The sequence below is a fragment of the Chelonia mydas genome, chromosome 7 (assembly GCF_015237465.2).
Source record: "Chelonia mydas isolate rCheMyd1 chromosome 7, rCheMyd1.pri.v2, whole genome shotgun sequence".
In the NCBI taxonomy this organism is placed as follows: Eukaryota; Metazoa; Chordata; order Testudines; family Cheloniidae; genus Chelonia; species Chelonia mydas.
Genome location: NC_057853.1, coordinates 61,416,941 through 61,477,888, shown reverse-complemented (window position 1 = coordinate 61,477,888; position 60,948 = coordinate 61,416,941). Strand labels below are relative to the sequence as shown.

General features: G+C 43.0%; 2 protein-coding genes across 6 annotated transcripts; one reads left to right on the top strand and one right to left on the bottom strand.

Moving 5' to 3' along the window:
* Positions 1-299: 299 nt before the first annotated feature.
* COMTD1 (catechol-O-methyltransferase domain containing 1) lies at positions 300-23,772 on the top strand. 3 transcript variants are annotated; one of them, XR_006292268.1, is made up of 10 exons: positions 300-472; positions 2,711-2,844; positions 4,034-4,139; positions 5,118-5,236; positions 5,636-5,690; positions 7,449-7,582; positions 9,313-9,629; positions 19,279-19,437; positions 20,051-20,187; positions 22,415-23,772. XR_006292268.1 is itself a non-coding variant. In XM_007067520.4 (7 exons), exons 1-7 carry the CDS (start codon positions 391-393, stop codon positions 9,463-9,465), a joined length of 783 nt encoding a protein of 260 aa, XP_007067582.2. In that variant the 5' UTR covers positions 300-390; the 3' UTR covers positions 9,466-9,709. The 3 variants fall into 3 exon arrangements, 1 of the variants encoding a protein (XP_007067582.2); XR_005226243.2 differs by lacking the exon at positions 22,415-23,772 and having other exon boundaries at positions 20,051-20,238; XM_007067520.4 differs by lacking the exons at positions 19,279-19,437; positions 20,051-20,187; positions 22,415-23,772 and having other exon boundaries at positions 9,313-9,709.
* Positions 23,773-27,913: 4,141 nt separating this feature from the next.
* VDAC2 (voltage dependent anion channel 2) lies at positions 27,914-46,059 on the bottom strand. Of its 3 annotated transcripts, XM_037903675.2 has the most exons (10): positions 45,722-46,042; positions 45,220-45,280; positions 41,379-41,450; positions 39,589-39,638; positions 36,074-36,226; positions 35,938-35,990; positions 35,163-35,390; positions 33,590-33,740; positions 32,575-32,632; positions 27,914-29,726 (listed from the first exon to the last, which is right to left on the bottom strand). In XM_037903675.2, the coding sequence occupies exons 2-10, from the start codon at positions 45,257-45,259 to the stop codon at positions 29,635-29,637; spliced, it is 897 nt and encodes a 298-aa protein (XP_037759603.1). In that variant the 5' UTR covers positions 45,260-45,280; positions 45,722-46,042; the 3' UTR covers positions 27,914-29,634. The 3 variants fall into 3 exon arrangements, with proteins under 3 accessions (XP_037759603.1, XP_043408326.1, XP_043408327.1); XM_043552391.1 differs by lacking the exon at positions 45,220-45,280 and having other exon boundaries at positions 45,957-46,059; XM_043552392.1 differs by lacking the exon at positions 45,220-45,280 and having other exon boundaries at positions 45,722-45,913.
* Between the last annotated feature and the right edge of the window lie 14,889 nt (positions 46,060-60,948).

Sequence of the window (60,948 nt, the reverse complement as noted above, 5' to 3'; positions counted from 1 at the left end):
TTAGATTCCACAACTGCAGTGGAGATTGCTTTGGATTCCCTTAGAACATTTAAATGCTAATTTTGCAAGCACTGACTTGTAACCTGAGTTTATGATGATTTCATGCCTCATTCAGAGTGCCTCGCTTCTCCACTGTAAGATGCCAGTGCTCATAAATAAAAAGAATTACAGCAAGCCCTGTTTGTTCTTGCCTGTAGATGTTGCTCTCTCACTGTAGTTTGTGATCATCACGTGGCTGCAATGCTTGCTCAGGCTCTGCAAACACGTGATGCTCACTAGCTAAGGAACCCTAATGCACTCAGTGAGTTAGTCATTGGTCTTAAAGCTGCAGCACCCAACAACATCCATTTTGAATCTTGCTGCTGTTTCCTTCTTCCTCCGTTACCCAAAATGCCCTTTTTCAGTATAACTAAAGAAATGGCCATCGGAACCGCAGTCCTAGGGGTTGCTTTTGCTACTGGAGTCTTAGCAGGTAAGCGCTGCTTTCTTCTGGGATCTCTAAAATCCACCACACCCTCCCAGTTCCCAGGGCCAGGGCCAGAAGTGAGCTCGCGTTGAACAGAAGGACGCAGCGCTCTGATTCAAAGCACAACCACCAGCTGTGCTCCATCCAGCCGCACTTTACCACCCATTTAAAAAAAAAAAAAAAAAGTGTGCGCGCCTGTGGGTTAGAAAGTAATTTACTAGATGCTGGGGGAAGGGGAGGGGAAAAAGGGCTGAAGGTGCTGGCCTTAAAACTGCTGGCTTCTAGAATGTTAGCCAAGTGAAGGTGCAAATACTGTATAGGGAGAGCGCCAGGGGGAGAGAGAGAGAGCTTTCTATAGACTTGAAGGTTGTGGTTAAATTTTTCAAAAGGCCTGGAGATTAACAATATCCTTTTTAACGAGGGTAATGGAATCTTATGCTTCAGGTCACAGGCTGGCAGCTCCCAGGTTGGGCATGGGCTCAGAAAGGAATTCCTCTTACTCCAGTCCCCAAGCACTGCCCAGGGGCACGCTGGCTGGTTCACCTTCCCGTGTCAGAAGCTGGCCACTGCCTGAGGCAGGAGACCAAATAAAATCCTGATCCTGCAATGGGAGTGGCTCGGGTGGACTCCTTTGCCTGTCTTAGGACTCTGCATGGGTTTGCACTAGCAGATCTCATTGTAGGATTAGCACTTATCGGAATCCATGGCAAACCCTGTGCACATTGGGCAAGATTACGTGCTGCGCATCCTGCAGTATAGCTAGCCCCAAGCATTGAAAATCGTGAGATTTGGCTTACAAATCATGAGGTTTGAAGAAAAATAAAACTTGGGTTCTGATCCTTCAGGAGTCCCATATTCAAGTTTTTTTTTTCCTCTGCAACCATAAGGGCTAAACATTCTTTAAAAAAAAAAAAAAAAAAAGTTGAGATTCTCTTGGAATCATGTGATTGCAGCTGGGAAAGAGAGACCAAATACTGTGAAACTCACAAGAGTTGTCAACAATTTGCAACTAGCACCTATTTCCATAATATCGTGAGCCAGAGTCCAGGCTCCAAACAGACCCCGTATAGGAAAATCAGGATCTGAGCTTTAGCTTCACAGTTTGTACTGTCTGTCTGTTCTCAATAAGCTGAACAGTAAAAGCAAACGTCTACCCCATTTTGTGGTTGCATTATGTATACACGGTGCCAATTATCAGAGGGGTAGCTGCATGAAGAAGATTGGGTTGCAGGAAGATGCATGCATCATCATGTAGATGCATGAAGAAGTGAGGGGGCGGGGGGGGAGTTTACCTGCGAAAGCTTATGCCCAAATAAATCTGTTAGTCTTTAAGGTGCCACCGGACTCCTCGTTGTTTTTATGTATACATGGGAACCTACTCACAGTGAATAGCAAGATAGAGTGTCCTCTCCAAAAGACGTTTTCTAGCAAGAACTGAACACAAGGACTGGGTTATAGGCCAGGATTTGACTACGCTCTGGCAGTAAATACACAATGCTGTTAAGGGCCCAGTCTGCCTGTATAACCCACTACGCCACTGCACTGCAATAGGCTGCAAAGCACACCTCCCATTAGCTTTTCTGCTCAGGATTAAAAGGCCAAGGGCTTAGCAAATCTGCTGTGAGCTGTCTCAGCCCTCCCCTTGCAGGATGACTGCAGACGGACATGTATCCTCCTAAGCACATTGGAAATTGCCATCTTAGCATCCCGGTCTTGGCTTTTTCTTTTGGTGAGAGGAGCAGCTGATAGTTTTCTCCCATCAGCTGGGGTGAGAGGAAGCACGGTCTGAGCAGAGGAGCAGGGACTAGGATGCTCGCGTTCTGTCCCTCGCTCTGTCACTGACTCGCTGGGTCATCGTGGCAAGTCACCAGACCTCTCTGTGCCTCCGTTTGCCCCTCTGTAAAGCAGGGATATTATTAGAAAAAATGCTTTGAGATCCTTGAATTAAACGTGCCGTCTCATGGCAAAATCAGCCACTGAACAACATCAGCGTCAGCTTACAGTCACTGCAGACCTGGGCTGGATTTGAACAGACGCTTTAGAGGTGAAAAAAGTCTAATCCTACTGCCAGTCCCCTGAGCTGTCTAGGCCCTTCACCATCTTCATTTGGGGGTTTGCAGAGCAAGGTTCTGTTAGCCTTTAGTGGCAGTTTTCTTGGTCTTTATTTGCTCAAGGCATAACTGGTCATTGCAAACTTTTTCCATTGAGACACAAAACCTTTTAATATTTTAATTTTTTTTATAGGTAAAAAATATCCATTTTTAGCTTTTGGAATTCCCCGATCATCCAAGACTCTTCTTGGAAAAGGGAGCCCGCTATGGCAATACATATTGGATCACTCTCTGCGGGAGCATCCAGTCCTAAAGAAGCTGCGACTGGTCAGTGTTTTTCTCAAGATACGTTTTGTGGAGCGTGGTGTGTATACAGTACTGCTATTAATGTCCCATGATTCATAGAGTCCATGGCCAGAAGGCACCACTGTGATCACCTAGTCTGACCTCCTGTATAACACAGGCCAGAGAACTGCCCCAAAATAATTCTTAGAGTGACTCTTTTAGAAAAACATCCAATCTTAATTTTAAAATGATCAGTGATAGAGAATCCACCACGACCTTTGGTAAATTGTTCTGATCGTTAATTACGCTGACAAAAATGCATGCTTTATTTCCTGTCTGAATTTGTCTAGCTTCAACTTCCAGCCATTGGATCATGTTAGACCTTTCTCTGCTAGCTTGAAGAGCCCATTATTAAATATTTGTTCCCCACGTAGGTACTTACAGACTGTGAACAAGTCGCCCCTTAACCTTTTCTTTGTGAAACTAAATAGATTGAGGCATTTCAATATTGTCTGTGCCCAGTACATAGATCTGCTAGTCCCTAAAGAACTGCCTTTTCTCTATCCACTGGTATGCAGATTTGTAGTGGTATCTAAGGCCCAGAGTCTCAAAGCTCTTTAAGTACCTGATTCCCACTACTGAAGTGGCTTGCCCCATGGCACCCAGAAGGCCAGAATAGAACCCAGCTCTCCTGGGTCCCAGGGCAGGGCAGGGTAGGGCAGTGCCTTATCCACTGGGCCAAACTACTCCTCCATAATCATTGCATTGCTCCCTATATAAAATATTTAAATAGAAAACAAATGTGTTGATTTTAAGGCCAGAAAGAACCATTATGATCCTCTAGTCATAGAAGGCCATAGAATTCCAGCCAACGATTCTTGCATCAAGCCCATAGCTTCTGGCTGAGCTAGCGCGTGACTTGTAGAAAGACAGCAATCTTGATTTCAAGACTTCAAGTGACAGAGAATTCCCCCTATCCCTACGTAAGTTGCTCCTATGGTTACTTACCCTCACTATTAAGTTTGCCCACAACAATGGTAGCTGCTTATACGTGTATCTTCTTTGGTAAATGAACAGAAATTGCTTCTCTGAGATCAACAGTAATAATAAACCCCAATGCTGACTTACCCTGAGGATCACATTGGGCTCTTGGGGTCTGCCTGAAAGAGCAACTTCAGGGTAGTTTTACTTTTCCTGTTTCCTTTCAGTTTTGTATCATTTCCTTTGCTAGCTCACCTTGGACCATCCCTGGAGTAGAATGATGGTGTCTTGTGACCAGGCCCAGCTTATGGCAAACTTGGCCAAACTCATCAAAGCCAAGAAAGCTATTGAAATAGGTAAGAATGCACGTTTGCTAGGGCATGGCCCAACACCGATCATTTGGAAGCTATATCAGCATAATTCCCTGCTTCACCAAGCCTACCAAAGAACACCAAGGGTGATGGGAGGTGATCAGAGCAGGACCCTTCAGTTAGCTTCTTGCCTCTGACCTGGGGTAAGTCAAATTTTCAATAGTGACCGCTGATATTGGGTGCCCAAGTTGAGACACCTGTTCCTGATTCTTAAAGGTGCTGACATCAACTGAATTGGTAAGTGCTCAGCACTTCTGGAAATCAGGCCCCAGGGGACACAGTTTGGGTACTTAATATCAGTGGCCACGCCTGAAAGTGTTGACCCTGACCTCCCTGCCTCAGTTTCCTCATCTGTACAATGGGGATAATAGCAGCCTCTCAGGGGTGTGGTGAAGCCTAATTCAAGGCTGACAGTACAGCAGTGTGAGCGGCTTACATGGAAAGCACCATGGGACAAAAGCGGAAAAAGAAAGCAAAGCCCAAGTGAAAGGGCTTGGCTTGGGTGGACCTAAGGGAGATTCTCAAGCCCCTGTTTTTCAGGACTAGAGAATCCACAGCAGCTGCCAACTACTGCAGGTAGAGAACAACAGACAGCCCACGAGGATTCAGTGTGCCATGCTGGCCATGGCTCCCTCCCCTCCTCTTCCTTTTTCCCCTCAGAGACCCCTAAAGTGAAACTCATGCCATACAGGATGGTACTCTGAGGCCAGGAGACCCTTGACAGACGAAAGTGTGAATTTAGCTAGAGAACTAACGAGTTCACAGCCACTAGTCCATTGGGCTTCAGCAGCTACACAATACTATCATGGTAATGGGACGGACAGCATTAATTCATGAGTAATTTGGGATCCTCAGCTCTTCTGGGGGGTTTTATTCTTTAATAAAAAAAACCCTTCTTGTTCACAGTTAAATCAGTTTTCATGGTCGAATGAGTCTTACGTCTTTCTCTCATGTGTTTTCTAGGTGTTTTTACAGGCTATAATACCTTAAACATGGCACTAGTCTTGCCAGATGATGGCAAAGTCGTTGCCTGCGATATAAATGAAGATTACATCAGTATTGGAAAGCCGCTGTGGAAAGAGGTAAATAGTCTCTGCCCATCCCTAAATGCTGCATGCTCTGAATAGGAGTGCTCAGAATTGTAGGAGTATGTTCCAGGAGGGCTTAATTCTGTTTCCCTCTAAGTCTCAGATGTGTATATGTGGCCGCTGCAGGAAAGAATCAGGTAGTTAGAGGGTTACCCAACTTATCCACCCAAATCCAAGTGTCACGGAATGTGAGCATTCACTTTAGACACTACAGTATAGTTGAGGCAACTTGGTAAACTTGGCCTGTTGTTCGACCAAATGTTATATGAATTCTGGAAGTAACAGGGAGAGTAGCTGTGGGATCTCCAGTTTTATGGTGACTTTTCTGAGTGCATCCCACCTTAAGATATTTCACAACTATTTCCATCAAATCCCTTTCCTCTTTCGTTTCAGGCAGGAGTGGAGCATAAAATAGACTTGCGGTATAAACCAGCAATTCAAACACTTGGTAGGTAACATAAATATGAAAAGTACAGGCTGAAGACCTAGGCTGGGGAGGAGTCCCTCATGTGAAGTCTGAGATTAGGAGTTGTATAGCAAAGGTGAACACGCAATTTCATCAGTCACAGTGGGCAGCTTCTCCGTTATATAAAGGAAATTTAGGAAGAGTTCAGCTGTTTCCAGATACTGCGGGAGAGAGAGAGAGAGTGGATAACTATTCATCCACCATCCGTTGTTAGATTGGTCACTTACCCACACAACCCATTGCTGTGTTTAATATTAAAAGAAGTATTGTCTTGCTGATTCTATCACAGGGAAAGCTGCTTAAGATGGATTTAAATTGGACAAAGCCCAATTTCTCTCCCATGAAGTGTCTATTCTAAGTGATTATCTGTTTATTCTAGGCAAGCAAAGTCTTCTCCGAGGAGCGAAAGATGCAGAGGGAGTCGAGAAGCTAGTGTACAAGCATCAGAGGCAGGACATTTCTGATCTGGGGAAATGCAGTTTGGTATTCGTGGTCAGGAGGAAGCAAAGCCTTCCAAGACCACGGAAGAGGCAGATGCAGAGCAAGTTTGTATAATAGGAAGCACTGTCTCACAGGGGAGCAGCATTAGGGAGGGAAAGTTTCTGTCAGAAAATCGGTTTATTCCCATTGTGAATGCCAGTGATCCATTCCACCAGCGGATGCTGCTGCTTTGCCAACACTCAGCTTTTCAGAAGTAGTGTCTTTAAGAGAAATAACTGTCCAGCAACAGTCTAGCACATGGGGCAGCGTCTTCTTAGTGTGACTGATGTTGCTGTCCTCCCTGGTAGCTAGACTAATGCGGCCTGTCACCCACTCTCTTCTGGCACAAACATTACCCCTGTCTGGGCCACATTCTGCTCTCCAGCATACCCATACAAACTCTGATAACAACAGGGCTGTCTGCTGACTTTAACCCCATGCAGAAAAGGCCTCATGAGTTGTTCTCCAAAACAAGAGGGAGCAGAGCAATTTGAGAGGGGCAGATAACTTGCATGAGCTCCTTGCTCCTTCTTACCCTCTTAACACCTTATCTCTCTTCCCCTTCTCTTCTGTGGAGGTCACTACTGAGATGCTGCAATGGGGAGTGAGATTCCAAATGGGGTCTCCTCCCAAAACACACGGTGGTGGGTGTGGCTATAAACAGCCAAGTACTTCTCTCTCAGCTTCCAGTGTGGAGCTGTCAGCCAGAGTGCAGCATAAGAAAGTTTTAACAGACCCCAGTTCTGCTTGTTTTGGCCCCAAAAAGGGAAAATGGAATGAGAGACTCCTGAGAAAAGCCCACTGGGTGATCACCACTTGCTGCCATCTGTGATTACACAAAGGTTATGCATGTTCAGGCAAAGTCCACCAAAGGCCATCTGGGTAAGAATTCTGCACGACCCAACTAACAACACTGTGGTCAGCAGTTGATTGGTCAATCTGAAAATTCATTTAACATCCAGGGCCTTTCTACAGGGGGAAAATTTCTAACCAGCTTTTAAACCAGTTCAGCTAAGCTGATTTTAAAACTAACAGGAGAAGTAGTGTAAACCCAGTTTAAAGGATCCTGACCTGCTCTTACTCAACCAAATTTAGGAGTATCATGTCTACAGTCTACACTATGGCTCTGGCTGCTTTTAAAATTGGATAGTAAACTTCTCCAGACCCTTGTAGACTCTGAGCCTTGACACACATGGATTGTCTCATCCCTTTATTCAGCGTTAAACCAGGGCATCACAACACACTTTGTTTCCTGTCTAGATGAACTACTGGCAGACGGTGAAGCTGGGACCTATGACTTTGCTTTCATAGATGCAGATAAACAGAGTTACAATGAGTACTATGAAAAATGTTTACGTCTCGTAAGGAAAGGGGGAATCATAGCTATTGCTAATGTAAGTATTAACCCACTGGGACCCCACTTTAAGTCACATTAGATAGTTCCAGTAACAACCTGGACCCAGGGGACATAGATCCCAAACACAGCATTCAGTTTCCAAGTTATATAAAGGTGCTTAAAAAAAAGACAACATATTGTTCTATTTACCTATTAATGACACACGCAGCTAATATCTGCAGCAACTAAAAGGACCTTGTATTAACCTGTATATATGTACACTTCAGCCCACACACACACACACACACACGAAGTGCAGAATACCAACCTCTTATCAAGCTATTCATGTATTACCTAAAGAATGTTTTGTAGGATATTGATATTTAACAGTTATATCCTTCTACAGGGCATCTTCTACAATTGTAAACTGTTCATAATACCTAAAACTACATTTGCTTTATTCATCATCATGTTACAAGTGACTTCCAAATACTTAAGAGAAACTATTGAAGTGTATATCTCAAAAAGAAAGAGAGGGATCAGTGTTAGTTGTTTTAGGACTGTCTATACATTTTCATATGTCGACCTATTTCTATTAGGCTTAACTTATTTATAAGGGCTGAGCTGAGGCTTAATATTTGCGGAGAACTCTGAGATATGTTGCATTTCCATAGAACCCTCTTCCCAAGGATATCAAAGCACACTATGAAAGTAGCTGGGTATAGGTGTCCCCAATAAATAGATGTGAAAACAGAGAGGCCCAAATTAAGCAAAGCATTTACATATGTACTGGAGTTTGTCCCTATTCAACCTGTCACTTAAGCTTAAGTTCCGTTGACACTAATGAGATTCAAGCACATGCCTAAAGTTAAGCATGTGCTTAAGTGGTAGGCTGAATAGGGATGGACTGCTGAATCAGGACCAGAAAGATTAAGTGACTTGCCAAAGGTCATAAAGTCAGGGAATAGACTCTGGACTCCCAGTCCCACTGGAGTATGCTGCCGCTGTGTGGTGCGTTATCAGTATAAATGCAAAATATTATAATGCTCTTCAGCCAGACTCCTGATTTGTCCCAACTACTTTGTGATCTGATACACTGTGATAATCAAGGGCTTTTCTACACTACCACAGCCTGGCCTGGGATAGCTATGCCAGCCAAGCCTCCTATTGGAGACACAGTATACAGCAACAGGAGTTCTCCCAGCATGGCTATACCACCTTCCTGCGTGACATTAGCTAAGCCAACAGAAGCACTCTTTTGTTGGCATAGTTATGTCTAAACTGGGAGTTTTGCCAGCTTAGCTATATTGGCTGGGGGTGTGCTTTCCAACCCCCCCTCCCTCTCCGAGCCAACATAGCTATGCTAGCAAAACTTTGTGGTGTAGACAAGGCCTAACAAAAGGCAGTTAAAGGGGTTGTCAACACATGCTTGTAAAAAGGCTGTGTGGACAGACTTACATGAGTTTAAACCAGGCTTATGTTGGTTTAGCTCCAACCTCTTTTGAATGGGTTTAAAATAAACTGAAATAAATCTGGATTAAACTGCAGTGTGTCCACACAACCTTTTGCATTGGTCTAACTTCATCAGTTTAAAAATCACACTTTTAGTTAAACACTTACAACTCTGAATGTAGAGAAGCCCATAGTCTTGTAAACTCTAATAAGAAAGTTCTCTCTTGACCCTACGTTTCCCTTTGGACTGTCAGTGCCATCCACAGCCAGGTCAGATGCCGTGTGCACCTTGAACATGAGGGTGATTGTGTGCACGGGATTCTTTTTTTACACTAGGTTTTATGGCACGGGAAAGTGTTGAAGCCAAGCAAGAACGATCTGGAAACCCAAAGCCTCCACCACCTCAATGAGAAGATCTTCCGAGATGTACGGGTCAATATCAGCATGCTCCCCATGGGGGATGGAGTGACGCTAGCGTTCAAGCTGTAGTGGGAGAAAAATGCTGAGCAATGGAAGGGAGACGGAGAAGCACCAAATCTTCAGGCAAAACTAAGGTGGAGCATGAGGAGCAGCTGTGCTGTGCTGTGCTGTGCGTCTCAGCAGAAGAGCAGAAAGCTGGGAAAAAGCCCTTGAAATGAACAGAAAAACTACAGGTATTTAAGTACAATGGTAGAAAAAAAGATTTATATTAAAATTGAATATAATTTTATATCTTAATAAAAAGAAAAACCCACAGTAGGTTGTCTTTGTAAGAGACCGTGAGAGAGGGAAGGAATCTCCTTCAAGGCCCACTCCTTCAAGACACTGAATGACTATTATTTGTATTATGAGACACAGACATTCCCCGTTGTAAAGAGCTTACATTTACACAGGCAAGACAGACAAAGGGTGGGCACTGAAGCAGTGAAAGATTAAGTGATTTACCCAAGATCCCACAGGGAATCTGTAGCACTGCCAGGAATGGAGCCCTGATGTCTCCAGGCCCGGTTCAGCGTGTTAACCAAGAGACCATCTTTCCTTGGCTTTCATTGTCTCGAAGGGGATTTAACAGTGCTCACCATCTCTTAGGAGTGGCCCTGTAAATCACTCTAGAAATGAAGCCAGGAAGCAGCATGCGTAACCAGGAGAGAAAAGCAGCTGTAACCCAGCACAATGAAACCTGTGTGCCACTGACAGAAGAGCAAAAGGGTCATGCTCGCAACAAAGCGGAGAATGGGAGGTAGCATAACATTAGCGTTGCCAGGAGACTGGTGAGGTAGGCGGACACATACCCTGGTTAGAGGATTGCCACTCTACAGTTGTGTTAGTGTTGCTGATTTAAACAATGCAGAGGACATAGCCAGATGCGTGCTGCTGTTCCTCGTTATCTTAGTTACGGAACAAGTGGCAGGGATGCAGTGGGTACAGAACGATGGCTGCCAGTGACATATAAGGTTGTGAAGACTTAAGAAAACAAGAGATGGGCACTGTGTAATCAGGCTGTGAGCTCCCTGTAAGATCAATTTCTCAAACAGCACGGAGCCTATAGCATTGCTGCTCATGCCCAGTACCTGATACAGTATCCCCTTGTACACTGCAGTGGTCACCAACCAGTCAATTGCTATCTCCGGCGGCGCAGCGGGGCTGCCCCTAAGACAGGCTTCCTGCCTGCCCTGGCCCCACACCACTCCTGGAAGTGGCCAGTGCGGCCCCAGAGGGGTGGGGGTCTCCCTCTATGTGCTGCTCCTGTCTGCAAGCACCGCCCCCGCAGCTCCCATTGGCCAGGAACGGGGAGCTGTGGCCAATGAGAGCTGCAGGGGTGGTGCTTACAGAGGGGGCAGGGTGCAAAGCCATGTGTCCCCCGCCCCTCCGTCAGGGGCCACAGGGGCACGTTAGCCCCTTCCGGGAGTGGCGTGGGGGAGGCGGGCTAGGCTGGGAGCCTGCCTTAGCGGCAGCCATGCTACACCATAAACCAGGAGCTGCCAGAGGTAAGTGTTGCCCGGCAGGAAGCCACACCCCAGCCCTGAGCCCCTGTCCCAGAGCCAGCACCCTGTACCCCCTCCTGCACCCAAACACTCTGCCCCAGCCCTGACCCCCCTCCCAGAGTCAGCACCCCATGCTCCCTCCTGCATCCCAACCCCCTACCCCAACCTCCTGCCCCAGCCCTGACCCCCCCCTCCCAGAGCCAGCACTCTGTACCCCCTCCTGTACCCCAACACTGTGCCCCAGCCCGGAGCCCCCTCCTGAACCCAAACTCCCTCCCAGACCTTGCACCCCTCACCCCCTCTTGCACTCCAATCCCCTGCCCCAGGCTCAGCCCAGAGCCCGCACCCCCTCCAGAACCCCAACCCCAGCCCGGTGAAAGTGAGTGAGGATGGGGGCGAGCAAGCAACCTGGGGGGGAGGCGGGAGGAGAGAGTGGGGCGGGGCTTTGGGGAAGGGGCGGGGTAGATCCTGGGTTGCCCTTAAATTAAAAAAATGATCTTGGGCATAAAAAGGTTGGAGACCACTGCTGTACAGCTTGCGCTTTCTGGCCTGCTAAGAAGCCAGACAGGCACGGGTGCTTGTCTCATGCATGTTGCGATAGAAACTATTTCCTCAGTATCCATCTGTTCCAGAACATTGGTCTCAATTTGTGCCTAGGGCAACTCAGGGGAGGAGTAGGATAAGACTTCCCCCCTCCCCCTTTACTTTACTGTGGGGGTCCTACAGATTTCCAGCAAAACTGGTCTAGTGAAGCTCTAGCTATCTAGGTACTTATTGCTACTGGCTGCATTCGTCATTCGATTTGTCACACACTAGTCAAAAGAGACTTGTGTGCGACTTGTGGACCATGACCCTTCCTCAAGAGACTGTCTACTAGTCCAGCCGTTCAAAAAAAAAAAAAAAAAAAATTTCAAGTGAAGTTTTTTCCACTCGCTCTACTTCTCAACAGTCCCCGTAGTTTCTCTTTAGAACCTAGGAACCACCTCATTTCACCCACAAAGGCCCCCCCCCCGGTACTAGACACTCATTTCGCTCAGATGGGGTCTACTGCGTGAATGAGGCTAAATCTGCATGCACAAGGCCAATGTATCGCCTCTGCTTGGGATGCTGCTCCATTTAAAATATGCAGAGCATCATGCAAGTGTTTAATCAAACCTGTCTCCATCCTGATCACATAATTACCATTAGAAAGAACAGCGGTGTGTCCCTGAACTGTAGATTGATGAGCCATCTGTAAACTGAAACAAAGAGCAGAAGGAAGCTTAATTGAATCAAATATTTAGAATACATTACACTCTATCTTCCAGTTATTCAGAGCCTGGCCTTCTCTTCAGACTTCTGTCCTGTGTGTCTGGAATTCATCACAGTTAACTGCATTTAATCCTGCAACCTTACTATAAAGTGACTGCTGATAACACATAATTGTAGTTTAATTCAAGTGGTAAATCAGCTTTGGGGAATTTGTGGGGGCAATAGGGATTTGCACTTTGATTATGAGATGAAAAGCATGGTTCTTTTGTCCCCCTCTAGCGGGAGCATAGAGCCTGCTACTGCCTGTAAGGCAACAACCCCGATCCTTTAGCTCAGGCAGTCGAAGCACGTTTTGGGGTCACAAAGTGCGGAGTTCAGGCCCCATGGATGACTTAACCAGGGGCATCGTTGCACAAGCAAAGAGCCCGGTGCTGTCAAGGTAGTTATGTCCTTGGCATCAGTGGGCACAAGAGCAGACTGTGGTTTGGCACCCAAGAGTAAAAAGTCTGCAATCCTTACTCAGCTGAGTTGGGGTGGCAGGATCTGCCCAAAGTGCCACAATGTCTATATTACTGCTCTTTATTACTTGTATTGCGGTAACCGCCAGAGCGCCCAAGCAGGGTCAGAGCCTCGCTGTGCTAGGTGCTGTACAAATGGAACCGGAATGGCAAAGTCTTACAGATTTTACCTAACAAGCTAATGAATCAAGGTGAAGTAATCTGTCTCAGCAGCACAGCTGGGGTCCCCTTTGCAGGACACTATGGCTCCCTCTGCTGTGCCCAGACACAGGACACTAGAAACTCACAATTATCTGCAGCTTGGAAAAGATAAAGAACTAAAGCAACAGCTCCAAACCTTAGAGGAAAGGAGTACTTGTGGCACCTTAGAGACTAACCAATTTATTTGAGCATAAGCTTTCGTGAGCTACAGCTCACTTCATCGGATGCATTGAGTGGAAAATACAGTGGGGAGATTTTATATACACAGAGAACATGAAACAATGGGTGTTACCATACACACTGTAAGGAGAGTGATCACTTAAGGTGAGCTATTACCAGCAGGAGAGCGGGGGGGGGGGGGGGGGTGTACACCTTTTGTAGTGATAATCAAGGTGGGCCATTTCCAGCAGTTGACAAGAAAGTCTGAGGAACAGAGGGGGGGTGGGGGGAGAATAGTTTTACTTTGTGTAATGACCCATCCACTCCCAGTCTTTATTCAAGCCTAAGTTAATTGGAATTAATTTGCTAACTGGATACAATTAACTTAGGCTTGAATAAAGACTGGGAGTGGATGGGTCATTACACAAAGTAAAACTATTCTCCCCCCACCCCCCTCTGTTCCTCAGACTTTCTTGTCAACTGCTGGAAATGGCCCACCTTGATTATCACTACAAAAGGTGTGGCCCCCCCCCCCCCCCCGCTCTCCTGCTGGTAATAGCTCACCTTAAGTGATCACTCTCCTTACAGTGTGTATGGTAACACCCATTGTTTCATGTTCTCTGTGTATATAAAATCTCCCCACTGTATTTTCCACTGAATGCATCCGATGAAGTGAGCTGTAGCTCACGAAAGCTTATGCTCAAATAAATTGGTTAGTCTCTAAGGTGCCACAAGTACTCCTTTTCTTTTTGCGGATACAGACTAACACGGCTGCTACTCTGAAACCTTAGAGGAAAACTCTCCTCTCCAGGCCACGAGGGGTATCTCTCATTCTCAGGCCCCGTTTCTAAGCCCGTCACAATCCAGCCGTTGCACTGATATCGCTAAACCAAGTACAGCATACAGGACTGAGAATAATGGTGCAGATCAGAGGGGGAATTTGCTCTTTGGGTGGAGATTTTAGAAGCAAGATAGTTCTCATTTGCTTGGTTAGGTTAGGTTGCTGTGTTCTCTTTATTCAGTGAACGCCTGCCAGGTTCTTTGCCTGTCTGATGGCTGCACATGTTTATCACGTGACTTTCTGCTTTGTTGTATTTGGGCTGCTGCTCATAGAAGCTGATAGAGTGGGGAGAGTGAGAAAGCTTATAATGAAAGAGTCCCTAATGGTGCAATGAATGGAGTACTGTCTAAGAGAAACCTGCTGCTGGAGTCCCTAGCCAGCAGGATCCTCCAGGGCAGGCTGAGAGGAGACACACAGGGGTGTAGTCCTTGCTGCTAGTCGTAATATACATAGGAACGAGTTACTGGCCCAGGTCAATCTAACCAGCAGTTTGCTCCAGCTTGGGGATATGACACACAGGCCACTGCATTGCTAGCTAGGGGTGCCTCTTGCATGCTCTCCAGTGCTGGGAAGAAATCCAGCCCTATTGCCTGCAGCTGCAATGGGCAGGTGGAGTAGTCCGTGGTGTATTTTAGAACACATTCCCTTCCTAATCTAGACAGACCCAGTAAGGGGCTCATCCAATGCCCAAAACTCCCATTGACTTCCCTGGCTATGGAATCTGGCTCTATGTTCCTCATGTTCTCTTCCACAACACCCGAGTCACAGGGGGCAGGGTTGGGCCCTTACTCTTGTATATTTAAGGAAGCAGCCTCAGCGTGACTGAAGTAAAAACCTCAACTAATATGAGGCACCCTACACGTCCCAAGCTCAGAACTCCAGGCGCAGGCCCCCAAAATGATTGCTTTTCTCTATCCTGCACACTCTTCGCCCCAACACTCTAGCTACATAAATAAACAGCAGCATCCAGTGTCAGTCTATGGATGAGCAAACTGGGTTATATTAGATGAAGTTAGAACTCACGCCCCAGAGCTCCAACCCAGTCTGAGAAAGGTTCAGTGGACTTTTGCTTTCACTGTTTTTCATTCTCTTTGTGACTGCTGCACTGTGGGAGAACGGCTGACCTGCTACCAGTTCCTCTGCTTTTCATGAGATTTCCAGCCCCATCACAAGCAGGAAGGATCAGACAGTAACTGACAAAGTCTGTGCTCACCGGATTTTCAGACACAAGAGTGGTGGACATGGCTGAGATTCCCATCAGGGGGCCGTGGACTTGATGGAATTAGTCATGCTGGTGTAAATCTGGACTGAGATTGCAACCTGGGCCATGTTAATAAAACAGGGAGATGGGGAATAAATCAAAGCACTGGTGGAAAGATTTATTGTCTTGTCTCTGAACAATCAGACAACATCAAATACGCAGTGAATTCACTTCCAAATCAAATGCTATGCTGGATTTGTTCCAGACCATCTAATTCTCAGCAGGTTAAATGCAGGAGTTAGGGTAAAATATTATCTGCCGCCTTTTCACATTATCCATGGCACAGTATCTTGCTTATGTCATAAGTACAAGAAGGTGCACACCTGACACAGTAAAAACATGTGCTTCTGTAGAGCTGTTTGGCAAATTTCCACTACAACAGTAGAGGAACTAAAGGTGGAAATTCTGTTTCTTCTCTTGTTGTGCACAGCTGTTCCCTAGCCTGCTGTGTGCCACCCCAGAGGTAGCTGCACTTCATTAGTGCTGCATGTACAGCACTTTACATTCTTTGTGATTTGACTCAGGATGAAAGTTACTGTATAAATACAAAGCATTCCCCCTGCATAACTCCAATCACACGGAAATTGGTCCCATGCATTTGCAGCTACTCGTGGGTTCTAAATAACCTGTTTTACCATAATAATTTTAAAGGTGCCACTTTGAAAGAGGAAATGAACAAACATATAACATATAAAAGACAGAAATTAATGTATGATTTCAAACAAGTTATTTATCTACCTCTTTGCCTCAGCACAATACTGTAGGGAAAAGCACATAACTAGCTACTTTCATATAATAGGAATAAATATTAAAAGTAAACATTGATGATAAGTCACTGCTTTCCAGATTAAGATTTCATATTGTAGACTGCTTTAAATTAATGCAGAAGCAAACATTATCTTTTCCTGTTATTCATTTATTTCCCTAATGAGTTCCAAGCAAATTGTGCCTACTTATATTTTATGATTTTAAATAATTAAAACATTTTATGAAAACAACTAAAATTCTCCCCAGCGTTAGACAGATTATTGATTGAGCGGGTCTCAAGCTACATGAAAAAATTATTGTTTTAGTTTAAAGGCTCATAATTTTACTTCTACTTACCTACTAAAAACAAAGAAATTCCGTGTTTTTCTTACAGCAGTTTTATGAGTTATGTTGGGTAGAGATTTTTTGACCATCAGAAACTTGCAACATTTTTTGACATTGCAACATTAGATTTGCAGAAGACAGTTAATGTGTCTTTTCACCGATGTTACCAGTAAATAGTATGTCTAGGTGGAGCATATCCTTACAATAATGTAGTGTTCATTAACCAGAATAATAACCTGCAGCATGTTAAAAGTGTTAAGAGTTTGACTAAAATCCACAGGCAGAAAGATACCCACATGAGGAGCTCAGCTTTCAAATGGGAGCTCCTTTACCAGACACCAAAATCCCACTTCTTGGATCTGAGTCTCTAGCCATTAAAATTGCCAGGCACATTATCTGTGACATCAGAAGGAACAGACTGGGCACAAAAATCAGCACTTAGGTATGTACATGCCTGACAGTGTGCTCCAATGGATAGGACACTGGATTGGGAATCAGGAGACCCAGCTCTGTTCCCAGCACTGCCATTGACTTGCTGGGTAACCTTGGGCAAGTCACTTCACCACTGTTCCCTCTCCCACTCTTTTCTGTCTTATTTAGATTATAAGCTTTTGGGGAGAGGGACTGTCTCTTACTAGGTCTCTATACAGCACATAGCACAATAGGGTCCTGATCTTGGTGGGGCTTGGCCAAAGTGCCACTGTAATGGAAATAAATACAGAGTAATAACAACACTGCATCATTTGTATTACAATAGCACCTAAGGGCCCCAGAAGAGATCAGGACCAAACGCTGCCAGACGCTGGTGGTCCCTGTGCCATAGAATTTATAGTCTGGCTGAAATTCTTCTCTCCTAAACTCTCAGAAGTTTAGAGGCCAGACTCCTCAGACCCCAGCTAGGGAAGGCCACTGGACTGCAGGAGTCCCCAGTTTGAGGTCTCTGCCCTCCTCCCCTATGGAAAAGCCCAGTAGAGTTTAATAGAAAATTAGAATGTTTCTACAGGCCTTTGCTTTAACCACCTCCAGTCTGAATGTGTCGAGCTTCAGCTTCCAGCCATTGAATCATGCTGTATCCTTGTCTGCTAGATTGACGAGCCCATTATCAAATATTGATGTTTTTTCCCCTGAATAGATATGTATAGACTGTGATGGAGTCACCCCTTAGCCTTCCTCTTTGTTAAGCTAAATAGATTGAGCTTCTTGAGTCTATTGCTATAAGGCAAGTTTTCTAATCCTTTAATTATTGTTGGGGCTCTTCCCTGAACTCTCTCCAATTTATCAACATCTCTCTTGAACTGTGGGCACCATAACTGGATACAGCATTCCAGCAGTCAAATACAGAAGTCAAATAACTTCTCTGCTCCTATTCAAGATTCCCCCGTTTCTGCATCCAATTATTATTGGATTGGATTAGCCCTTTTGGCTACAGTGTTACACTGGGAGCTCATGTAGAGCTGACTATCCACCACGACCCCAGATCTTTTTCCAGAGTCCCCCATCCTGGAGTGGGGTCCAGCCGAGAGCCTCCTTCGGTGGGATGTTCCCCCCTCCATGTCCACTTTGTCCATAATTCAGTCCACAGAGGACATGGATTTTGAACACTTGTCCTGGAAAATGCAGACAGGACCCTCAGCCTTAACTTTCTCCCTCTGGCTCAGGTATTGGAAAAATGCTGTCTCCCCCACCAGTTACCGTCTTATGGCATCCCTGTGGCAGGGACAGCCACTGCCTATATTAGGTTTCAGAGTAGCAGCCATGCTAGTTTGTATTCGCAAAAAGAAAAGGAGTACTTGTGGCACCTTAGAGACTAACAAATTTATTTGAGCATAAGCTTTCGTGAGCTACAGCTCACTTCATCGGATGCATACAGTGGAGAGATTTATATACATAGAGAACATGAAACAATGGGTGTTACCATACACACCGTAACAAGAGTGATCACTTAAGGTGAGCTATTACCAGCAGGAGAGCCGGGGGGGGGGGGGTACCTTTTGTAGTGATAATCAAGGTGGGCCATTTCCAGCAGCTGACAAGAAAGTCTGAGGAACAGTTGGGGGGGGGGTTTGGAGGAGAATAGTTTTACTTTGTGTAATGAACCATCCACTCCCAGTCTTTATTCAAGCCTAAGTTAGTTGTATCCAGTTTGCAAATTAATTCCAATTCAGCAGTCTCTCGTTGGAGCCTGTTTTAGAAGTTTTTTTGTTGAAGAATTGCCACTTTTAGGTCTGTAATCGAGTGACCAAAGCGATTGAAGTGTTCTCAGACTGGTTTTTGAATGTTATAATTCTTGACATCTGATTTATGTCCATTTATTCTTTTATGTAGAGACTGTCCAGTTTGACCAATGAACATGGCAGAGGGGCATTGCTGGCACATGATGGCATATATCACATTGGTAGATGTGCAGGTGAACGAGCTTCTGATAGTGTGGCTGATGTGATTAGGCCCTGTGATGGTGTCCCCTGAATAGATATGCGGACACAGTTGGCAGCGGGCTTTGTTGCAAGGATAGGTTCCTGGGATAGTGGTTCTGTTGTGTGGTGTGTGGTTGCTGGTAAGTATTTGCTTCAGGTTGGGGGGCTGTCTGTAAGCAAGGACTGGCCTGTCTCCTAAGATCTGTGAGAGTGATGGGTCGTCCTTCAGGATAGGTTGTAGATCCTTGATGATGCGTTGGAGAGGTTTTAGTTGGGGCTGAAGGTGATAGTGCATACCGTATGCCGAGTTTTCTTTTCATGCAATTTAGCAGCTCTCTGTAAGGAGAAGAAGCCAGCACCATGCAGCCACACAGCTCTGCAGATCAGTGGTGATTCATGGCTTTGCTGTGGACCTGCTGGGGTTCATTGGACCAGACAATAGGAACCAGTGGTCAAAGGTCCTGATCAAAAGCCCACTGAAGTCAATTTAAAGAGTCCTAGTGACTTCAGTGAGCTTTAAACAATAGGACCACTGTTTTTAAGCTGTCTCTTGGAACCTGCTTGCCTCTACAAAGACATCTTTTAATTTCTTACTCTCTAGGATCAGAGAACAGTGATGCCCGCAGGAGGTTGTCTGGAGAGGCTGGGGGAGAAGTGTCCTATGTCCTTGTCCCTCCTCTAGGAAACGTTCTAGCTGTTTGAGAATCAACAGTTAGCTGGAGCAAAGGCTGAGCACGAATCTGCTCTCTGGTGTTCTCTAGTAAGTAAGGTCCCTACAAAGGCACTTTACGACAGGCTTTGCACAATCAAGGCAGGCCACCTCGTCACGGTAAAGATAAACTAGGAATAGCCCCTAGGTCGAACCCCCCAAACTACTCATACGAAGCCTGGTGAAGGCTTTGTGCTTTGGTGTGAAATGGCTTTGCGATGGAACATGGGCTGCTGCTGGTCATTGATCTCCCGTCTGGCTTTCACCTCAGCTTTATCATCCCTACTTTTGAATTGCATTGGGGGTGGGGGGAACTAAGGTCTGTCCAAAGTGCTGGCATACAAATTTAAAATGCATTTTTAGTGGCTCCATTTTGGGCTTCTATTTGGCTGACTTCTTGGTAACTAACTAGTTCTGGGAATTAAGCCATTCCACTTGGAATTCTTCTTTGTTTGTGGAGAGGAAGACCTTGGGCTTTCACTAGGGGGAGGAAGAAAACCGACCACATTCCAGACACAGAGAAATCTCTTCCTTAGATACAAATCAGAGGCTCAAGTGTCTAACAACCAGGAGGATCTTCTAAAATCATTGAGTGGATATGTACATTTTAAGTGCTATAACACTGTTTCTAATTGCATTTTTCTCTCTCTCACTTTTGAAACAGAAGGAAGAGCCATGACTCTGATAAACATGACCTCGGTTAGTTTCATCAGACTAAGAACGACATTTCCTAATATACCCAAGATTTATATGGCTGCTTCCTGCAGCTCCTTAAATCAAAGCATCCACTCCACAAGTGAGGTACGGAGCTATGCACTTCACTCATTTTATCCTATGATTTAAAAACAAAAACAAAAAACAAATCCCAAACTCCCCCCTGCTCTACTACAGCAGATGACATGGGTGGATTCTGAGCAGCACATACTGCAACAGTGATTTTGAAAGGAAATCTTAAACATTAGCAGTGTGGCACCCAGAATGGTTGTACTGTATCTGCTTGCTGGTTAAGGTGGGTGAGGTGCTGTATTTATGTTCTCACTCAGACTCTGTGCTTGAAGAAGAAATTCAGGGAGCCTGAGCAGAGACCACTGTGGAAATGGAGGAGGGAAGAGCATTGGAAGAAAAATTACACTGGCTGCCCTCTGGTGGCTAAGATCTTAAACGGCATATTTTCATGTTTGTTTTTAATGGGCCAGACTTTCGTTAAGACTCCGCACCCTCGTGGCATTTTTGCCAGACTTTCAAAGATTTTCACCTGGACTTTTTAGAAAACCTGGCCATGTGTTTTGGTGCCGTATTGGAGCAGAGCAAGTCTGAGAATTCAGCCCTCACTGAGGGTTCAGAGCTCATTTGAAGATCTGGCCCCGTACGGCAAACTTAGTGTTAGTGTAAGGAGAAGCTGCGTGAACCTCACTCTCTTTCAGTGCATGAGGATACAACAGTTATGGGTGTGATGTAACAGTAGATAAGCCAACTTAGTTCCCAAGACCCCACACGTTGAGCACGCCTATGAACTAGCACTAGGAAGAAAAATAAACGGGTAAGGATAAAACATACAAACTCCAGCCAAACTATAGGTAAAAGCCAGCTGCAAACCAGTTTGAATGCCAAACTATAGAGGACCTTGTGCTGCAAAAGCTTAAGCCTCAGCTCAAAGTGAAAGGTACTGCAAGACAAAATGCTCCCCCAGATTTCCCTTGGCCTCTCTCAAACACACAGAAAGGACCAGTTGCAAATACTAGGCCAAGAGAATACAGCCAGCTAGAACCACAGCAGTGCTGTGTTTATTGCTTGTTGTTAGTTTAATGCACTCTCCTAAAAGTTTCCTCAGTCACACTGGAAACACTAATGACCCATCTGGATACCCAGTCAGCCTTACCTAGTGCTGTCTTCTGCCAAGGAAGGACCAGTGACTTGCCACCTCCTTCCATATGTCCTATATGTACAGGCAACAATCCAGCTCACTATTTTCATGGTGATAAGGCAGAACTACTGCTCCCTAAAATCTTGAACACCCTTCATGGGGTTCAATGTTAAATTGTCCCCACACAAGCAATGGCCCAATGACCAGCCACAAGCCATTCCCTGTTGCAGACAGCTTTTGTCTGACACAGAGAAAACACAACCATTCCTGTTGAGAAAGGAAGTCAGAATGGCTTCTGCTAACCCCCACCTGGACCACCTGGGGTAACCTCAGCCAACCAGAAAACCAGAAATGACACCATGTGCTTTTCATGGTCAATTGTAACCTGCCTAATGTGCTCAAATTCAAAAAAGCAATGCTAAAAATGGTCAAATTTGCAAATTTGACCTTAATACCAAATAGGCTATGGGAAATTTTGGTGCAAAATTTTGAAAACTTAGTGTAATCACTTCCATTTTGTGAATGTAAAGAGTGGTTTTAATGAAAATATTTATGCCTGTGGAGCTAGTTGCTATTAACAGCCCATTTCCCAAAGAAGTAGGCCCATGTCATTTAAAACTGAAGACACATTTGAGTGATGGGAGTGAGCACACACTGCTACCTAATCAAAAATCCCAGTTCATGCAGGCAGACTCTTGCACCCCTGAGGAGCTGATTGTTGGATTAGGACCTAAATTGGTCATTGCTGAGAATATTTCGAGACCAGGTACAGCTGTGCTGGGATGAGGATCAGTTCTTATGTTGCAATGCCATGCCGGACCTGGGCAATGCAACAGCAAAGTACCATTGCAACGCCATCATGTTGTGATGCAATGCCACACTTTTGAGGTAGTGCCACCACCGGATGCACTTAGATCAGAGCGTGAGAGAGCTTTCCATTGTGCAGTACTGCCAACCCCAAGCATTCAAAACTCAGGTGACAGGATCCGTCCATCATGAGATTGGCTTAAAAATCTTTTTAAAGCAATTAATGTTGTGTTCTGGTTTCTGAGTCTTTAGGGTGCACTCGTTTCACATTTGCAAGCTTTTCACTGCACCCTGGAGGGCTAGCACTTCCTTCTTTTGAATGAAAGCTGAAATGCTCCTGCAATCTCTTGATTTCAGTATCTGGAGCATCAAGCAAAACACCAACTATCACGGAGCTTGCAATTAAATATGAGAGATGGCAACAAGGTCACATCTGCAATGCAGTGTCACAACAAGATGTCTTCACGGTCCCCGAGACGTTTTAGCATACTCCAAACCAGAACCCCAGTTCTTCAATGAGGTCTGTGTGGGCAGGGTCCCTTCACACACAGGGATTCAATCACGTACATGGAGCTTACCACAAGATCCAGCCCTTACGTTTGCAGGGTGAGGTATCAGCTTGTGCAAACAGCATCAAGCCCAGAACTACCGGGTTGGATGGTGTCATTGAGCTCCATGGTTCCTGCATTACCCAAGAAAGAATATGGGGTAATGTGAACGCCTGGGGAAATAGGCACTGAAAGAAAACCTCCCCAGACTAAAGCTGCAGGAAGTGTTTGTTCGCTAGGGTAATATTTTTTTCCCCTCCATATTAAAACTGATGCCACTCGCTCAAGATCTGGCTTAACTATGTTGAAAGCAAACTATGTTTGTTTAAAAATAACTCAACACGCTCACGGACCAAGGCAGTGGTGCCTGAGCAACGGCAAAGTGCCACAGAAAGAAAGAAGCTGCTTCAGCATTTTAGAATAGTCCGGAGGGAGAGACAAAAAGGGGAAACCGAACGGCCACCAGATGGCACAATTGCTCCGTACAGCTAAGCTGGAAAGCTGTATGCGCACCTTGTAGCAACCAGCTTTACTCCTGAAAAAAGAAGGGCCAATTCCCAAGCCTTGAAAGTGTGTCACATTCCCAAGAGTGCGCAGCCAGGCCCTGCACCTGCAATCGGCTCTGTGCAAGCGACTGCTCATGCCTGCATCAGGTATGGCTACACTACTAGGTATGGCTATCAGGTATGGCGCCTAAAAATGCACAGCTGGCCTGTGGCACCTGACTTGGGCTTGGCTAAGAGACTGTTTAATTGCAGTGTAGATGTCTGATGTGAAAGGGTCCCAGCTCTAGCCCAGAAATCTACACTGCAACTAAACAGCCCCTGAGCCCGAATCTGCTGGAATGGGCCAGCCATGAATGTCTAATTGCAGTGTAGCCCTATCAACCGTCCCAGTATCACAATCCCAGGAGTGCGCAGCTGGGCCCAGATCCTGCAATCGGATCTGTGCAAGTGCCCGCTCATGCCCACACAGACTCCTATCGACCTCAGTGGGGGAGGGGGCTTCCAGCCATGGAGTAACGTGCAAGAGAGGGGTGTTCCCGGCACCCAGTGCCGAGAGGCAAAACAACAGCGGGGGTTTGTTACCCGGTGTGCGTCACCCAATAATCACAACGGGGTGGAGAAGCAGAAAAGTTTATTTGCAGCTGGAAACAAGGTACAGGGAGAATAGAATCTTAAATGCTGCACACAGAGCAGGAAGTTACACAGGCTTTTATACATTTTTTTTTTTAGCATATTTATTTAATAGCAAGCTGCCCTAAGTATTTATATAGCCAGCCAATTCAGTTACCAGCTAGTTTTTTTGTTTTTTGTATTATTTATTAAACTATATATAAAGCTGCTTTATTTAGCATTGTTTTTTTATATTTGCCTTGCTTAGTTTCAGGCAGTCTGACTCTGCAGCATATTGTTGCAGATCTTCAGCATAACTGCTGCGAGTGCCTCCAGGCGGGGGGGCCAAGGACACTTGGGCCTAGTACGCAGAGCTGCTGCGAGTGCCTCCAGGCGGGGGGGGGGCGGGGGCGGGGCAAGGACACCTGGGCCTAGTGTGAAGGGGCTTCATTGACACTCGTGGTCTTCCATCCCCTCGAGTTACCTAGTGGCCATGCCCCAGTGTCCCCAACAGGGGCATCACCAATCACTGACTAATCCACTTAAAAAATGCTGCTTTAGCAGGGGGCAGATGAAAGGTGCCTTAATGCCTTCAAAAAAAACCCCAAACCAATGTAATATCTATTCCTTAAGCACTGCATGTAGCCTTCAATATGATTCTGACAGCAAAAATACACATATCAAATAAAGACATGATTATGGTTGGTTTTTAACAACACTACTATGGAAACCTATGGGGCTAAAGTTCATTAGCTACTTGCACGTTGCTGCCTTCACCCAACTCACGTGAACAATCTTGGCTGCAGATGCAGTGTTTGTAACCAGCAGAATGTCACACGCCTAGATCCCTTCAGTGAAGCACACCCAGCTTTTGAGCTTTTATGAGAGAATTGGTATCGTACTGGATTGTTTTACATGCTTGAATATACTCGTTAGCTGTAAAATAATCACCCAATGTCAAGCAGTACCACAGGAACTCAGCAGTGGACCACCACCTGAGCCTGTTGGTCCTGCCCACAGATCCAGGGCTGGGTGCACCTTTTAAAACTGATGAATTCTGGGGCTATTGAGTATTTATGCTATGATCATCGGCCCACAGATTTTTAGAGCAATGTTCCCTGTTTATTTCAGTGGAAAATTTGAAAAAATGGATGGATAGATATGGCCCATAAAGAAAGGTGACACTCAAATGTTTGGCAGGGAGACAAATCCTAACCACTTGTGGTCTTTAAAGATCCCTCTGTACTTTTCATAAGGCAAATAGCTAAGGGAACAGGTGTAACCATGGCATCCTAACCAAATTCTAATTTATGTAACTACATTGTCTACCTAAATTTTTCTATATAGTTTTAAGTGGCTTGTATTCTTCATCTCCTGATGTGTTGGTACAGTGTTACAGTTCCTTTCCAGCCCAGAGGTGGCTGCATTTCAGCGGTAAGTAGCATGAGAATCTTCTTAAACAGCAGGTGAAGTTATTGCTTTAGCCTCTAGAAAGCACTTTAGCACTTTTCAGGATGACAGCAATTCTCCAAAGTGCAATTCCCAGCTCATGCAAATAACGTCACACACGTGCCTAACTTTATGCCCTGTCGAGTAGTCCCATTGTTAGCTTATTGACTTCAGTAGGGCCACCTCCAATGAGCACATGCAGTGAGGCTATGCAGAAGTAGAACCTAAGTCAATATTTCTAGAACTTTCCCTCTCCCCACATCCAAGATGAAATTGCAGCTGTATAATTCAGTTTGCTTCTTTATGGTCCATGGATCAATGGAGAAAACACTGAGGGTCGCTGCCATATTCTGAGATGAAGTAGCATTCCTGTTCCACCCCTCGCAGCAAACACAAGCTGGTTCACCCAGGAATAGAAGCAGGTAAAACACCTGCAGCCTCTTGCCGGTAGTTTCAGCACCTGCTCCTGGGGCGGCTGTTGACTGAAGCCGTGCACATCCTAGATCTCCAGGTCAGCATGATATAGTCATACAGACAAGACCATAAAACCTAGCTATTACTTTTCAATCCAAATTCATACTGTTGAGCAACTAGTCCAGGAAGAAAGCCGAGCAAGCCTGAAATCATATTTTAAGGTGCAACTCACTAGTTCCACTGCAGCTGCTAACAGGTACATTTTTAACCCATGGGCTTCACACTCTTGGGGAGGAAACGTTCTTTAATAGCTAGAGTAGCAAGCTGGACATTTGAAGTCTATCCCCAGCTCCACCAGCCCACTAGATGTTTGAGGCTCAATGTTCTTAAAATGCTCAGAGATGCCTGAATGAAAGGAGCTACATGTGGGCAGTCTTGTGTCCATTTCAAGCATAGCAGGTTGCTCAGAAATGGCGAATGCCACAGTGCACAAAAATTAAACATACACTATGACACTAGCCCGATTTTCCACAGCTGCTGCACCTGCAAACACATCTAGTAGCAGCTCTTCTCTCCATTGGCTCATATGGGAACTTCCCGCCTCCCCATGCCCTCACCTCCCAAAAAACATTTCCCTGCATTTTGGCACATTTAGTGTTTAGAAGACCACAAAGTTAGAAATAATTCACAAACAGGACAACAGCATGTAAACTGTGCACAAGGGTCACTATTAAACTGCAAAAAGCCAACAATCTACAGACAAACTAAAACTATAGGGGCAGGCTTAGAATAGCAAAAGCTTCCCAACTTTTTACTGCTTTTTGTTTGACTTTTACACACAGGCAGCTGAGGATTGAAGATCCTAACAACTACTGCCCTGCAATCACAGGAACTTAGTCATACAGCAAAAGAAATCAGTTAACTCAATTTTTAGATTTGCTTTTTTTATTTAACTCTGAGCCCAGGTGTGAGGCCAAAATTAAAACAAAGAATGAAGGTATCAAAACCAAGAACCATTTTACTACAGCTGGTAAAATAATGTGTAGTAAATGCTTTATCCAACACATTTAGCACTTGTTCCTGTTCAAGAATCCAGACTCTGGCTTTTCCCAATTTGATCTCTAATTTTTCAGATAAGTGGCATTAACACGTGGTTGGTTGCCAATGGTCTGATTGGGACTTAATTCACTTTGATGAGGCCCAATATTTGTGACATGTGATGGTCCCTTCAGTGAGATGTATTGCTTCCACTTCCTCTTTAGGTGGCACTAGAAATAACCTTTGACGTAAGTGTCTGTATTCATGCCCTTGTTCCCAAGCAAAAATGCCTATTTCCCCAACTCGTTCTGTGAAAGAACCAGGCCTGCAAAAGTGAATGAGCATGCTGAATCAAACACCGATTTGTATGCATGATTTTGTAGTTATTTGCTCCACTTTCATTACTACAAAAATAAAACCTCTTTAGAATAGATTCACATCCACCCACTGTGCCTGGTAGGCTACTATTTGCCGTAAGCAGCACATGGTCACCAATGGAACAGGGGGGCACGAGGCTCACTCTGCGACCGCTGCCTTGTGTGAAGAATGCTCAGCAACAGCCATGGTTGGGACAAAGCAGAGATGAGGCCCTAACACCTAGCCTCCCTCCCCCCATCCATGATTAGAAGGGTCATGTTCTGAAAATTTTAAACTAAGTGATTGCTAATAGTTTCAGGTGTGAGACTAACTCTAGGCCACGCAAGACCTACCATCTCATCCTTCAGTGTGAACATCCTTACTTTACTGAATTATGGTGTGCAAACAGGTTCCATTCCAACTCTAGGAGGTGGAGATCAATTGTTGCAAGTTCCATATATATATATATATATATATTAGGGTGACCAGATGTCCCACTTTTATAGGGATAGTCCAGATATTCAGGGTTTTTTCTTATACCTATTACCTCTACACACACCCATCCTGATTTTTCACACATCATCTCTCGTCACTTTAGATACAGGTGCACAAATCCCACTGACACCATGAGGAGTTGCACAGGTATTGAGGAGGGCAGTATTTATCCTGGAGTGTCAGTGGATTTTGTATATTGAAACATAAAAAGATTAAGAAATTATCCAGCAGAGAGGACTGTACTCCCAAGAGCTTAGCCGGTTTTCCCTAAGCCCATGTGTGGATCAGGGAACCCAATGCACACTGAGGGGGCAACTCTTCACTTCTCAAAAAGCTAGCTTGAATATCGGGGAAGTGCATCTGAGATTTGGGCTTGGTTCGTTTTGGCATTTAAGGTCTCTCTGTACACTGGTCTATAGCTAAAAGAATTACTGCAAAAGTCAGTCTTTAAACCAGTTTAATCAAAATACAAGGCTTACGTGTATCATCTTAAAGTCACCATGGTAATTGGGGAAGAGTAACAAGTTTATGCCTTAGTTCAGCTCTAATCTGATGTTTTATCATCTCCACTTTTCATACTAAGTAATACTTGATGTAAAATACTCTTATCACAAGAAGAGTAAACGTGCGATTAAAAAAAAAAAACAGGAAACCACCCTATTGAAAATGGTGACTAGTAGGAAATGCTAGTAAATATTTAAATAACTTAAAGTCTACCACATTGCTGTTTAATACCCAAGAACAGATGCTGTCTTCCAGGTTGTTCCTCCCATCTAGTAGTGTAAATTCAGATGTACACCAATGTGGCTATATGGATCAAAGCACGCAAAATGTATGCAAGGAGAAGAATTTCCCTGAGACGGCCCCCTGAATGGGGGATGTCTGTTTAGCAGCATGTGGACTGCATTTTCTAAATTATATATATATTTACTTTATAAGTCATCAAATTCAGAACTAGAATTGTGACCTTAAAGTCAGACTTTGCATCTCCACATTAGGAGGATCACTGCACATTCATTTCCAGTATCCCTTCTAGCAAGGTTCTCTTCCACTTGGAGCTGTATTTTAATACATAGGAAATCTTTTTAGCACTTGCATTACTGCAACAACTTCAGGAGCTACCACATTTATTCACTGATACTTGCAGAGAACTGTAACATCAAAGGGAAAACGCAAACTTTATCTTCTGTTTCTCACTCGAAGGATTAAAAGTAAGTCACTGTATCTTTCACACATTCTAAATAGAAGCTTAACAGTCCTGCTCACATGGCCAGTTGATTGTACTGAGTGGGCCTCCACTCTGCAGCCAGACGCTAGTGGGAGATGTAGGGGGCATTTTTCAACTCAGATGGTGGAGTGTATTGTACTCTCCAGACCAGCAGGCACAGAGAACCGGACAAAGTTCACTTTGTTCACGGAGGGACAGGAGAACTGGAGAATAGGGAAAGAGGGCCTTGTCGTACCACAGCAATAGATTAAGGGTGAGGTTCACTGGCTCCTAAAGGAGTTCCCATCCAATCGTCCTCAGCAGAAACCTGCTTGCTTCAACATGTGGTCAAAAAGGACTGGGCCCATAATGGAAGTTCATGATCACTGATGGCTGAGGTGTGTGGCACTACAACAATTTTATAAGTAAACTAAAGCTCACTGAGCCCTATCAATAGCTAAACTCTTAAAATATTTGGAGGCACAAGTATGTGTGTGTATTTGTTTTATTCATAATTTGAGTTGTCTTGGGATACCAAAAGTATTTCTAATTAAGGTGATTTAACAAAATTGTTGACCTCATTTCAAAACATCCACTGATCCATTTCTCATTCAATGGCAATATCAAAATGTTAAAAGGAACATAAAAACAAACATGCACACAATTGTACAGTTTTCATAAAGGTCTATTTCATTATTTGTGGGTAGCGCATTAAACAGTTAAATACATTTAAATAATGTATAAGTGACTGCACTAATGCAGAATTGATAACTAGATAGGTAACCAATTTAACTAGAAACCAGCTAACAAGTAACTGTCTAAAATACTTCGAATACAGCTCTTGTTCTAGGTCATCCCTCTTGGGGAAAAAAAGCCTGCTGATCACATTGGAAATACATTTTTAAGGCCGAATTCTTCTGATATCCCTTCCTTGCAGCAGTTTGTTCGGCTGTTTCAAGCTTCCAATTCCAGACCAAGACCAAGTTTATGACCTCCAGAATTGATGCTCTTCCCATCTACCAGGGCGGAGAGTGTAAGCTTCACACCTGTAAGATTAAAACAATCCTGTGTTAACATATAATCTGAAAGTGCTAACCATTGTGTCAATCACAAGTCTAAGTTCAATTATACTCTCTTTCCAAGGTAGTAATTCAATAGTAAAGCAAGTTTCTAAAGCAATTTCCACTTACGTACATCAACTCCATTCAGCTTTTAAAATAAAGTTGTACAAAACTAAGCTGAACAACAACTGTAGGTACCAAATGACTATCTGGGGGCATATAAAATGCAACCGCTTCACATGGAACTAAAAAAAAAAAAAAAATGCAAATTCTATTTAAGAAGCACATTTTATATACTGGACTTATGAGATCATTTATTGACTCAAACTAATATGGAAATGAGCCCTTTCCCACACTGTAGCTCGCGCACACAAAAATATGCTAGGTATGTGAGATGGCTTTTCCCCCCCTTAAAGATAGAGGGAGGATTAGAAATACTGCAAAGATGTATTTGCCCAAACAGAACACCAACTGCCATAAACATGAGAAAAAATGTGCAATTTTCAAAATGAAGCTACCTTAATCCTAGCTTTTTAAAGAGCAACCAGCAACCAGTAAAATCAGAGATAAGACCTTTGGAGGAAGACAGTGAAGAATGAAAGAGACCATCTTATTTTCATTTGCATCGACTAAAACTATTCCCCCTAACAGAGAGAAAGAATCTGGAAGTCAAGTATTCTTTTGTCTGAGCCCACAAGGATCTCAGGAGGGAAAGAAGCCAGATTCAGTAAGCTACCGAGTCCCTTCTGACTACCCTAATAAATTCAAATGACGATCCCGTATACTGAAAGTGATTTAGATTTCACTCCCTTCCCCAAAACCTTGATCAGAACAAAGGAATGCTAACACGAATGAGTGGACTTATAACTCTCTCTAATCGGAGATCCAGTAAGCGTTTTGAAGCAAGCCAGAAAAAAAATACATTAAAACCCAAAAACTTTTCAGGCTTTCTTAATGCATCGGAAAGCAGCACACAGGAAAAAGCCCATTTTTTTCAGTCGATTGCAAGTCACCTGTAAGGTTAAAAATCTACAAGAAACCCAAATATTTGGAAATACACAACAGTTAAATATTAAGTTATGTCAACTCTGCCCACCGCTTAACAATTCCAACTTCCTTGGTGTACTTCTGCTCCCCCCGTAAGACATAGTGGTGTTTTGGATCACAGATTTAGAAAAAATCCTCCAGCCCGTGCATGCAATATTAACAGCCAATGTACGTATAAAGCTTTCAATTTGTAAGTGTCCCTACATAGTCCTGGTTTAGAATTGGTTTGATGTCTCCATTGTACACATGCTGTATCTGTCACATGGATCATGCACTTGCACATAGAACTATAAGGAACCCTCTGTACCAGACAGAATCAGGCCCTTAATAAGGAGTACCAGTTCCTGATTAGGAAAAACAGTATGAATGTAGTAAAATTGTTTGCTGAGTAAAGAAGGCACAATCCGGAAGCAATTAAGAATAAAGCATTCTATTTTTAGTAGTGTCTGATAACACAGTGTTTGTAAACGGATGGATAAAGCAGTCTGAATTTCTCAGGGCATTGATATGGAGCAGACTAAGAGCAGCTCAGCTACCTTTGACTGCATGCATGAAGGGTTTGGAACTTCTCATTAGTTTTTAATTTTAACTAAATTTTCTTGTGCGTTTTTGCAAACTGCAACCTTCCTGAAAGGATTTCTATCTTTAAGTTATGCGTACAAACAGACTTTTGTCTCGGAATTTCTTTAGTTTTTAAGAGCAGAAAGAGCCATCTCCCTTCTTCTGCCCATATACTTGTCCTAGGATTTCATCCTCCTCCCCCCACAAAAGCAGCAACTGCGATCAGCCAAGGTATACAGCTGAAATTGAGAGGCATTATCTCTTCTTTCAACTGCAAAGACAAGACAGGACTTATTTCCTAATCAGAGAGATGAGTCCCAATATGTTTTAATATACTAGCAGTTAACTCCATTTTCTAAACCAGAAGTTGCTTAGTTTCTGAAACAAAACTATGCTGAATGAGTTCGCTCCACAAGACTGCCCCATCCTGTATATGGTGTTAATGCTATTTGGACAGAAGCCGCTCAACCTAAAGTCCAAAAACAGGTCAGGTTTTTCTCATGCAAGTCTGGTCTTAATGGTTTAGTTATTCACCATCATGTTTTATAACCAGAAGTGATTTAAACAAACAGCACAAATGGACAATCACTGAGAACATTACCAAGGTATTAACTGAACACAGATAAACTGTGTTAGCTGGTGATCAGAGGATGTATAGGTTACTGCACTTGCTTAATATCTTCATAATAGTTGTAATGTGAATTAGGTCTTCAAAAATCAAAAATAGTTATTTCACTCTGCTGTAAGAAGTTGATTAATGGATACCAGCCAGATAACTGGACATTTTCTAGGAATGATGGTTAGACCTTCCACGATACTACCAACAAAAATGTTCTGGTTAAATTAAGATTACTAGAGCTTGTTGTCATATCAGCATAACACCACGCTGAAAGTTTGGAACACAGCTGAAATCCATCCTACTGGAAAATAAAATGGAGGACACACAGCCTAAATATTTTAGAAGTGCCATTGGATTTAGCCAAGCAGAACTCAAACTCAGTACAAGTTTTAATTTATGGTATGTGAAACTGTTAAAGTACAAGTCAGCTCCAATATAGATTGAAAGGGAGAAAGATGGCAGAGATAGTCATTCTAAAGAGAGGAAAAAGAAGCAATCAATTTTAACTGGCATTGAGTGTATAGATAAATATTTCAACAGCAGTTCCATGCATAACAACAAGGAATGCATGATTGCAGCGAAGTGATTCATTTATAGAATGTTTACCTGGCCTCAAGGTCTGGGTGTAACCCACTCCAACTAAACTAGAGTTGTTCACTTTTGCCTGCAACAAAATGAAAAGCGGAGTAAAACAGCAATTCAAAGAAAACCATGAAAGAATGTTCTTTGCTATAATCCTGTAGCGACTATAATAGCTGTCACCAAGAACAGACACCACAAAACTTAAACCAGTTTATATTTTGCAGTATCTTTGCACTTACTGGATACACCCACCCCACGCAAACCATACACATACACCCTTCTTATCCCAGAGGGAAAATAATACAATCCCTGTTACCTGAAATGTTTGTTTAGAACTGTTCTAGGAAGGGAGCCAATTCACCTTTTTTTTAAATGCTTCTGACATTAACTCTATCAGAACAAGCCACAACATCTAATGGTATTCGTTGAAGAAACAGGTTTTCATTGATTCACTCAAATCAAGGAATGGCCATTTAGTTTTACTGGGCTAGTACATTTCTATACTAACCATCATTGTAACGTTCTCACTCAATAGTATGTTCACCAGCACTAGAAGTTCAGGTTTGCAAGACTCTTATTCTAGATCCAATGACATCTGTTGCACTGACACTACCCACTTCAAAACTGGAGTTAAACTAGAGCAAGCCAAGCTCTATTGTAGATAGGGTGCTGACTGGTATAGTAGAGTTCTCAGCATGGGAACCTGGTGCTGTAATCTGAAAAAGAGTCTGAACCACCTCTCTAGAGTGATTTAATTTAGTGTGTAAGGCACTGAATTGGGTTACTATAGGCATAGTAAGACGACTTTCTGTAGAAAAAGTAATTCACAGTTACTTTGTTGTATGTAACTGAAGTCACATACTTTACAAGATTTAGTTGTTAACATCTGGGCTATCACAGACCTTTACATTAGTGATACAGAAGAGTAACTGGCATACTTCTTCACCATTCCATATCAATATAGAATATTTATACTACTATAAAAGATATCCAGTTGTATATTTACACAGAGCAAGAAGCAGCTTAAAGCCATACTTACAGAGATAGAAGCAGTGGAATCCAACTGGTATTTAGCTGCAATGCCAAAACGAGTGCTGTTGCTGCCTGCTGTCCAAGCTAGATTTACAGCAGTATCAAGATTGTCGCTCACTTTCTGGTAAATTGAGCCACCAAATTCTGACCCATCATTGCTGCAAGGTATTTGCAAGTGAAATTAAATTACAGGTTTGTGTGTATATTATATATAAAGTCCTACTCTTACATTTAGCTTTTAAAGTTTTATTCACCTGGGGATATTATTTGTATTTTAAACATGACAATTTATTTTTCCATTATAATTTTCCATATAAAGGAGAGCAGATAAATGTAGCTTGCAAGGCAGAATAAGGTATTTTAGCAGAGTCCATGAAAGAAGCTTACTCCAATAATTATATTGCTAAGGGTGATACTAATGTATTCACTTGCACAATTAAGCTCAAATACCCTAGGTAAAATCCTGGCTCCATTGAGTTCATGGCAAAAAACTCCCTTTAGTTCTGAAACTAATGAAGAGTATGAAATGTGTGATACAGACATGCAAGTTATAAATCGGAGACAAATATTCAGAAGAATCTTGTGGTTATTGGAAACGATGTTTCTAAGTAGCATTACAGTTAAGAAAAAGGTCAAAGGACATTTTATTCTAGAAAAGCAATACCATTTTCAAATATTTTAATAAACTTTGAAACAGTTCACTACAAGTCTGAACAATCCTGTTTAAAATGTACTTATATTATCTTAATTCCCCCTCTTTTTTTTTTTTTTTGGGGGGGGGGGGGGGTGAAGAGAGAGTGTGTGATTTGACTCCAGTGAATACAAGTAAGATGCTTCCTACCCTAACACATAGTGGAACCATGCAGATTTAAGTTAACATCACTGAGACATCAGTAATGCACCATTATCACAATCATTCAACCTGAGAATTCTTTTAGGAAAACTGCAAATATACAAAAAACAATTAAGGTAGGACCAGGATAGCTAAAAAGCAGAAGTCAGCAGGAAGGTGAGAAAACACACAAAAACTATATGCTTTCCCATGTATGGTCAGAATTCATAAACTTGAGTGCTTCCTATGTTAAAGTTCCCTTTCAGGGCTAAAGGAAAGGGCTTAAGAATTAAAAGCACTGGCAAAGCATATTTATTTAACGATATCATGCCAACTGCTAATAACTATTTCCTGTAAGAGATCACAGGGAACAAGTGTATTATTGTAATGCAATTTTCTCAATTGCAAGGAGGGGTCAAGCACTTCAGTCTACTTTGTAAATACAACACTTCAAGTATTGCTTTCTATACTTTGCAAACTACAATGCATATATTACAGAAATTACTTCATGTAACAAAGTAGTTAGAAAACAAGCTATAAACACTAAACTTAGAAAAGAGGTACAGAAGTAATTACTGATCAGGTAAAGAAAATCTCATGTGTTACCCTGGTTAATTTTGTACAAGGTTCTCTCACACAGAGCATATTTGACACTGTATTTCACAAACAAATGCTATTAATTCAGAATTTGAAGCTTATGAATATTTTTACTACAAGCTTCTCAAATACAGTTTTTTTTAATACTCACACGTTAGTATGCAGTTGGAAGTCTCCAGTTTTGTAACCCACAGAGAAGTTATTCCTTGTCAGCTTCGATTTGGCACTATCAAAAGTCATCTGATAACCAGCAAGCCAGCCCTCATAACCAACGACAGCTGAGCCGTGGATTGCAGGTCCAGCAAAATCAAAGTCAACATCACAACCAAGATTTACGCATTCACGTTTATAAGAGGACTTAATTTTGCCACTTTTCTTCCTGAAGCAAAGAAATTATTTTTTAAAAAGGCTTCATCCTCTATCAGTCTAATTTTTACTAACTTAACCTGCAGTATGCACACAAAGGTCATTAGAGAAGAGGTGTCAAGTCTGGGCAAGACATAACTGACCAGTTATGGAACCAAAATGCAACAGCCCATTAGAAAGCTGCAGAAAACACAAGGATTATACATTTGAAGAAACTTCTTTACTTCCTTATCCCACCCCAATCTCCCATAACATATTCTCTTATATTTGTGCAAGCAGAGCCCTGACTACTATTCTAACAAATCCAATTCTCTCATTAGGGTGCCAACTATCTTGTTAAGGAGCAAAACATTTTGCTTCAGTGTACCAAGGAGCCACATTCAAATGTAACAGCCTGGGTTAACAGCAGTAGTTTTGAGCCACCAATTTCAAGCCCAATATATACACACTCTTCATTCACATAGTTATATTAACTTATTAAATATTCATTTGACCTTTACATGCAAAGTTATTCCCCTAAACATGCCAAAAAGTACTCTTAACAAAAACAAAACTCTTACCCCGTGTTTGGTGAGAAGGTTGTGTCAAACGTCAGCTTCAAACCTTTGGCAATCTAATTAGGGGAACAAAAGCTATTAGCTCAGATCTACTGGTTAAGTGAAAAAATTAAATGTAAGTAGTACATCAATCTGTTACCTGGTCTTCAATCGCAATTTCTGTTCCCAGAGTATTGTCTGTGTTCCATTTTTCTGTGAAAGTCAGACCATACTCAGCCCATTTGTATTTGGTCTCCAAGCTCCCATTCACTTTCCCCGTGTCTGTGTTTGATGAACCAGCTGTTGTAAATTCCTAATAAGACAGTATAGGTTATTCCTGAGTTGCACACATCCCAGGAAGTCTCACATCATAAAGGTCTTTTTTAACTTAAAAAAACAAACTAAACCATGTACACAACCATAAGGTAGCATTGTCCTGTTCAGCCAGTTTGAGTTATACCCAACCCCCTTTTGTAACAACTTGCTAAAAAGGATCTTCTAGATTTTCAAACTTAACCAGGAAATAGCAGTGTGCACTCTGACATTGCACAGTTCAAAAATGTAAAACCCAATTCCAAGGCAAGGAAGTCCATTGTGCTATAAGCAACTGAACTATACTGTTCAGTGTAGTTCATGCTTTACACCTCTTTCTGAGGCAATTTATTTCAAGACATTGTTTCCTTAAAAAGCAGAAAAAAATATTACAAGTACAGAGGTGAGTATGGTGCTCATATTACTGAAGGGATTAATACAGAGGTGGGCAAACTACGGCCCACATCCGGCCCGCGGGACCATCCTGCCCAGCCCTTGAGCTCCCGGCCAGGGAGGCAAACCCCTGTTCCCTCCCCTTCCCACCGCCCGCCCACCTCCCAGGCTTTCCAGTAAGCCAGTCCTGCCACTCTGAGTCGAGGGATGGGGAGCAGGGGGCGGTTTGATAGGCACGGGAGTCCTGGGGGGCCTGTCAGGGGACAGTTAGATGGGTTGGAGGTTGGGGGGAAGGGGGGCGGTCAGGGGACAGGGAACAGTTGGATGGGGCAGAGGTTTGGGGGGGGGGGGTCAGAGGATGGGGAATGGGGGGCAGGGGGGTTGGATAGGTGTGGGAGTCCCAGGGAGCCTGTCAGGGGTTTGGGGTGTGGATAAGGGTTGGGGCAGTCAGGGGGGTTGGATAGCGGGTGGGGTCTCAGAGGGGCGGTTAGTGGCTGGGGGTCCTGAGAGGAGGCAATCAGGGAACAAGGAGCAGGGGGGGTTGGGTGGGTAGGAGGTTCTGAGGGGGGCAGTCAGGGCATGGGAAGTGCGAGGGGGCCAGCCTGTTTGGGGGGGGCACAGCCTTTCCTACCCATACAGTTTCGCAACCCCGATGTGGCCCTCAGGCCAAAAAGTTTGCCCACCCCTGAATTAATATCACTATTAGAGCCAGGCACAGTGCAGACAGCATCCCAGACAACTCTGCCAACATGCTGTAATCCTCATATAATACATCATTGTTCCAATCTTTAGTGCCCAAACAAAGACTATCATGCTACAATTGTGGGATGGCTCTACATATACATTTTAAATAAATAAATATTCAAGGACTAGAAGAAGAAATTTTATAGCTGCAATCAAGAAATGATTTGAACGTAAGTCTCTAGATGAAAGGGGAGCACTAGTCCATTGGTTCTTAATTAGGGATTTTAATAGCCACACTAGTGAGTCAGGACTCCCAAGTAAAAATATAATTACATAGGGAGACTGCCTATGTTTGAGACTGTGACATTAACTGATAGTAAGTTTATTAACAGACTTCCATTCCTTACACAGAATTATATTTTTTAGATTCGGGACTCTCAGTGGGTAACTGTTACACTAAAAGTTATTTAAAAATAAACATTGCACTTATTTATATTACAAACAGCACCTTAGTTATTAAAATTGAAGGTTATAAACACTGGTTGCCTCTCACTATTTATGCTCTTTACTTTTTGCATCTCTCTTCTTGGAGAATGGAAAGACTAGTCAATACCTACCGAATTTTGAAAATCTAAAAATAAACATGGGCACAAGGCTGAAGTACTTGGCTAGCAAGTTAAATAGTCTTTCCACTGCAATTTTATTAATGATATGGAAAAATTTCTGATGGTTTTTGATTAAAAAAAATTACAAATCTAAGTCCAAATTTTGGCCCAAGATATGCCTGGCTGTGGGGTTTATCTATATGGTGCAGCAATGCACACTAGATGGGTGTGAATTCTAAAGCACACCAACATGTTGCACACTAACTGGCCCAGGTAGACCCTGGTAGGGCATATGTATTAGGGAACTTTTATTGCATGGCAGCAGGGTCTATCTGGACCAGTTAATATGCAACACAATGTGCTGTAGAATTCATATCCCTTTAGTGTGCACTGCTGCACCATGTAGACAAGTCCTGTTTTCCCCTACACCCATTAGAGTTAGCTATCCACTCCTTAAGGTGCCATATGCATTTACTGCTACTAGAGGGAGCATTAGTTTTATGAGAAGAGTATGTTTAAACCAAACATTTACCAAACCAAACATTTCTGGAGTATTGTATCAATCTCACCATACACTGAAGGACTATCTAGATATTCCTGTAGATGAAGGATGTATACAAATGCCAAAATTTGTTGCTAAAGATTTACCTTAGCTACGACAACAAACTTAAAATTGATTAAATGAGGTAGCTTTATGTGAAAAATTAACTTTGACTGAATGATGTTTACTTGCAGCATATTATTTAGCCACTAGATGTCTGTGCAAAACACAGAGTTCCAGACATGGTAGCAGTCCCTAGTAAACAAGGGTAGAAAAAGTTGGAATTCAAGTTAGGAAGAAGCCCGTTGCCTGTAGTGGTCAGCTTTTTCTTTAAGGAATACCTACTGTTTAAGGCAGGCTGATATTCCATAAATCAAGGTAAAGGCTGAAGACTATTCGTGATAAATACCTTATGCCTTATCTACACTTAAGAGGGTTTGCCAGTATATCTATACCAGGAGAGCACTAGTGAGGGGGGTGGGGGAGAGCAAGCACACTTCTTTTGCTGGTACAGCTTGAACCTGTTCTCCCAAAGGAATAAATTTGTACCAGACAAAGGACTTCTTCTGCTGATATAGCTATCTATCCTAAGGCTTTTCCCAGCATAGCTATGTTAATCAAGGATGCAACACTGGTGTTAATACACCCCAAAATGGTATTCACCTTTTTCACAGCTGCATCTCATTGTTGACTCAATTTGTGATTCACTATAACTCCCAAATCCTTTTCAGCAGTACTACCAGGGTCTTGAGAGATTTACATTGAGCACAAACAGAACCAAAGAATATTCAAAGAAAGCTAAATTAAATTTCTGTATGGTCGGATATCAATTTTACGTTTAAAAATGGTTCTGCTATTCGTTCATTTTTACACACAAAATGAGTGACAGTCAAAATATACCCTGCTTAGCAACTTTACAAAGACAAAAGAACAACTACTTCTGACTACTGCGTGTCAGCATACATGGTAATGTGATTTATGTTTGGAGCTGCAGATCTCTATGACCCTCTGAAGCGTACTGTGCAGCAAACACCTATCAAAGGATTCTGTCAACTAGCTAACTTTGTCCATAAAAGTTCCCTTTAAAAAGCAGGAAAATTAGAGCACATTAACCAAAAATGCTTTGAATTTAAAACTCACCACCCCACTTGCTGACTTTGTTTTCACGTCCAGTTTCACCAGCCCAAAACCTTAAGAAGAAGTTGAAGTTATTACAGTGTACTTTTTAAAGTGTGTGCATTTTTCTAAGCAAAACTAAAAAGAAAAAAATACTTCAGCCATTGACCAGAGCAGTATAAATCCTATGAACCTTGAAACATCTGTAGTCAGTGTTGAATTGAGTAGTTTTCTCTCAAACTTTAAAGTGAAAAAAGGAATAGCAAAGGCCTGTTGATTGTACACCAATGACTACTAAGGAATATTTTCTCAGTTAACTAAATGAAAGTTTTTTGTTTCCATCTACTCCACAAATTCAGCTCTGCCTCTCAAAGGCAACCTGCGTCCTTTCTGGCTTTTATGCAGCCACCAGTAAAAGATTCTGCAATCAGAATTTAGCTTCAAGTTTTCTGGTTCACATATCAGCATTAGAATACAGTTCATTCTATAGCACTGCTGAGCCAAGAGAGCTAACAAAGGTTAGGACTCAAATAAGCTAGGAAATACAGTTCCAAATATGCAAAGGGAGTAAATTTAAGAAGGTGCCATTTTTATATTGTCACCCTTCTGGCAATTAGCTGTACTTTATATTATAGTAAGCAAATAATTTGATTTATGTTTTTTTTTTTTCAGAAATATTGTAGCCTCTACTTTGCCACTGTAAGGTTGCTTCCTATCGTAGTTATCTAGCCAAGTCCAATTACATGTCCCAAGAAACAGGTTTCTAAGCTACAGTCTAACAGACCTAAAGTTTCTATATTTGATATTACAGTAGCACCTGGAAGCCACAGCCAAGACTAGGGTCTCATAGTGCTATATGCTGTCCAAATACAAAGTAAAAAAAAAAAAAAAAATGAAGAGGTTACAGTCTAAATAAGAGTGTGAGGAAAGAGAGATGATATAAGCAGAACACTGGGAACTGAAACACAGATTATGGCCCCAATCCTGCAATAAACTCTGGCAGACTTCTGTGCTCTGCACAGCCCCAGTGAAGTCTATGAGGTTCCAGGGGTCTGCCTAGCAGGAGCTCATTCCAGGACTCTGACCCGCAATGTGATCCCCAAGATCACACAGGCATTTTAATACCAGGAAGTCATGATGCTTTAACTATACCTGCTTTAAGCAGCACAACCCCACAATTGTGAATGCAGTTATACAAGCACAAAAACTACTTTACACTGTATAGCTATTCCAATACAGCACAGGAAACCATCACCAACATATGACACCTTTACGTCATAACAACTGCGTTCACCCTAGGGATTCATCAATATAATGTGTTTTTTTAAAAAAACAGATATAGTTAAAGTCCCATACCTAACCAACAATTATTCCAGTATAACTTTCAAGTGTAGACCAGGCCATAGGAGCTGGGACTTGAACCTCAGTTCTTGATTCCTAGTCAACTGTCTTAACTACAAGACCACACCTTCCTCCCTAGAGTACTACTATAAAACCCATTCCTTCCTTGTTGTTTACATCCTTCAGATATTTACATACTGGTTTCCCCATCTATTAACTTCTAATTAGCCAGTGTGTGCGTCTAATTTTTCTTCAACTCAGTCCCACAAGGTCTCTAACCATTCCGCTGCTCTTGTATGAACTCCTTCCAATTTAATAAAATCCATTAGTTTATCCCAGTGTATACAAGCACACACAAATTAATATTCCAGAACGTGTGTAAATTAAAAATGTTAGCTTTATGTGCTTCAGCAAAGTGACATTTCTTTATATAGCATGGTGTGCGTGTGTTATTTTTTAAGTATTATTCCTACCATAGCCTTTGTTGAAGATATCTCTGGCAGATTTGCCAAGATCTGCATATGATGGAGGGATTGCCATTGGAGCTGGAAAGATAGAGATAACAGGTATATTAATATTGAAGCATATCATATAAAGATAAACGATCTTTAGTTCTAAACCCACTATGTCTTCCAACAAGAACTCATATATAGGACAATTAACAATAGATGGCTCGTACTGCTTTAGTTTATGATACACCTACAGATTTTCACAGAAATAATACTGACTATTTCAAAGTGGCATGGGTTTACCAAGGTGTAGCATGTTCCTCCCCATGTAGATTCCAACATGGATTTCCCAATGTTTAGTTAAAAAGTGAAATGCTCCATATTTCAGAAATTACAAAAGCTTTCAGAGGAGAAAGATGCCATTCCAAACTGGGAGATGGGAAAGTTGTAGGAAATTGCAATGAAATCAACAGACTCTCTATACTAATCAGGATTCCCATGAGATATTTTTGTTAAGACCCCACAGGATTTCCCCCCCCCCTTTTTTTGAAAGGAAACATGCAGGATTGTGTATCTAGTTTGCATCTACACATAGCCTTGTGTTTTAATACCAGATATCTAACTCAAGGAGAGACATTCAAAAACACTAATAAAGTTATTAAATTCAACAACTGTTCTTATAAGCTTTATAGAAACCCTACACAACCTATACTCGTCAGCTATAAAATATTTGGCTTCTTTGTTGCAAACACCATGTCACTTCTATCATAATTTTTAGATATTGGTCCAACCTCTCGCTTCTTCATGCTGGCAAGAGTTGGGAGCAGTGCAGTGGGAATGTGATCAGGTCTTGCTGACGAAGGAACACACCATGTTGCTCTGAAGCAACTTCTGTAACAGAAGCTAGGTTGATGGGATCTAAGTGGAGGTCCCCCAAACCAATGAAAGCTATCAGAAAAGTGAAAGTCAAATAAAGGCTTCTCTTGGGGAAAACATGCAGGCTTAAGCCTTTATAAGCCAGTTGGGGAGGGACTGAGGTGAGGTCAAATGGGTGGAGAAGCACAATAAAGTTCTGATAGGACTTCTCTCTGGCTTGGAGCCTTAGGCAGGTTGGGGCACCTAGAACACTTGTGGTTACTACTCACTCCTTTCAGACACCCAGGACCACCCAACTCCTCATGTTGGCCTTCAGGATTATCTTTCACTGCCCATTCAACAATTCATCACAATGCAAAGCTGTTATCTCCTTCAATGGGAGCTTTCCCATAAACTTCAACCAGAAAAGGGACACTGTCATTTTGAAATCTAGGGTCACATTTTCATATCGGAAGTGTTCGTATATCCCATCTCCCAGGTGAAAGTGCCAAAAACAAAAAGGGAAACTACACAGGGGAAACAGAGAAACTGACTAGAAAAGAAGTGCAGTCAAAAGCACAAAGTATGCAAACAAAGTTCTCTAATCTTATTCAGTTGTAGTAGTGATCTTGTGTTACAAATTAATAGATAAAATTTTAGACACGTAATTTTTAAGTTCATGGTATCTAATGAAGAACTAACACACAGCGGCTTCCAATATTCCACCTGTTTGCCTCCTTGTTGAGTAAAGTGTACAAAGGAATTTACATTTTTACTAATCTGTATGCCAGAACATTCAATTCCTCCATTCTGTTTTGTAGAGGGGGGCACTAAATTGTATTTCATTAGGTTTCAAAGACTAACATCTTATTGAGGTGAACAGGACAGCTCACACTTCATTTTTTTTAAAAGGGGTAAATCAAGTCCTGCAGAAGACAATGGGAATTCCACAATGTTGATTTCTGGAAATCTCTGCAAGTCTTAAAGCACATGGGATCAAAGCAAGGTCCAAGCACTCACACTTTTTCAGAATGTTGCTTTGTAATTTTTAAGTACCAGAAATTGCTACTGTAAAGAGAAAACTCAATATTCAGGAACAAATAACAGTTACGATAATACTTTGTTTTGGGACTTAACATTGCCTTTCTAGGGTGCTAGTAATTATGTCATGTGTACCTGTGTAACTAAATCTCATTTTAGTAGGTTCAACTATAGTCCAGCTATCCCTTAGATAAGTGTTCTAGGCCAGCTTATTATTCTGCAAACTAGTTGTATGTCCTGGATGTGGAATAAACTAGGTATTGCATTGAGGCATTCCTTTCTACCTGCCCTTTTAAAAAAGTCATTAATATTTATAGATTAAACAGCAGATCACATACATACAGAAGAATGTTTTAACAGCTCATCTGAAATTGCTTTGATTAAACAAGTTACAAATAATAGACAACTTAAATATAGTTTTAAAAAGCTGCCATAGCAGACTAGTTACCACCTTAAAGAAAGTTAGAAAATGTTTCAATTGTTTAGAAATGAACAGCTGTTGTTCCAATTGAGCTATACAAACAATAAAGGAAATGTTGCTATTTTCCATCCTACTGTGCAGCCAGACTTACAACAGCAGCTCTTGTTCGCATTTACCATTTTAAAATAAAGCTAGAAAGTGTTCAGCCACATATTTTGGGGCTTTCTTCCAAACCACCAACACCCAAGAAAAAGCTATGTCTGATTTCATTTTTATAGTAACCTTCAGCATCAAAACATTTTGGCAGTGATAAAGTAAATAAGCCTTTTGTTTTTGTGTAGTACAACTTAAATTCAAAACGACAGTCTCATACTCTGGCAGCAGATTTAAGCTAAACAATGCAGATGTCATGGAAAGTTATTAGAGGAGGTAGCAAAAAATTTAGAAAATTGCAACTTAGAAAGATACTAATAAAATTATAATGCTAATTCAATTACGGTAACAAACATTTGGGTTGGTACATATAAGTTGCTAAATATTTGTTACATGTCCTACCTGCAAATAAAAGGTGACTATAACTGCATGAATACCACCATGAAGATTGGCCTTATGTCTTAAAATGCAATCTAACCTGCAGGCCTGTAATTTTTAGTCTTATGTTAGTATAGATCAAATGAGGGACCAATAGTTAACATGTGTCCTTGATGCTTTTATAACTATCTTTCCTGTAATGCTACCTTCAATGAAAGAATAATGCTAAGCCCTGTCTGTCATCAACCCTCTACTTCCCTACCCTCCATTCCAATTAACAAAACCAACCCAAGTGAAGTCAATATTTTTCAATCCAGTCTCAAACTGTCAGTTTCTTTTACTAAAAATTAATATTACCCAGGTAGATTTTAAACATTACACTTATAAATCCTAGACACTTATGAACTGTAAGTTTATGAGGAGAAATCGACTTTTTGAACAATCTTGTTCCTGATTGTGACTGATGCAAGTGGCAGCTCCACCCTGATCTCTGGCTTCAAGCTATCCCTTTTTCCTTGTGCATTCCTGGAAACATGGGATCAACTGTTGCTCCCAAAAAAGCCAAATTAAATTTTTCCCTTTACCAAAGAAGGAAGATACCTGGTGATTTAACCATCACATAAGAAAATACTATTAACCTACCCTAAAGAAATACAATTAGTGTACAGTGTTACCACAGTACACCTTTCCCTCAAGGTATTCTGTCTAACTCCTTCACACCCTCATATTAAAAACACCTTGAGAAATTCTTAGAGAACGGATGCAAATTTTAAAGTGTCAGAAGGTGGATCGCATTTTTAGACAGATAGAATCTGTCCTGACATCAGCTTTAGGAAGCCTGGATTTTATTCTAAAAGGGTGGCCCTGTAGAGGATGGATGCCTTTTTGAGGAGAATGCTGGGCTGATGTTAGCCCTCTGGGTTCGGGATTCATCGGCCCTTTCCGATCTTATACAGCTACTAACCTTACCACAACGTTATTTAGCTACAGTCTTGCTTTAACTCTTTCCCTACTTACGTCTCGGAGGCGGAGGGATACATGGTGGAGGATAAGTCATAGCTAGGCCAATCTAATGAATCTACAAAGAGGGGGGAAAAACCAACATTGAAGGATGAGTGATGTCTCTCTAAACACACATGCGGAGGCCGCGGGGGCCAGGCTGCCCCGCGACGGACCGGGGAGGAAACGCCCTGGCAGGGAACGGGCTCCCCCCGCAAAGGCCCACAGCCAGACACGCCGCGGCTGCAAGGTGAACGCGGCCATTTTAGGACGCCGCCGGCCGGCCCGCCCGGCCCTCTCGTGGCCCTGCTCTGAGCTGGCATCGCAGCCGCCCTCTCTCCCCCATGTACCCGGCCAGGGCCCCAGCCCGGGCTCCCAGGCAAGTGGCCCGCTACCCTGCATGGCAAAGCGGGACCGGGCTCGATCCCGGGGAGGGACCAGAGGGGCGCGGGCTGGCCCCCCACTCACACAGCCCTCCCGCCCCGCGACCCCAGCCCCGAGGCGGGGCCGGCCCCATCACCTGGCCGGCGGGGCTGTCCGAGGGGAGCCGGGCGGGTCTCGCCGTGAGGAGGCCTCGCTGGCTGCGGCCGCTCGAAGTGGAGGACGAAGTGAAGGAGACACCGACTTGTCGACCCGCCCGCCGCCGCCGCCGCGCAGGACCCCAACGAGCCGGGGCCGCCCCACCAACCGCCTGCCCCGTCGCGGCCCCCGCCTCGGGCAACACCTCACCCTCAGCTGGGACACACCGACCTCACCTCCGGGGTAAAGCTGGGAGCCCGGCGGCGAATGGCTAAGAGGGGAGGAGACCGCCGCCGAGCAGGCACTGCGAAAGCAACCCCAGGCACGCAGGGGGTCCTTTGGGCCGGGCGGGGGCGGGGCCTGCAGGGGCAGAGGAGAGAAGGCGGGGGGAGGGGCGAGAAGGATGGGGGCTACTGAGGGGAGGGTAGGGGAGAGGCGAGGAGGCTTTAGTTTAGAGGGTTGGTGCTGGCAGGAAGCAGTATGGGGAATACTTAGAGAAGGGGGCTGGGGCAGAGGCAGAGAAGGGGCAGGAGGCGATGCTTGCGAGGAGGAGGGGAGCTGTAGGTGGGAATGGATACTGAATACTGTGAGACCATATCCCCATCTCCTCTCTCACGCTCTTGGGATGGGGAAACCATTTTTGGTAGAAATGAGAAGGGGGGGGGGGGGGAGAGTTGGGGTAATCGAACAACCCTTGCTAACGTGCATCACAGGTGCAAGGTTTCCCAGAATAAGGGCAAGGAGAAATAAGGCACAGGCCTTTGAAAGCATGCATCTGCCCTGTTGTCTCCCCCATATTGATGTGCTGTTGGGGGTGCATTTTTTTTTAAATCCACACTGTTTTCTAAGGCTGTCTACACTTGTATTGCTCAGTGGTGTGAATATTGCAACCCCTTACCGACATAAGCGCTAGTGTGTGCACAGCGCTTCTCCCACTGATATAGCTACCGCCGCTTGTTGGGGGTGGTTTAATTATGTCGACTGGACAGCTTTCTCCAATCAGCATAGAGAGATCGTACAGTAGCACAGGTGCATCGGTACAGCTGAGCTGCTGTAAGCTCTCTAGTGTATACATAGCCTTAGTCTCCAGCTCCTTTGTTTCTGATAAGTCAGTTTGCAGTAATGCAGCAATAAAGACATAGCAGAAGACTTCAACATCTGGTGGAAAGAAAGTGTGGATGTGACGTGAGGGTTGTACTCAAAATGACTGGTTCAGAGGTGATTGTATGTATGGTAGAGAAAACATCAGAGGACGTATGAAAAATACAAGAGCTGCCTGCCCACACTCAGCAAATATCCATATTGGGGAAATAATTCCCATTCAAAATACTGTTATACACTAGAAATGGCGCAGATGTGCTGCGGTAGTATAGACACTACAGAGATGGAAGCGGTTCTTTTGTCATTGTAGTAAATTCACATCCGGGAGGTGGTAGCTAGGTGATGGAAGAATTCTTCTGTCGATTAGTGCTGTCCACACTGTGGCTTAGGTCAACTTAACTGTGTTTCTCTGGAGTGAATTTTTTCACTCCCCTGAGCTACATAGCTAGATCAACCTAACTTTGTAGTGTAGACCAGCCCTGAGCAGGGAATCTAGAGTCAGTTTTAACTCACCAAAACAAGAGGCCTTTGCTGTGTCTTGCATACTACAGGCCATAGGACCATATGATCTAAGTTTAAGACATGGTGACAAATGTATTCCTATTTAGATAATCAAATGAAGTCAGCATCCAGACCCCCACTGTGCAGTTTCGGGGAGATGGGAAAAAAGGTAATTGTGCCATTATGGTGCTATTTTTGGAAGTGCATATGATCAGATTGGCTACTTGTCTCTGAAAAACAGGAAATTGTTGGACTTGGTTTCAGGGTCTGTCCTTGTTTCTAATTTACTACACGTATAAAAAAGCCTCTGCGTTTTATGCTGCTTTCCTAACTCCTGCATATGGTAGCAACATAAAGGTACCACTAGGCTGCTAAGCAAATGAAACTGACATGTGCCTCAAGGATTGCACTCTCACCCCACACCTGGTTCATTGCCACCCTTTCGTTTCAACTGTCCCTGGTGCACAAATTCTCCCCACCACAGTTTCCAAAGCCTTTTTGTGCACACCTCCCTAACCCTGACACCCCACCAAAACCATCCCATGCTGCCCTCCTTCCCTGCTACTGTGGTCCTGGCTTTTCCACTTTGAAAATGTGGGCACCCTATACATAATGTGTGAACATAAAAATAACAAAGCAACTTTCCTTTGTTTCTAAAATACATATTGACTAGGATTCCTCCCCTACAACTAGTGCTACTGAATACCGTGGTCTAAGCTGCTAAAAAGCGTCAGTCAAGTCACTGGCACCAAAAGCCAGGAAACTTCTCTTTTTACAGTGCTCATCTGACCACAGAAGAGGTCCCTTTCTAAGAACAGAAAGCAAAGCTAGACTGAGTGTCACATGACTGTTCTGCAGCAGTCAATCATGTCCTATGACAAACCCCACAGCAGAAATTGCTTAGTCACCAGTACAATATTTGTCCTGGGCTAAGGAACAGTCTGTATGGCATAGCTGGTTCTAAATTCCTATTCCCCTCTAATAGTATTGCCTTTTTAATTTTTTGGGACACAAAATGAGGTCCCACAAGAGAGTATAATTGATTCACTATTATATGATACAGTGGTTAATAATTTTTCAGAATATATGGCACTAAAGTAATATTCTGGATTATGGAAAAGAAAGCAGTTTAGGAGCCGGGTCCGATATATTCCTGTTTGGTATCCATAAACGATGTGCAGAGTTGAACAGCTGAATACAGTTTTCAGGTCCAGCATAAATACATTCACGCTGGAGGACCCAATAAGCTAATACATTTAAATAAAGAAGATGAGCATGTTACTGGAGACAGCCTATTAGTGAGTTAATACCAAATACACAGACCAAAGGAGTGAACAACAATTGGAGAGAGAGAGCGATGGGAGGAGGAAATCAGTGTATTGGAACATTCGTTAGAAAGGAGTAGATGTCTTGTTAATTACAAAATGGATTGTGGGATAAATTATATAAATAGTCCATTATTTAAAGCCACAAGTCCACTACTTAAAGAAATAATCAGCCATTATGAACAAACCTCTAATCCACCGACCTGAAATCAGGCTTTTTTAAAAAAAAGTTTTAGTTATGATTTGGTTTTATTTTTAGAAATTAGAGACTGTAAGAAATAACTGCCCCACGCATAGGAAATGGTGGTGAATTACTGCTCTTTCAGGAACAACATAAAGACCAAAGCTGAAGCAAGACTGCACCTGCTTCCCCTTTGTGTCAGCATTCTATTAAGGGTATAAAAAACATGCATTCATCCCTCAATTCCTCTCTAGCTACAGACACATCCCTTAAGCCAGTAGTTCTCAAACTTTTGTACTGGTGACCCCTTTCACATAGCAAGTGCAATCCCTCTTATAAATATATAAAAAAGTGTTTTTAATTTAACACCATTATGAATGCTGGAGGCAAAGTGGGATTTGAGATGGAGGCTGACAGCTCGTGACCCCCCCATGTAACAACCTTGCAACCCCCCTGAGGGGTCCCAACCCCCAGTTTGAGAACTCCTGCCTTAAGCCTTCAAAATATTGTGGAAGGAGGATCACCGTGGATCTGCAGAGATGATGTATTTGGAAAACAAAGATTACTATGGTAGGTAACTTCCTATCCCTTCATAACATTGTCTGACCAAGATCTTAGCCGTTGTCACAACCACCCCCCTATATCCTTCTCTCTAAATTGGCTTTCCTCCACTGTCTGCATCATTCAGCCAGCTCCTCCAGCCCATATTTATTAACCAACACCACTTTGTATGGATCCAGGCACCAGTCTGTCAGAATGCATGTGTCTGATGTCAGTGAACACTGCATGGGGTTGGTTGAGAGTGATTGTAAAGTTGTCATGCAAATTTACCAGCTCATGGAAAAACTCTATTGACCCATTACCATGATGAGCTTGAAAAATATTAAAAAGTGATGTACTTGACCATTAAAGAAAAAGAAAGCAAGTGGATAGAATTCATATGTATTTCCATCAAACAGCTTGGGTAAGCTGGCGATAGGGCTGAACACACATATCAATAATTTAAAGCTAAAAAAGTCAGAACTTTGCAGATACCACTTACTGAATGTTAGAAACCCAGGAAATGCAGACTTGAGGACAAACTAAAAAGAAAAGCCAAGCATAACAATGCGGCTAGGGTACTCAAACTGCCAGAACTCTGATAAGGACACCCTGAATTGTCCCAGTTTAACTAACTGTGTGATTTTAAACCAATTTCATGAAACTAGTGCAAAAAGTAGCCATTCCTATTTCAGTTTAATCCAGGCTTCTTTCCGTTTCATTTAAATCAGTTAGGAACAGGAATAAATAAAACCCAAAAAAGTCACTCATAAAACTAAAGCAGAACGTCCACACAGGGCATTGCACCAGTTTAAATAAACCTGCACCAATGCACATGTAGGGAAAGGCTATGCTCAGAATAGCGCCCGTGGTTGGTAATCGTGGGACCAGGAGGAAGATGGTTCAGGGATTCCAGCTGGGGAACTAGAATGGCTACAGGAGTCACCAACGCTAGGGGAGACCCGAAGCACTTTGAAATTGTATAGGTATACTGGAGGAAGCATAGGTGCCCTTCGCATTATAGAATCATTGGGGCCGAAGGAAGCTGGACTCCCTCTGCTTATACAAGGCTTTATAAAGGGCACCATCACTGCTGGTGGTGGCTGCAGGGTCCCATTTATTCACACGTATACAGTCAATCCCAAAACTCCTTAGTCTTTCGCAAACAATAAGAAAATAAAAGGGGCAGGGAAAGAATTCTGTTGCGAGAGAGAGAGAGAGAGAGCGCTTAGGAACCTAAGGGATGGGAACAGTAGCCAACCGAGGACACGAGTGAGCTTGTACTTACTTTTACTTTTGTTTTTCTTTGCTTGATGAATCCTTTCTCTTCTCTTTCTTTTTTCTTTTTGGTGGGGTTTTCATCTCCCTTGAGGTTTTTCCCTGTGCCTCAGGGAATAAGTCCAGTTCTAAAATAGGTAAACACTGCTATGCTTTAACTCCTGCACCAGTCTGTTTTACTAAGGCTTTAGGGTGGCTAAATTGGTGGGACTTTATCCCTTGTAGGAGGAGCTATTGTAGAGCCTTTTAGGGGGAGGGATATTTTGACTTTTCTGCTTTAAAAGGGAGTAAGAGATTCTGTTAAAAGCACAATCTACGAACATTCAAATGACTGACAATAAAAATATAATTGCCCTTGCAAATCTAAGGCTCATAGGAAAGTTGGTTCAAATAAAGAGCCCAGTTTCCCTAATTCACTGAAATGGAGTAATGAAATCTGAGTGTAAAAATGTGTAAAGCAGTTTGCACCTGAAATGGCAGTCAGTGAGTAAAAGTATTAATTCCTGCAATATTGTTGGTGTTTTTTTCTCTCTCTCATTTCTATTTGAATTCTATGCAGCACTAATCATACTCAGACTTTACAAACAGTCACTAATTAATCCACACATCACCCTCTTGAGATAATAGCATCCCCATTTTACAGACAGGGAAAACTGAAGAAGAGAACTTAAGTACTTTCTCCAAGGCCACAAAGAGGATTGTTATGACAAGCAGGGCTGGAACTTGGGAGTTCCAGACTTCCAGTCCTGTGTTTAGACCACATCTCATCATCTGTTACTACTTTTTCTATTATATTTTTGGATACTATTTATAAGGTATTTATTTTCGGTGCCAATGGATCCAAGTGCACAGGGGATAGCAGTTGGATTTATATCAAGTAGACGTGCTAATGGCTTCTAATTGAGGTGCAACTAACATTTAAGAGCAAGGTTCTGGAATATGTCCCCCAATTAACAAGTGAGGGAAAATGTGGTATGAGTACGCTTTTGGGACCTGAGACCACTGAAAGGCTAGATAGAGAAGGGCCACAGAAGGAGAAATAATCTTCTGGCCTACTGAGGTAAGTCCTTCATAAACTTCCTAGCATGTAAGGAAAGGCAGAATTTTCTATTTTACTGGTAGAATCACTGATTATGATGTGAAGGTTAACACTTCCTTTTCCCTACTACATGCTTTTGCAGGGTGCTGCTTTAAAGGGGTTGAAACTTCAACAAGCCTTGCCCCTACTTTATACTATGCTAAAGGCCTGTAAAGGGTTAATTTTGAGGCAGCTCCCCTACATGGAATAGTATTTGAATGAATGGCTTTCACTTGACTATATTCATCCCAGCTGCCCACCTAGTTACTACACTTACTCTCCTACTAGCTAGTGGTTTCCACCTGAAAGACTACTAGGGCACGTTGTCCCCAGCCTTACAAATACAGAGGCATGTAATTTTACTCATGTGAGTTCTACTGGTTTTGATGAGACTATTCCCAGGAGTAGAGTTACACATGTGTGTCAGTGTTTGCAGGGTTGAGGTACTGGAATCTAAGGGAGTTAGGGAGGGCTCCCCCCAAATCCCATAGTATTCGGAGGAGAAAAATGAAGTTTTTCAGGTTCTCTCTTGCACGTTTATTTGATTCAGTTGTGTTACTGTGGATGTTTTTACATCAGGAGGAAGTCTATACACAACCCCTAGACTAGACTCTAATGAAACCTGCACACAGCTCAGAGAAGGTGGTGGTTATGACTCTAGTTCAAAACATTTCCTTTTAATCAATAGGTTTAAGTCCCTGGCATTGTGTGAAAAATAATGGTTGTATAACAAAAATTGAAGGGATACCTGTGACCTTTGAAGATTTACATCCTGATCTTGCAAGCACTTACATATGCAGTGTTACACATGAGAGAGGTCCCACTGAATTGTGTGTTGCCAGATGAGTGCTGTTGATTGTAAGCTTCTGGGGGTGCCTTAAATACATCACCCTTAAATCAGGCTACCACATATTGTATCGGAACAAAGGATGGTGCATCACAGCACTCTTGCACCCCACCCAGGGAGATGATTATAGAATTTACTACATCAAGCAGAAGCCATAAAATTGGTCTCAGAAGTTTCAGACTTTTCAAGAAGTTTTTTCAGAAACTTTCAGAAGTTTTCAGACTTTTTTCCAGAAAGTTGTAAGAGGACGCCTGCCTCAGACAAACTCCATGGGCTAAATGAATCCGTAATAGAACTCCAATGAAATTCCACCATAGCTGAATAAGCCTCCACGTGTTTTACTTACTGAGGTGATCTGCATCATAGTAGCATACAAATACAATTGCCTCTGCCAAATGGATTTCTGGTCCTTTGTTTTGGAGCCAGATGCATAGTCCTGCAAGATGTTGAATGTTCTTGTGATAAATATTCCCATTGAAATCAGGAGATGTTGGGGGTGCTCTGCACCTTGCGAAACTAAGATAAGGTTCCCGGATCCTACAGCAGGGCTTGTCATGGCTGGAAATTTTGCAAGAAAGCTTTATGTGATAAACTGTTTTAGACAAGGATTTTAGCCTGTTAAAATTAAGTTTAGACACTAAGAAGCATGTTATACTTTTATTTATATGTAATAATTTGTTTCCATTGTTATCCTTACTCAGTATCTCTTAAGTCTTAATCTTTTTCAGTGAACTTATGATTGTTTCCCTATAACTCCATGGTGGGGTGGTATAAAGGACCTGATTCTGAGTTGTCCCAGTCAAGCTGTGTGTATACTATTCCCTTGGGGTTAGTGAACCTGGTAGTTACTGTGAGTGTGCAGTGACAGAGGCTGGACACTACAGGACGACTGTTCAGAGTTGCTCAGGAACTGCAGGACACCAAATGTTAACCTGCAAGGCAAAGTAAAGGCAGGTAGAAAGCTGAGGCGATTGTTTGGGTGGCTAAGAGACTGGGATTTTCAGGGGGCTGACTCCCAGTTTAGCACCAGCAAGTCTCTATCTTGCTGAGGCAGGAGGTAACACAATGACTCACAGTCCTGGGCACTCCAAGAAAGTGACCACTAGGACAATACAATTTATAAATACAGGAAATCAAGGACCAAGAGATAAGAATAAATAATGTTTTATCTCCAGAAAGGCAGGGCTGAAAGACAGAGAGAGAGAAAATGGCAGAAAACAGGGACAAAAGGAAAAAAAGCAGGGGAATCAGGGAAAAAATTAAATGAGTAACTATCCGATAACCCAGCAATAATTAAACACTTCCTCCCTTCATTACTCAAAATCCCACAACTCAGGAATGACAAGAATGGTTCCTAGAGTGTCCCACAGGCCATAGCTGAAGAGTGGAGGTGGAGGTCTGTCAGGGTTCCCTCCCCACTCTGAACTCTAGGGTACAGATATGGGGACCCGCATGAAAGACCCCTAAACTTATTTCTACCAGCTTAAGTTAAAAACTTCCCCAAGACACAAATTCTTCCTTGTCCTTGGACAGTATTGCTGCCACCACCAAGTGAGTTAGACAAAGATTCAGGAAAAGGACCACTTGGAGTTCCTGTTTCCCCAAAATATCCCCCCAAGCCCCTTCACCCCCTTTCCTGGGGAGGCTTGAGAATAATATACCAACCAAATAGGTAAACAAGGTGAGCACAGACCAGACCCTTGGGTTTTTAGGACACTAAAAACCAATCAGGTTCTTAAAAACAGAATTTTATTTTAAAGAAAAAAGTAAAAGAAGCACCTCTGTAAAATCAGGATGGAAGGTAATTTTACAGGGTAATAAGATTTAAAACACAGAGGATTCCCCTCTAGGTAAAACTTTAAAGTTACAAAAAACAGGAATAAACCTCCCTCTTACCATAGGGAAAATTCACAAGCTAAAACAAAAGATAATCTAATGCATTTCCTTGCTATTACTTACAATTTGTAATTTTAGATGCTTATTTCAGGTAGGGTTTTAGGAGATGTGTTTTTCCTGCCCTGGTCTCTCTCTGTCCTGGAGAGAACAACAAAGAGAGCACAAAACAAAACCTCCCCGCACAGATTTGAAAGGATCTTCTTCTCTTATTGGTCCTTTTGGTCAGGTGCCAACCAGGTTATTTGAGCTTCTTAACCCCTTACATGTAAAGGAGGGATTTTATGCTACCCATAGCTGTACGCTTTTTCCCCGGGGTAAGGTTAAGGACCGCAGATGTTAGGGTGGAAGCTGAGCAAGGGGAGTTCCAGGTTCAATGACTGGAAGCAGTGTTAGAAAAGTCAGACATGAAGAGATCATGTCCAGGATGAAGAACAAACTATTTATTGTTGTTTACAGATGTCTGATGCCTCTGGGGGGGTGGTGGTGGTCCTGGGACCAGCTTCATAACAACAGAAAAGAGGCTGCTCACCCACAGTTACAACTGCCGTCTGACTCCCCCAAAACCTGCGGCCAACCTCCCTGAGAGCCTTTCCCTCTTGGTTACCACCGTTACCCACCACCAGCTCCTTTCCCCCACCCTGCAGAGTCTTGGAGCTAACAACTCAAAAACCTTTCAGTTCGGCCAACCAGGGCCATGGCCTCTGGAAGGGGAAACCCTCCCACTCTGTTGCCGTGTCAGTGTTGGATCATATTAAAGAAGTTCTGTATTAAAATCACAAATGAGTTTGATTCCCCATAGTTTAAATTCCAGGGTATTACTAATTAAGAGGTCTCTTGGTTTTTGGTACTGTTTCTCTCCCTCTATGTGTGAAACTTGCAAGCTGCTAATTGTGTTAGTACATTCTAAGACAGAATCTGTTCTCAAAGCAATTCACAGAAAGAGAGACTCAAAGCAATATTCTAACAACAGAAACAGCACCCAGAAACTCCCCGCCCTTTTGTTGTATTAACAATTGTGATTAAAATAGAGATAGAGGATGTATGTGGATGGATGCTCGGTGTGGATAATAACTGAATGATCAGGGAGGTGCCAGCCTAAGAATCCAGTGTCCATCGGCTGAAGAAGGCGTCAAGTGGAAATAACCAGAGGACCCCCGTAGGGCAGATGGAATCCACCCAACAGCCTCAAGAATGGGAGAACCAAAGAACAAGATAACATCTTGGAGCCGTCAGGAATGTGCTATCTGCTGATTGATTCAGCAACAGCATGATGCAGCAATTCCCATAGACTGGCATAGGAAGAAATTCCTATAAAAATAGACTCTAGAAAGTGAGAACTTTGGGGTCTGATTCTGCAAAGCAACTTCCAGGAGCATCAGATGAGCATCTGACAAGGCCCTGCTCCCTCCTCATGTCCAGGCCACCTGGCCAGTGGCTTGGCATGAGCAACTCTAAGGCTGGTAACTATGATAACAACCTTGCAGAACCTGTGTGTGTGTGTGTGTGTGTTTGTATGAATGAATGTGTGAATAAATATGAGATTGAATGGAATGTTATAGCTATAACTAACTGCTTACTATGATTCTTTCTGTATTCACAATAAATGTGGTATTTTACCTTTTTTCCCTTTAATAAGATCCTGCTGGTTTTTATTTTATTGGTACAACATCAGCTCTGGGCCTTTCTACATACAAACAGGAGAACTTCCTGCAAAGTCCATCTCCATACCCCAGGGGTCAAGCTGTGTTTATTTCCACATGGGACTGAGACCTAGCTGTCCCCTTTCTCCCAAACAAAATTTTAGGTATCTGCACCAGGTTCTGATGCTAAGAACTATGCTGTAACAGTCAGTACCTACAGATAGTATGCAGCTGCACATTTCCACAATACAGCATGGCTTGCTCCAATTTAATTCCAGTTTTGATGTAGGCTGTGTCAGTGTAACAGATGTCAGGCAGTCTGGAATAAGAGTCTTGCAAACCTTCTAATGCACATACTATTGACTGAGGCTTAGTTTAAACTACAAAGTTTTGCTGTCATAGCTATGTTGACTAGGAGTGTAAAAAAAACCCCACACCCCCTAGCCAACATAGGTATGCTGGCAAAACACCTATTGTAGATGCAACTATGCTGACAAAAGGAGCACTCTCTTGGCTTAGCTAATGTCATTCAGGAAGGCAGCATGACTATTCCAGCAGAACTCCTGTTGACTTACTCTCTCTCTCCACTGGGGGGCTCTTCCAGAATAGCTGTACCAGCAAAGGCTGTGTAGTGTAGACGAGCGTTTTTCAAACTTCGGGTCGTGACCCAGTACTGGGTCGCAGCAGGTCAGGCATTGGGTCGCTCTAGTCAGCACTGCCGACTGGGATGTTAAAAGTCCCGTTGGCGGTGCTACCCACTTAAGGCAGGCTAGTGCCTACCTGCTCCGACACCGCGCTGCGCCCCGGAAGCGGCCAGCAGCGGGTCCGACTTCTAGGCAGGGAGGCCACGGGGCTCCACGCGCTGCCCCCACCCCGAGCACTGGCTCCAGGTGGGGCGGTGCCTACACGCAAGAGTCACGCAAAGCTAGTTGCACGCCTCCGTCTAGGAGCTGGACTGCTGCTGCCTGCTTCTGGGGTGCAGCGCGGTCCACGGTGCCAGGACAGGCAGGAAGCCTGCCTCTGCATCCCGGCTGCGCTGCTGACTGGGAGCCGCTGGAGCTAAGTCCGCACCCCAACCCCATGCCCCAATCCCCTGCCCCAGCCCTGAGCTGCCCCCAAACCCAGAACACCTTCCTGCATCCCAAACCCATCATCCCCGGCCGCAGCCCAGAGCCTGCACCCCCCAGCTCAGAGCCCTGACCCCCTCCTGCACCCCAACCCCCTGCCCCAGTCCAGAGCCCCTCCCACACCCTGAACCCCTCATTCCTGGCCGTAGCCCTCACCCCAACCCTGAGCCCCTCTCACACCCCAAGCCTCTCATCCCCAGCTCCATTGGGTCACAGGCATCGACAATTTTCTTCAACTGCATCCCCAGAAAAAAAGTTTTAAAACACTGGTGTAGACAAGCCCTAGACTGTTATGATAGTGGTCAATATAGAAATATAGCATCCCAGTAATTGAAAATGGTTACTCCTTGATTGAATGAATTGATAAAATACTGTTTCTTTAACAAATGCAGTTACATGTTGTGGCTTGTTCTGACAGTTCATCTCAGAAGTAGCAAAAAGGTTGAATTGGCTGCCTTCCTAGAAAAGGCCAGAACAAACGTCTCAGGTAACGGGGATTAGGTTGGAATGCGGTTTGGAAGGAGAATTTCTATCCGCCCACTCAAATCATATTCTTTTCCCTCTCGCGTAAGAAGTGTGTTGTTGTAATGGTTGGGAAAGAAACGAAAGAAGTACAAAGATATTGAAACTAGCAAGTATAAACTCTGGCTTAAGTGTGTGATGGCTGTTCTCGGTGGCTGCTATTCTAGTCATTATAGGATTATAGCATATAACATTGATGGCTAGTTTTCTTTCAACTGCAGCTTTACTCAGCTTTTCACTTTGTTGTAGGCACAAGTGAGCAACTCTAGTATAGTTGGGTGTGGGCTACATCCTTTTTGACAATTGCACAGACTGTAACCCTAAAACTCCGACTGAGTTTTAGAGTTTTGTTTGGTTAAATCCAATGACACCTCTGGAATAATTATGGGTAAGTGCATCCTTAATTCCTTTTCCAGTAGGATGGATTTCAGATCTGTGTTGCAAACTTGCAGTGCAGTGTTGTGCTGCTATGACAAACTTAATGCTCTAGTAATTTTAATTTATCAAGAATATTTCTGTTGGCAGGATTCTGGAAGTTCTAGTCATCATGCATAGAAAATGCCCACCTGTTGTCTGGCTGGAATCCATTAATCAGCTTCTAATAGCAGAGTAAAATAATTGTCTTTCAAACTTTAGTCCTTACATTTACCAATATTTTCAAGCATACAAATGGATCATGGCAAAACATCAGGCATATGTTTTTGCGCATAGCTACCATTTCATACATCCAACATTTTGACCAGGGTTCATTCAGGGTCAAAGGCAAAATACCAAAGGGTAATGCATATTCTACACCACCTCCAGATGTTAAGATGCTCATAGATTTTACAGGCCAGAAGGGATGATTATGACCATCTAGTCTGACCTTCTGCATAACAGATCCTATGTCATCTGTCTGTCCTGGGCTCACAGGAGGGATTGTAGGACATCAGTGGAGGACTATCAACACTCAAGTGACCTAGCCTGCATCCTCACTGCAAAGTGGCACATGAGCATTAACTCATACCCACAGTTGGGCCAGTTAGCCCAGGTTTAAACAGTGGCTCTCAACCAGGGGTATGTGTGCCCCTGGCAGTAAGCAGAGGTCTTTCAGAGGGTACATTAACTCATCTAGATATTTGCCTAGTTTTACAGCAGGCTACATAAAAAGCACTACCAAAGTCAGTACAAACTAAAATTTCATACAGACAATGACTTGGTTATACTGCTCTATATACTATGCTGAACTGTAAGTACAATATTGATTTATTTTATAACTATATGGTAAAAATGAGAAAATAAGCAATTTTTCAGTAATAGTGTGCTGTGACACTTTTATATTTTTATGTCTGATTTTGTAAGCAAGTAGTTTTTAAGAGAGGAGAAACTTGGGGTGTACAAGACAAATCAGGCTTCTGAAAGGGTACAGTAGTCTGGAAAGGTTGAGAGCCACTTGTTTAAAGCACTGCTAAATTTGGGTGAGACTTTTTTTGTGTGGCTGGGAAGGGAGTTAGGAGCAAGGGCGTGTCTACACAGGGGAAATGACCAACATAACTCCCCCCGGACACTCTATTCTGGAATAAAAGTAACTTTACTGTGGAATAATTACTCTGCTTCCACTTTATTCCAGAATAGACTGTCTACATGTAGGAGTTATACAGGTATAGCAGTAGGGGAAAGTTAATCCACTGTAACAATTCCAATCATTTCCCTTTGTAGACAAGCTAACTCTGCAGTGAAGACATACCCTAAGCGAAGCGGAGTATGCCTACACTGGAGTGGGAAGGTGTAATTTCCAGCTTCAATAGACGTACTTGCGGTAGTTCTTATCCAGTTAGTGCACAAAAATAGCAGCGTAGCCACAGCAATGCAAGCAGCAAGCTGCTCCAGCATCTAACATTGGAGCTAAACACAGAGAAAGGTTTATTTTATAGTTAGCAACTGAGATCAGAAAGGGCCAGCTCACATTCAAATGAGTGAAAAATCTAGCAACACAAAGTAATATTGTATTGCTTTTTTATTCAAGATGAATGGCCGATGATTCTTCTCTGAAAGGAGTCTATTCGATATGCACAGTAACTGCATTTCAAAAGATTTCATAAGGATTTTATATGTGATAATATGTATATACAAGAGACTGCAAAAGCTGGTAGAAATCATGCCATTCAATATTTTTTTAAGCACCTCTGTATTTATAAGATAGGCACTCTAATTAGAGGTAGCTGATTGATTGGTGAAGATTTTATACAAGTCAAGGTTAATACAAACTGTCCACTGAGTATCCCAGAGGAACTGCTGTTTCCACTCCAGCCTTGGTAGTGACTAGAGGTGTTTAGCTGTTGATAGTTATTTGGCAATAGATGTGGAATTGGTAGTTTCACCCCATTCATGGTGGCTTGGGGTCAACATAAAAAAACACCACAGTCATAGCTTGCAGGCTCAATTTAAATGTTGAGAGAGAGAAATGACAGAGATTTAACAACCTTGTCACCAAAAGCAATTATCGTTCCAGATACCAGTTGAAACTCATCTGCCAGATTGGTGGCCTTAGATTGAATTCAGAGTAAATATTAAAATTATATAATGCACACTGGCTCAGGGTATCATTTTTCTAATATTACTCCCCTCCAGAACCAGGAACAGAGTCCAGGATTCTTGTGCAAGGAATGAATGGGTATGAAAAGTGGAAGGGTGAGGGAGGGAGTCAATAAGCATGTGGACAAGGGTGGTCCAGTGGATATAGTGTACTTGGACTTTCAGAAAACCTTTGACAAGGTCCCTCACCAAAGCTCTTAAGCAAAGTAAGCTGTCATGGGTAAGAGGGAAGGTCCTCTCATGGATCAGTAACTGGTTAAAAGAAACAAAGGGTAGGAATAAAGGATCAGTCTTACAATGGAGAGAAGTAAATAACAGGGTCCCTGAGACATACCAGGGTACAATCCAGACCAATGAGAAGCTGCATCACACCTGCCCTGTAACCTGCTTTGCTGCTGTAGCTTCAGCCTGGACTACTTACAAATAGTCTCCAGTACTTCCAGCTATATCTGTGTGTATGCTGCAACCAGGCAGCCACACCTTTGGCTCTTACCAGCCTGGGTTATACTGCAGGGTGACCACAACACTCTCCCAGTCTTAGATTTCCGTTAGAAATGTATGTCCTGCACTGCCCAGCCCTCTCCTGGACAATACAAGTTTATATAAAGCCTATTATTT

What these genes read in the sequence shown, in the direction of transcription:
- VDAC2 (XM_037903675.2), bottom strand. Translation starts at nt 45,259, where the DNA reads ATGACTTATCCTCCACCATGTATCCCTCCGCCTCCGAGAC. An exon ending in ACCTTCTCACCAAACACGGG is followed by an intron (nt 35,391 to 35,937) that starts GTAAGAGTTTTG and finishes TCTTTGCTTCAG; the next exon opens with GAAGAAAAGTGGCAAAATTA. An exon ending in TTCCAACTGCATACTAACGT is followed by an intron (nt 33,741 to 35,162) that starts GTGAGTATTAAA and finishes AATACCTTGCAG; the next exon opens with CAATGATGGGTCAGAATTTG.
- COMTD1 (XM_007067520.4), top strand. Translation starts at nt 391, where the DNA reads ATGCCCTTTTTCAGTATAACTAAAGAAATGGCCATCGGAACCGCAGTC. An exon ending in TGCTACTGGAGTCTTAGCAG is followed by an intron (nt 473 to 2,710) that starts GTAAGCGCTGCT and finishes TTTTTTTTATAG; the next exon opens with GTAAAAAATATCCATTTTTA. An exon ending in GAAAGCCGCTGTGGAAAGAG is followed by an intron (nt 5,237 to 5,635) that starts GTAAATAGTCTC and finishes CTTTCGTTTCAG; the next exon opens with GCAGGAGTGGAGCATAAAAT.